This window comes from Notolepis coatsorum (genome assembly GCF_963971535.1).
Source record: "Notolepis coatsorum genome assembly, chromosome: 12".
Lineage (NCBI taxonomy): Eukaryota > Metazoa > Chordata > Actinopteri > Aulopiformes > Paralepididae > Notolepis > Notolepis coatsorum.
Genome location: NC_140176.1, coordinates 55,665,620 through 55,737,708, shown reverse-complemented (window position 1 = coordinate 55,737,708; position 72,089 = coordinate 55,665,620). Strand labels below are relative to the sequence as shown.

The 72,089-nt window shown below is 45.5% G+C and overlaps 2 protein-coding genes across 2 annotated transcripts in view; one reads left to right on the top strand and one right to left on the bottom strand.

Moving 5' to 3' along the window:
* gli3 (GLI family zinc finger 3) overlaps positions 1 to 18,171 on the top strand; it is a gene marked incomplete at its 5' end in the record, with an annotated part of 24,568 nt that extends 6,397 nt beyond the window's left edge. Inside the window, 9 exon segments of the mRNA XM_084325836.1 lie at positions 179 to 289; positions 5,036 to 5,063; positions 5,066 to 5,094; positions 5,096 to 5,185; positions 5,783 to 5,846; positions 5,849 to 5,946; positions 9,818 to 10,108; positions 12,482 to 12,866; positions 14,066 to 18,171. Coding sequence (XP_084181962.1) covers positions 179 to 289; positions 5,036 to 5,063; positions 5,066 to 5,094; positions 5,096 to 5,185; positions 5,783 to 5,846; positions 5,849 to 5,946; positions 9,818 to 10,108; positions 12,482 to 12,866; positions 14,066 to 16,413 — 3,444 coding nt within the window. The 3' untranslated portion in view covers positions 16,414 to 18,171.
* Positions 18,172 to 39,743: 21,572 nt separating this feature from the next.
* Positions 39,744 to 69,740, bottom strand: prpf4bb (pre-mRNA processing factor 4Bb; the record flags this gene model as incomplete). Its single annotated transcript, XM_084326203.1, has 16 exons — positions 39,744 to 41,674; positions 42,108 to 42,194; positions 42,343 to 42,494; positions 42,611 to 42,725; positions 42,857 to 43,010; positions 43,554 to 43,691; positions 43,875 to 44,022; positions 47,059 to 47,149; positions 50,649 to 50,722; positions 51,265 to 51,460; positions 51,652 to 51,733; positions 54,708 to 54,866; positions 56,522 to 56,680; positions 61,124 to 62,286; positions 68,485 to 68,584; positions 69,682 to 69,740. 16 exons carry the CDS (start codon positions 69,738 to 69,740, stop codon positions 41,471 to 41,473), a joined length of 3,081 nt encoding a protein of 1,026 aa, XP_084182329.1. The 3' UTR covers positions 39,744 to 41,470.
* Positions 69,741 to 72,089: the final 2,349 nt, after the last annotated feature.

The following is a 72,089-nucleotide window of genomic DNA, read 5'->3' as shown; positions in this document are numbered from 1 at the left end:
TGCATGCATGCGTGTGTGTGTGTGTGTGTGTTTGTGTGTGTGTGTGTGTGTGTGTGTGCGTGTGTGTGTGTGTGTGTGTGGTGTGAAAATCATCTCTTTCATACCTCTCCAACAGTCCTACCGTGCTATTCCGGGTCATCTGTGTAGGTGGCGCTGTGATGGCCCTCCCTGTTCTTAGATGGAGATAAAGGCGGTGGCCCTCCGCTGCGTTTTAAGCGTCGTGAAGCGGCAGGCGCCACTGCGTGCCTCCCCGGTGTTGAAGGAGATAAACGCGGGGCGCAGTCTGAAGGCACCCCCCCTCCCTCCCTCTGGCTGCTGGCGCAGGCCTTTAATTGGTAAAATGCAGATTTTTTTTGATCAGGAGAAGGATTAGGGCTCCTTATCTGTCTAGAGTATCTTACTCTAAGATGAAAAGACTCTGTGCTGATTACACATGCCAATTCGAGGCCCCCTGCCCCCTCCCTCCTCTTAACTCTCTGACTCTCACCCTCTCTCTCTTTCTCAATCTTTCCCTTTTTGCTTTTTTCCCTCCCATCTTCCCCCTTCATCTCCCCCCCCCCCCCCCCCCCCCCACCCCCCCTAGTTTTTCTTTACACAAAGCGCTTCAGGCAACTGACATCACCAAAGAGCATATGATTTATTAGGCCGTGTTTGATAAGCTAAACGGTGTTGCGGGGTCCCACAGCTTAGTGGAATTGCCTTGTAAACAGGCCCTCTTTTCATGCACGCCTGCATCCTAATGCACGGGGCCTGTGTCCCTGAGAGAGAGGGGGCTCGATAAGGAGACGCAGAGATGGATTGTGAAGTGGGGGGAAATTGTGGGAAAAATAGCAAAGTAATGATTGGATTCTGTGTATTACAGTAATGTGTGATGCATGGGTGTAAATCCATGGTTTGAGACTTGGCATAGATTGAATGAAAAAAAGAAAAAAATATATACTGTATATATGTATTATCATTTTAAATTTATTTTAAACCAAGATCCTTTTTTTCTTTTTATAAATATGCCGATCCATGTAAAATAGTTTGTGTGCTTTACGTTTTAGTCTTGATGCTCAGGCATCCATTTAGGCCAAGTGTCTGGGAGCACAGTATGTCCACCTGTGTGTGTGTGTGTGTGTGTGTGTGTGTGTGTGTGTGTGTGTGTGTGTGTGTGTGTGTGTGTGTGTGTGTGTGTGTGTGTGTGTGTGTGTTGTGTGTGTGTGTGTGTGTGTGTGTGTGTGTGTGTGTGTGTGTGTGTGTGTGTGTGTGTGTGTGTGTGCGTGTGTGCGTGCGTGTCGTGTGTGTGTGTACATATGTGCACCTCTCCTGCGTCGCAGCCAGGTGTCCCCTAGCGTCCTGTGTCCCGGCGCGCTCTCTCTCTTTCTCCACGGCGCGACTCTCTCCCTTAAATCCATCTCGGTGGCGTTTTTTACAGTCGCCGGGCGATAAGCTGGCAGGGTGAAGATGAATAACCTGCCGCGCCGCCGCTATCAGTGCCTGTTTGTCGATTTGGCCGCGGCCAACAGGGCCTGTCCGCTCAGCATGGAGATTATTGATTCAATAAGAATTGCCATTAGATCATGCCCATTAGGGGTCCTCGGCTACCCCCCAACCCCTCCCTATGCTGTCTGTCGCCCTCTCTGTCAGCTCAATGCATCACATCCATCAACCACCTCCTTCGTTTGTACCGGCGTGTGTGTTTGTGTGTGTGTGTGTGTGTGTGTGTTGTGTGTGTGTGTTGTGCATGTGTGTGTGTGTGTTGTGTGTGTATGTTGTGCATGTGTGTGTATATGCATGTGTGTATGTGTGTGTGTGTGTGTGTATGTTTCTGTGTGTGTGTGTGTGTGTGTGTGTGTGTGTGTGTGTGTGTGTGTGTGTGTGTGTGTGTGTGTGTGTGTGTTTGTGTGTGTGTGTGTGTGTGTGTGTGTGTGTGTGTGTGTGTGTGTGTGTGTGTGTGTGTGTGTGTGATACGGGCTACCAGTGTAGTGTGATCCGCGTGGCTCCCATCGCTCTCAGCCGTGGGATATTGAACAGTGCTCACCTCAGAGCGATCGCTTGCCACAGGGGCTCCCTCACAGGGAGGCAGGAGGAAAAGGGGAGACGACACCGGGAGTTTTCCCCCCCTGTGTTTCCTCCTCTGACCGAGGGCGGGGGAGGAGATCAATCATAGGGGCCAACTTCAACAGCCAAACGTCTCGCGGTTCTGTCCCGTCGCCCGATCGTTTTCCTGTTTGGAATTAGTCTCTTTTTGTTTGTCACTTTTAAAATTACAAAGTTGCCAAGTGAAAAGAATGGAGGGGCTTTTATTGAAAGTCACTCGAGATGTCTTCTTCACTCGTCACGTCACACCGTCACTGCGTTGACTAACTGTAATGGTTTTTCCTCATGTCCGCTAATCTGCCCCTCAATTAATATCGCCGGGGGGGGGGGCATAATCACGCGGGACAATGCATTTGGGAAATTGTTCCCCACGGGCATATCGACCCCCTGTGAATATTTCCACGCGCAGCACAATACGGGCGCTCGCGTGGGAGCTTGCGCAAAACGGCACGTTTCTTCCACGTCGCGCCCGACCTTTTCCCGACCTTTTCACTGATGGAAGTGCATGGGAAGTCGTGCTCCACGCAAGATGTACCCGTGGGAGAAGTCTCGCGGAGATCGGAGTACGGTGCGCGCCTGGAGCTTAAGCAAAATCACGTGACATTTTCCACGTCACACAACATTATTTTCTCTACGCAAAATGTCAACGCGACGTGGAGGCAGCGACATTGCAGCGCAGATACAGTATGGTCTATAACGTGCTGATTCCTACTAGCGTGGTGCTGCTAAAGTGCCGTGTGTGTTTCAAGTATGAGGAGCCTGGGGGGGGGCTTGTCTTAAAGGAAGGTCAGACTTCATAGCGTTAGTATCTGTTGTAGGGTGATCCCCCCCCTGCTTTGATGGGGAACAAAGGGCTATATGGGTGCCCTGGTCAGGACCCCAGTGCCCTGCGTACCGCGTCACTACTAGCTGCCGTGAGGGAGGGGGCTCCGTGTGGAGGAGACAAAGATGCCTTTGTCTGGTAACGGTCACGCCTGGAGGTGCACTGCCTGCCGTCACTTTGCCGGTATAATACACTCACACGCGCACACACAATCATCACCATCATAGTCACATGCATGGATGTGTTGGCTCATGTAGACATGTACGAAAACACAGACACACACACAGACACACACACACACACACACACACACGCACGTGCGCATGCACACTCGCACACAAAGATACCCCACAAATGCATGCACACACACATGCACACATGTAAATACACACATGTGCACACACACACATGTACACTCTCACACACAGACACCACACACACACACACACACACACACAGGTTGAGTTGAGGGTGTTTAAGTATAGGGGCACTACTCTACCCTTATCTCTGAGCAATAGTTAAAGAGAGCCCCCAGAGCCTCCGAGGCAGTCTGAGTGACCTGAGTGTAATGAGGGATGAAGGCTCTCCTCTGTTTCACTGCTCTCGCCCAGTTCTCTTTATTTCATTCTCCTCTTCTTCTTCTTCTTCTCTGCATGTTTTACACTTTCACATGTCTGGCGAGTCGGCATTCAAGCAAGCTTGTTCTCCCCAGACGCCGAAGACGTTTCAAAGTCAAGTCTCCATTTTAACCCCCCCACCCCCCCTCCTCATTCTTTCTCACTACATTTCCTCCCTTAGGCTAAAGATTATTTTTCCCCCTCCTCTGCTTTCTGGAATGTAATAATATTGGTTGCTCTCGCTCAGGATATTGTGTCTGCCTCACTGGGGTTGGCTTCAGAGGCCACCGCACACTGCTGTCTTCTGTGCGAGGGCCAGATGTTGTCTTCATCCCTTGGAGGATTCTTTTGTCTGTGTGTCTCTACCTCCTCTATCCCTCCTTAACCCATCCTCCCTTTCTTTACTGGCCAATAAGACAGCGAGTGAAGGTAAAGAGACAAAAGGAATAAGAGAGGGAGAGAGAGAGAGAGAGAGAGAGAGAGAGAGAGAGAGAGAAGAGAGCGGCGTACACAGATATAATGCTTGGCTGGAGTCGCAAAGCCCTCCGCGTTTTCACAACACCTTCGCTGAACTTTTGATTTCTCACACACTAGCCCCCCCCCCCCCCCCCTCCCGCCCCCCCAATCCTCACTCCGCCCCTGCCGCCTCCCTCTCCCTCCTTCCTAAGCCAAGATTGGAAGTTGCCACGGCAGCACAACTGTCCAGCACTTGTCACGGAGGGGCAAGGGCCCAATGTGATGGGAAGTGACAGGGTTTTATTGAAAATCCTGTTCAGATCGGACACTGAGGCTCGCGAGTCCGCCTTTATTCCTCTGTGTGCCGATTCCAATAGAGGGAGAGAGAGAGAGAGAAGGGAAAAGAGCATTCAAATGAAACAAATGAAATGGAAAAAGTACTACTGTAAAATCAGCGGGGTGCCATCTGCTTCGTGTCCTCGGCAACCCTAAACAAATAACATAAACTTCACTCTGGTAACGTTCCAATGTCCTCTCGCCTGGTCATATGTACCCTGCAGTTAACACGGCCTCCTCAGAGGGGTGACCCAATAAACCTGGCAGCCGTTTAGCTGGTTTAACGTCTCTCTCTCTCTCTCTCTCTCTCCCCTCTCTCTCTCTCTCTCTCTCTCTCTCTCTCTCTCTCTCTCTCTCTCTCTCTCTCTCTCTCTCTCTCTCTCTCTCTCTCTCTCTCTCTCTCTCTCTCTCTCTCTCTCTCTCTCTCTCTCTCTCTCTCTCTCTCTCTCTCTCTCTCTCTCTCTCTCTCTCTCCTCTCTCTCTCTCTCTCTCTCCCCCCTCCCCCCCCTCCCTCCTCCCTCCCTCCCTCTCTCTCTCTCTCTCTCTCTCTCTCTCTCTCTCTCTCTCTCTCTTCTCTCTCTCTCTCTCTCTCTCTCTCTCTTCTCTCTCTCTCTCTCTCTCTCTCTCTCTCTCTCTCTCTCTCTCTCTCTCTCTCTATCTCTCTCTCTCTCTCTCTCTCTCTCTCTCTCTCTCTCCCCCTCTTCCCTCTTCCTCCTCCCAGCACATCAACAACGATCACATCCACGGGGAGAGAAGGAGTTTGTGTGCCGCTGGGACGAAGTGCTCGCGGGAACAGAAGCCCTTCAAGGCCCAGTACATGCTGGTGGTCCACATGCGCCGACATACCGGGGAGAAACCACACAAGTGCACCGTAAGGACAGCTAACGTCGGCTACGCCATGTGCACGCCGCATGCCTGTGTGTGTGTGGGGGGGGGGGGGGGAATTGGCTGACTAGTGACTACCGAATAGTTCACAGACACTGGAGGTACTTGTACTGTGGCTCAAGCAACTCATGAGCTACTTAGGGACCTTAGTCTTAGCCATTGATTTAGTTGTCAATTAGTGTATTTTAGGTCGTTTTTTAGTTTGTTGTTCTTTTGTTATGCTTAACCCTTTCACTACATCATGTGGTGTGGCAGTGAAAGGGTTTACCATTTGTCGTGTGGCAGTTAAAGGGTTAACCTTCTGTATTGTCACACTGAAAGGGTTAACCCTTTGGTAGTGTGGCAGTGAACGGGTTAATGAATCATAAGCCATTTAGATATGACTACAAAAAGCACATCTCTGTCATCACAAAGATATTCCAAATTTTGCTTTGGCGCTGGATAAGCCCTAGTTTTTCTTAATGAGGTTCTTCTGCGTGATGATATTCACGAGGGATACATTCATTTTACAGATTCTGTTGATTAGATTAACTGCTTTGATTGGTCAACCTGAACGTGGTCTCCTTCCTCCCCCGCTCTGCAGTTCGAGGGTTGTGCCAAGGCCTACTCCCGGCTGGAGAACCTCAAGACACACCTACGCTCCCACACTGAGAGAAGCCCTATGTGTGCGAACATGAGGGCTGCAACAAGGCCTTCTCCAATGCCTCGGACCGGGCCAAGCACCAGAACCGCACGCACTCAAACGAGGTACTGACAAACATAATATCTAGGGGGAAACGGTTGAATTCCGTCATACAGGCGGTCACGGTGACATTTAGCAGCTGCTTATCGCCATCGTTACCGTGGAACATCCAGTTCGTGAACCTTTAAACCCCAAAACAGCTGATGTACATCAGCTAAACATGAGTCCTGAATAGCAGCATATTGGCAACAGTTACCGTTCCCTCCTAACGGGATACGATTTACTATACCAAATCAAAATGTGCTGGAACAAACTAAAGAACTGGCATGCTCCACTCACACCATTATTTAAACAACTGCAACTACTCACAATTTATGAGGTCAACAAGTATCAAACAGGGGTTATTATGTACAAAGTAATTGGTTTTCTGTCGTATATTCTTATACAATTCCTAAGGTTATTTGCAGCACAAGGAGGTCGCTAACTGGAAGGAGGAAAAGGAGAGCGATGGAAACATGGTCTTCTCAGTTGACTTAGTCAGATGAGAAATAAACGTGCAGTCCAGACAAAAGGAACTATATTTCAACTCAACTGATTTATTTGCCAAAGGGCCAAGGGTGGATAAGGCATCAGTTGCACACAGGAATTAATTCAGCATAATACATGATTGTACAGAAGGTTTGATGAGGTTAATCAAAATAGCCCATTCACAGTGGCTTCCTTACATCAAGACATTGTTGCACATAAATAGCAGTCATGTTTATGCATGAAGCGAGAATGTACTAAGCCATACACATGGGCACAACCTGGTCTAAGGTAGGAATTACATGTTACTCTAGCCAACAATAATCAGTCCATGATTCTACTCACATGTATAACAGCACATTTCTCTGGTGGTGTGGTTGGAGGCTCAGCCGGACCCCCCTGGGGACGGGTAGGTGGGCTGGCCTGCCAACTACCTGTACTGCTCTACTACTTATAGGTTTAAATGACCTCACTTATTTTTAAACTGGTTCAACCAATCACAAGTACCGGTCTTCTTTCAGTAAACAGAAGGGGGGGGCCGCCGGTGGCCCCCGTCGGTGTCTTCCTTCAGTGAACAGGGGGGGTCTGCTGGTGGCCCCCGTCGGTGTGGCCTCTTGATGAGTACAGAGGAGGGCGCTTTTGATGACCCCCCTCCTTTGGGCTGTGGCCTTCTCAGTTGGACAGAGGCCTGTGTCTCCTCTGAATGCATCAAACACTTCAACATTCCTTCGTGTACTATTTTGATTTTCCAATCTATATGGTTTGTGTAATGACCTACAGATCTCTCATATCATCCCAGTACAGTCATTGCTTCTAGGCTGATACCAGACATCATATAGGAGACCACACCAACCTTTATTTACCAGATAATATAACTGTGATAAATATACCAGGATTTTATAACAAGAGTGAAATAACACTATTACTTTCATACTCGGGTGACATTCTAAATGGTCTTCTTCTTTGTAAGTTACCTTCTACATTGATATGGTTAATGTAATAAGTAATACCAGATTTCCTATATAAAGTATACTGACTTAATAGTTCCTTGGATGTGTCTGCTAGTTATCTGCTAGACCGGCTGTCCCTCTGCTAGTTAGGCCATGGTTAGACTAGTGTATTTGTGGCGTTTTTTTATACGTTTTTGAATACGTTTCATGTCCCTATTACACAGAAATGCGTTTTTTGGCGTTTTTTTGTGGATACGGCTGAAACGCAAAATTGTGTTTGCGTTTTGGAGAAACGCTAAAAAAACACGCAGACAACAGCGTGTAGTCTGCATGAGCCGTTGTTGCGAAAACGCCCATGCGCAGTAGATACCATCTGCGTGCCCTTCCGGTGACAGAGAGCTGTCCCAAACCAAATAGCTGCAGCTACTATGTGTTGTCAAGTTATTGTTATAAGGACCCCAGTCCAAGCTACAACAGTCTGCATTCCCTTAACAATTGTTTGTATTGAGCCGTATTGTATTGTACCCATATGCAATATGTTAAAGAAAGTTTACATCCATTCATTCTGCTAGCATTACCGATTGGCACTGCCACTGGATAACATGAGCTAGTTTTAGCTATCAAACCCTGTTAGCTCAAAGCTCCTCTTTCAACTTAACAAGCATTAAACAAAATGGCCCAGTCATCTATTCACCTTTGTTTAATACACACAGCGTTGTCTCTAATGTTATCTAACCACTGATAGCTCCCGATATCATCAGTTTGGTGCTGGCTAAGTAGCGTGAGCTAACGTTAGCTTCTAGCCACAATGCTATATTGTTATAATGGCATACTCCATTGACCTTAGCATGCAGCTAACAATGCTACCGATCTTTATTTAGACTAAACTATCCGCTCTTGGTGGTCACTTGTGTTGATGTTAGTTTTGTTTCATCAACAAATGACAGGCAGAACACACAGTGAATGTATCCGTTTTGTTTATTGCACTTTTATTAGGCTTTGCTGAAAAAGAATTGCTGCATTGGGTAACTAGGCAAAAGATGGTGGCCGCCTTGTTGACATTTGCTTTGCAGGCACATTCAAGTTCTGATGAAATTGCCTTCATGTTTGCCACCTACTGCCACCTACTGCTTTGGCAGTGTACTACATCAGTGTGCTCGGGTGACAAAAACGAAAAAAAAACGAAAGTGTGACTCGAGGCGCACGACGTCGCGGCGAAACGCATATGACAACAATACGAAGATGAAACGAAAGGTGTAACCGCACCCTTAGAGTGAGACACCGTTTCCTGTGGGGTGTGACTTCCCCTGCGGCCTTTTATGACCTGCAACTGTTGTTCTCTAATCCAGTCTTACCCTGAGCGGGGGTTTGTTTGGAATGTCTTATCTAACACCAATAATCACTTTTGGCTAAGCCCTGCTTTTACATTATGGATTCTCTAATTATTCACACATATTAGTTATGAAATTCAATGTCAAATATCACCACACTTCCTTTATCTTTGCCTAATTTTTTTCAAACTTATTTTGAGTTTAATTCTCATTATCATGCACATCTCACAAGAAGAAATAAAGACTTACACATTCCTTTCTGTAGGACCTCTGTTGCCAAATTCTCATTTGTTTATCAAGGTGCAGTGATTAGACAAAATCTAATAGAAACATGTTCCACTTTAAATATATTTAAAAGTAAGCTTAAAAAAGAACTACAGATCCTGTAGTCTATGTGTATTTGTGTAAAGTCTTTTACATTTTTCCCCCCAACATTATAATAGTTGTATAATGCTGTATTGTATGTATCTGTGTGTATGAGAGAGGGATATGCGCATGTGTTTGTGCATAATGTTGTAGTTATCCTATATAGGTTTAAGAGGGGAGGTCGCTTATAAGCCCTTGGGTTTTTTGACCTTTCCTGCACATTTGAACTGTTCTTCTTTTTACTTATTTTATCCCAGAATGTATGTTTGTAAGTGCGAATAACAATAAATAAAAATAAATAAAATGTCTTCAGATTATATATACATGTAATACGTGTTGTTATTGCACAGCAGCGATAGTCACGTACACGTTTCAGCCCTTAGGGTCAGTGTTCAAACACTGAGGAAAGCCTAGGGCTGAAACGCATCTGTGACTATTGTTGCTGTGCATTAATAAAAGTATTGTATTCTTATTTGCTGACGACTCAGTTTGCTATTTCCCCAAAGAAACAATCCGGCACAATGCATGGATTACTGCAGTCAAACGATATAACTGTCTGTACCATCAGCCTATCGTACTGGATTTCCCCGTAGGGCCAGCTTTAGTAGCACATGTGTATGTCATGTAAACGTTTTGAAACATTGAAGCCGTGTATATAACCTCACAGTGTATTACTTGCAGTGGTCCACTCTCTCTGCTTTTGAATATGTCGGGTTCACCATCGTCTCCCTGAACCGCTCTCTCCGTGTCTCCTCTCCCTCCAGAAACCGTACGTGTGTAAGATCCCCGGCTGCACCAAGCGCTACACGGACCCCAGCTCCCTGCGCAAGCACGTGAAGACGGTGCACGGGCCCGAGGCGCACGTCACCAAGAAGCAGCGCGGCGACTACCCGCGGCCCCCTCCCCCGCGGGAGCCCGGGGGGGGCAACGGCCAGGGCAGGTCGCCGGGACAACTGCCCCTGGGCGCGTACACTGACCAAAGGGAGTACAACCACGCTACCTCAAAACAGGACGAATGTCTGCAGGTCAAGTCCATCAAGACGGAGAAGCCCATGGTAAGAGGTTCCTGTGGCTTTGTGGAATGCTTTGTTTTGGGTTAGAAATACCACTCCCCGTCACTTTAACCGCAGAGAACATTATTTAACATTGAGGTGTGTATGTGGTTAACACTGAGGCGTGAGCGTGTGTGTGTGTGTGTGTGTGTGTGTGTGTGATACTGACCCGTTCTAATGAGTATGTTTCTCTTCTATCACGTGTGTGTGTGTGTGTGTGTGTGTGTGTGTGTGTGTGTGTGTGTGTGTGTGTGTGTATGTGTGTGTGTGTGTGTGTGTGTGTGTGATACTGACCCTTTCTAATGAGTACGTGTTTCTCTTCTATCACATGTGTGTGTGTGTGTGTGTGATACTGACCCTTTCTAATGAGTACGTGTTTCTCTTCTATCACATGTGTGTGTGTGTGTGTGTGTGATACTGACCCTTTCTAATGAGTACGTGTTTCTCTTCTATCACATGTGTGTGTGTGTGTGTGTGTGATACTGACCCTTTCTAATGAGTACGTGTTTCTCTTCTATCACATGTGTGTGTGTGTGTGTGTGATACTGACCCTTTCTAATGAGTACGTGTTTCTCTTCTATCACATGTGTGTGTGTGTGTGTGTGTGTGATACTGACCCTTTCTAATGAGTACGTGTTTCTCTTCTATCACATGTGTGTGTGTGTGTGTGTGTGTGATACTGACCCTTTCTAATGAGTACGTGTTTCTCTTCTATCACATGTGTGTGTGTGTGTGTGTGATACTGACCCTTTCTAATGAGTACGTATTTCTCTTCTATCACATGCCTCGGCATGTCTCTCCCTCCCTTTCTAAGGACAGTGGGTAATCAGGTGAGACGGATGTCCCTTCACATTGTCCTCATACAAAAACCCTCCTCCCAAAGTCTCTCCGTTTGCCTGTTCGTCCATTCAGATCACCAGTCGTTCCTGTGATTATCCCTAGCAGTCATCTTTTCTCTCATCCCACAAATTGGCACAATTAATTGTCATTTTCACCCAAAACAGGCCAGTTTCTCATCCTTCACATTCATAATGTGTTTATTCGACTTGTTTCCTAATTGTCCTTTATGAGTGCCAGCAGTAAGCGTGATATTGCTGCTATGAGCAATTCCTGTGCCTTTGGGCACAAGTAAATGCATTCCCAAACAGCAACGAGAGCAATGAGTATTGAAAGTGTGCCCAATACTGCCCTAGGGCTCCCGCCGCGCCGCCAGATTCATCCTTCGTAAACAAATGCGGCGAGTAGCCACTCTAAACACTACTGGCGCTCGCTGCCAAAAACCTGATTCCATTCGTCCTCGGCTAATTCTACAGTAAACAACCCAATGGACCTATCTCAAAACCCCACCCTCTTTTTTTGATCCTCCAATCGCAAATGTCTGATGGGAAGCAACAGTTGTCATTGGAGGATCGAGGAAAGAGGGCGGGTTTGAAATGGGTCAATTAGCCACCAGTTTACTTTGAAAAGAAGCCTTTATTCTTCCTGTCAGCCCTCTGGAAATAACACAAACATAGTGTTCGTGTATATATCTGGACACATTTAAGTTACATGTAGAATAGAATAGACTTTATTGTAATTATACTTGCGTACAATGAGATTAGGGACTCAAACTTAAAGGAAAACTCCAACATTTTGGGAAATTAGCTTATTTGCCATCTACCCTGGAGTTAGACAAGACGATACATACCTTTTTTCTTCACTGTGCATGCAGTAAGAGTAGGAAGACACGCACCATTAGCCTAGCTTAGCGTCAGTCACTGGAAGTAGGTTCCTCCATTAGCCTAGTACCCAACGTCTTCCTACTCCTACTGCATGCACAGAGAAGAAAAAGGTATGCATCTTCTTGTCTAACTGCAGGGTAGATGGCAAATAAGCTAATTTCCCAAAATGTTGGAGTTTTCCTTTAAGGTGCTAGTAATAGAAAATAATCACACAAGTAATAAAAAAATAAACATAACATCACAATACTATACAATATGATACTATACACACAAGTAATAAAAAAGAAACAATATCACAATACTATATACACAATATACAGAATATACAACAATCACAGTGTCATGTCAGACAGTAATGGGTAGATAATTGCACTTGTGATTATTGCACTTGAAGTGTAGAATATTACACTTGAAGTTGGGAGAAAATATAGCCATTGGTGTCGTGGTTAACCCAGTTTAGAGTAATACTCTGAGATCGTGGGTGGTACGAATAATCATCGCTGTAGTTCTCATGTCATTTGAAAAGCATGTTCCAAACGCATTACATCCTACGAATGTTAGTAACATACAGTGTTGTCCTTTTTGTGTTAAGCACAATGTTAACTCTCTCTCTCTCTCTCTCTCTCTCTCTCTCTCTCTCTCTCTCTCGGTCCAGACGTCTCAGCCAAGCCCTGGCGGTCAGTCTACATGCAGCAGTGACCAGTCCTCCATCGTCTATGCCAGCCGTGGAGTCCAGCTTGTTGTGAGCGCCGGACGCTCGCCGGGGGAGGGGCTAGAGGAGGACGATGACGACGAGAACGAGGAGGAAGACGACGAGTGCGAGGGTGAGCCCGCCCCCATCATGGACTCCACGGTCTCCACAGCGACGGCTGCCACGCTCACCCTGCAGGCGAGGCGAAGTGTGGGCCGTCCGCTGCGCTGGATGGAGCACATCAAGATGGAGAGGCTGAGGCAGGTGAACGGTGTTCCGCCCAGGCTGGGTCCCCTGTCCCCCACACCGCCCCCCAAAGGTTCCACGCTACCCAACATCCTGGGGAAGGGTAAGGCCGACGCACAATATTACCACACGACTGCAGTCTGTAAAACACATGGCCTTTGACTACGCAGGCTTAACCTCTGCAAGCTCAAATCTGAATCTCTCCCAACATAACAAGTTTACAATGGCTTATTGAAGCAGTCTTAACATGACACACATACTGTAGAGCAGCGGTTCTCAAACTACGGGTCGCGACCCAAAGTGGGGTCGTGGGTAGGTTACTTGCGCATTGGCAAGTAAAAGATTTAAAATTTACTTTTTTATTTTATTTATATGTTCTGGCAACATATTCTGCCTAAATATGCCTTGTGTTATAAATGTGTATTGATAACATAGTGCTGTAATTACATTTTCTAATAAATATGCATGATCAAGTTCAACAACGTGTGCTTTTATTTTGATATTCCTTAATTCCACGTTGAAATTACGCGATACATTAAATGTGGGGTGGCCAAAAAGATTCCTAAATAAAATGGGGTTGTGGTATAAAAAAGTTTGAGAACCCCTGCTGTAGAGCACTTGCTTGGTTACCAAATTACTCCTGTAAGATGCTTCTGTTAATACAGCCTTTAACCCATTTAGACCTAAAACGCCTGCTAATAATGCATTATATACAGCATAACACAAATGTGTTTCCCGGTTTCAATGGGTAGAGACAATGCTGCTGTAAACTGAAAATAGCCCTGAACATCTCAACAGATTCCAGTGTTTCAAAGCTTAATTACCTTGAATTCCATCTTGCCGATTGGACTAATGCGTTCAGGCAAAACCAAAATGCTTAACATTTTCTGTTACGCTGGAAATTGGTATCAAACCCATATCATGCCATATATCGTATCAGTCCGTCTAGCATGTAACCACGTTTCATGGCCGGGTTTTGCCGGTTGTCTGGGAAAGATGCATCTTCCTCCTCACTTGCATTGTACTCATCTCTTGCTCTCTTTTTTATTCCCTTCCTTTCACCCTATCTCTCCCTCCTCCTCCTCTATCGATTCCTCCCTTCCTTCCTCTTTTTTATTCCCTTCCTTTCACCCTATCTCTCCCTCCTCCTCCTCCTCTATCGATTCCTCCCTTCCTTCCTCTTTTTTATTCCCTTCCTTTCACCCTATCTCTCCCTCCTCCTCCTCTATTGACTCCTCCCGCGTCACTACCTGTCTCTCCTCTCTTTTCCCTATCCTGTCCCTCTGTCTCGCTCCCCTATAGGTTCCTGTCTGGGCAAGTTGGGGCCGGTGTCCATTCCTCAGCCTCCTCCTCGTCCGGAGTTGGGCAGCACCGAGCTGACCGTGCTGAGTTTACTCCGAGACCGGCGCGACAGCAGCGGCAGCACCACCAGCTCTGCCTACCTGAGCAGCAGCCGGCGCTCGTCTGGCATTTCGCACTGCTTCTCCAGCCGGCGCTCCAGCCAGGCCTCCCAGTGTGAAGGCACGGCAGCCGTAGGCCACCACCGCCGCCACCACAACCTCAGCTCCACCGACTCCTACGACCCGATCTCCACCGACGCCTCCCGACGCTCCAGCGAGGCCAGCCACTGTGGGGGAGGGGGCATAGGGCTGCTCCCGTGTGGCAGCTGGGGGAGTGTAGCGGCAGGAGGCGTGGGAGGAGGGTCTCGGGGGATGCTCAACCTCACCCCGGCACAGCACTACCACCTGAAAGCCAAATATGCAGCGGCGACCGGCGGCCCGCCCCCCACGCCTCTGCCCAACATGGAGCGCATGAGCCTGAAGACCCGCATGGCCATGATGGACGAGGGCCAGGACGGAGGTAACCTCTCGCTGCCCCCTCTGGTCAGGCCGCGCCGCTGCAGTGACGGCACCAACGGGTTCACCAACGGGTACACCAACGGGTATATGGGCCATTCAGGGTACCGGCGGAGGGTGCTGTACCCCGGTGAGGGTCTGGGGAGCATCGATCGCAGGGCCAGTGACCCGGTGCGGACGCAGGCTCCTGATACTTTTGGCCTGCCCCAAGTGCAGCGCTTCAACAGTCTGAACAACATCCACCCTCTTCCTCCTCTGTCTGGGTTCCAGCAGCCCACGGTCGAGGGCCGCAGCTTCAGCCTGCAGAACTACACCCGCTCAGAGGGCAACCTGCAGAGAGGCCTTCAGCATTCCCCCTGTCCCCCCAGCATCATGGAGCACTCAGCCTTAGAGGCCCTGGCCATGGAGGAGGAAGGGGAGGCCGCCCTGCTGCTAGGGGATGAGGACATGCTGCCGGATGACCTGGTGCAGTACCTCCGCTCCCAGGCCCAGACTCAGGCGGCCTCCTACAACCACCTGGAGGACCACATGGCTCCTGTCCAAGGGGACCTCTCCCATCCCTCTTTGGGGGAGATGGAACAGATCCATGGGTCAGGGTTGAACCTGGCTTTCCCCGGGCCCCACAACCCCCAGCAACACCAGCAGGTAGTGGAGAGAGGGAGTCCTAGTAAGCTGCCCATCCAGTGGAATGAGGTGAGCTCTGGGAGTGCCGAGAGGTCCCCTCAGAGGGAGCAGACCCAGCAGAGGCTGTGTGGCAGGTGGCAGAGCTCAGAGCAGCTACCTGCCTCCGCTCCCTTTGGCCGGTTTGGGAACATGGTGGTACAGCAGCAAGTGCAGTTCCCCAGAGACTTCCAGAGCAGTTGTGCCCAAGCGAGCCAGCCTCAGGCCCCGTGCAGAGTCAACCCGGAGGTGAAGCTGGAGACGTCCTCTAACGCCTGCATGGAGATGAGAGGGAACGGTCACAACCCTGCGCACACCTTTGGTCGGCCTGACTTCTCCCACATCACTGTTGGGCCTCTTCCCCAGGGTTACGGGCAAAGCCAGAGCCACTTCCAGCAGAACCAGAACAGTAGCACCTCCCGTCAGATTGGAGACAACTTGGTCCTCGGCAGGGCCTCCATGGACACCCTCTCCAGCCTCTCCCAGGCACATGTCCCTCGCCCACCTGCCAACAGCAGCTACAGGAACATGGCCAGGACCCAGCAGTACCTCAACCCAGAGAACAGCAGTGACGCCCAGGCTAGCCTCAGCCAGCAGCAGCAGCAGAGGAGTGGGACCCACTGCTCCCTCGTCCACCAGGTGTCTGGGCTAAAGCTGGAGGCTCCAGACCAGGGCTACCTGGAGCAGGGCTTCAGCGACCCACTCTGCTTTGAGACAGTAGACACCAAGGCTTCCTCCTTCCCCGGCCTGGAGGACCAGTGCCTGCTGGACTCCATGGCGGAGTCCGTGGGGCTGGGAGGGGGCGGGGACACAGCCGCCCTCCTGTCTCCTGGCGCAGACCAGGTGACCAGCACAGTGGACAATGGTGTGGCGGGTGTATTGGACGAGGTGGTGAGTTTGGACTTTGGTGCCATGCTGGAGGACGGCTTCGACCAGGGGAGCCTGGTGTCCGGGGTGATAAGTCCCTCCATATTCCAGGGTCTGTCAAGGACCTCGTCTCGGCTGACTACCCCTCGAGTGTCCAACAACTTCCACAGCATGCCCCCCACCCACAGCAACATGGCCATCGGAGACATGAGCTCCCTCCTCACTACACTTGCTGAGGAGAGTAAGTTTCTGGCTATCATGCAGTAGCTGCTCTCTCTCCCTCTCTTTCTCTCCCTCTCTCTCTCTGCTTTCCCCTCCCATAGGATAAATGAAAAAGGAAGAGAAAAACCTCTGGTGTATGTGAAGAACTGGTAAAAAAAATAAGTATAAAATGGTAACACTTAAGGAAAAAGTGGCAAATTATGAGATGAGTCTATTATGTACTTAACAACAAAGTGTTCTGGAAGAGATAGTTGCCAAACAGATTTATTTTGTAAAATTGTCATCCCACTCTGAAAGGGGGATGTGTTCAAAAATATGTATAGATAAATAGATATATTCCTTTTCTGGAATGAAGGCTATTTTTTTTTTTTTAAGCCCTTCTCTTTGTATTACTATGTGATGGTGAGCGAGCGCTCACTCCTTTTGAAACAGTATTCTGTGTATTGTCACTGTTTTATTTTGCTGTACACTGTTGGTATAAATGCATGTATTCAAGATTTAACATAAACACTGTCTTTATAAGTACATAGACTAGCTCATGTGCCAATATCTTACCCTTTGACCCCATTGGTACAAAGCCTCTCAATTCCATTATCTTTCCAGCAGGTCAGAAAGGGGTCAATTAGCAACTTTAAAAGACCCTGATATCTTTATACTGTATATCATAGTTTTTTTTTATAAGCGATATTTACATATTTGCTATTGTTATTTTGTTTGTATGTAACTTTTTTGCAAATCTGTAAATCTTAATGTTATAGTGCTTCTACCAAGTCTTACCAAGTGGTGTGTTTGTCTAGAGTATTCCAGTACGGTATTAAGTCCAACGTTAAAACGACCACACTTCAGAGTCTTACAGTTCACAAGCACCATAAGTAGTCTTCTAGTTGATATCTACATGGCTTGATTTACATAGTCTGGTAAGGTACTCGCGGGTGTATATAACAATGTGTTCCTTTTTATATTTTTGTCAGTGAAGATCAAGACTTTCGATGTTGGATTGCACGGTTGTTTGGCAGTAACGTGAACATGACAATGGGTCCCATTCTGGTGCTTTATGTGCGCTTATACAAATAGATATTTCAATGCTTCAAGTTGGGTTTTCTTTGTTATCTGTCTTACTGACCTAGGGTGGCCCATAGCACATGGATTCATGATGGTATACGCTATAAACATTTTCATTTTATAGGAAATCATCCATATAATTTTCTCCAAAGCTCTTTAATTCAGAATGTGTACTGCCACCAAGTATTGCAGTGACTTTGTCAACAGTGTTAGTGTTGCCTTGCGGTCTTAAGTGGCTGCGCACAGAATATCGAATAGTTTACCTAGTATTCAGCGTCAAAGCAATGAGGTACAATTTATTTTTTCTTTTATTGTTTTTGGTACTTATGTCTTTTTTTTTGCTGTGCATAGATGGTGTTTTGTTTTGAAAGAAGTAGAACTCATTTCCTCTGAGAAAGGAGGGAATTACAATGAGGTATGTGCCTTATATCTGCTTGTCAGACAAAGAGAATGATCACTGCCAATCTTCCATGAATTATAAAACAATAATAATAAAAAAAAACTATCAAACGTGTTAAGTGTCTTGTGAGACCTGAGAAAACTAAAAACAAAACAAAAAATCCCAGAACATTTATATAATGTCTGAATATCAGAAAAGTCAAGATTTGTGGAGAAAAAAAAGCATTCTACTTTTCTTTGGTTGGTTTCTTTTCTTTTTTTCACATTTATTGTCCTCTTTTATATATATAAATATATATAAATGTGTAAATACATTACTCTTTCTGTAGATTTAGCTTGAGATATGAGGAGGAACCTGGGGCCAATAACAGAAGTGACTCTTGAGAAGCAGGGATTCCCAGGCCCTGGGTGGAGGCCAGGCAGATCTGGCTCACAGCAGAGCATGGAGTGCCCAGCACTTCCCCCTCTGCCAGAAGAGCCACTTAGCTCTTTTATAACTGACCACAAATGTTTGTATGGTTTTAATAAAAAAAAAAAAAAAGGAAATGATTCTCTGAGTCTCCCTTCTTACTTGTGTCCTGGATTTTATCACACAGTAAATTAAACTGGTGTTAGCTATTTTTAATAAGGAGATTGTTCTCACTCGTGTCGCCAAAACAAAATGGGGTAGTGGGAAATAATGAGTGGCAGACTGTTAATAACATCATAATAGCATTTGCGCTGAATTGTTGCGCAAGGTTACTTTACGTCCGGTAATTGGGATTGATTAACAACTCTAAACAAATTCTGCTCAATCTATGCATTGGAGCCAGGTCACAATGCTTATTGTGCGTTTAAATAAAATCTTTGTCATAATATAAAATCGATGTGTTGATATAGGATTAATTCAATTTAAGATTTAAAACACAGCATATCAGAGAAGTGGTTAAATTCCAAATTGTCATCCACAAATAGGGTTCAGTGCCAATGTTGTGCTAAAATAGATTTTTAGAGTGATTTTGAGACCTTTAGGAACAGCATTTCTTAGGGTTAAAAACTTTAGAGCCCCCTTACATTTTTCGAGGTAAGGGGGGCAATCTGGTATTCCAGTAGTGGTTCTTTTTTGGATGTGAGGAGATGTGTAAATATCAAGTCATTTTTGCCTCTCAGAATATAGTGCCTTGTGGGAACAGGAAATGGGGTTCTGTGCAAATTCCTAGTGTTTTGGGAACTTTAGGACAACATTTAAATGTCTGCTTTTTTCACAAGGGTCTTTATTGGGGCTCGAAAAATTTTAACCCTCAAATTTTCTGTTTGCTGAAATTAAACAGTATATATTGGTATACAAGAAACTCTATAATAACTATATTATGAGGGGCAAATTTTACTTTACATTTACAAGTGACCTTGACCTCAAATCCAAGAACTGATGTCACCACTGGAATCCCTGCCCCTTATAAAGTGGTAATGCAAGATGGCTTATGTCAATTTATTAGCACTTAAACAAAAAAAAAAATACCCTTAGGGAGGGTAAAACAAATGTAATCAACCGATTTTACGTTCGCTGACCTCCTAAAATGTCCCAAAACCACTCAATAAAATCAATTCTAGCAAGACATTTGCATGGAATGACACAAGCAACGGTACTATGAGGTGCTCTAGTCCCGGAGAATATATTGTGCTTTTGTTGCCCTCTTCTGACCATTACAAGAAATTACACTTTTTTTGTTTGTTTTTTAAACCTTTAAACAAAACATAAAATGTAGGCCTATACACCGCATGAGCTTTTCCACACACATATTCCAGTCACATTACGAACACTGTGGACTTCATTTGGCCACAGGAGCGTGAGAGTAGTCGTGGTGTGATCCTCCCAAGAAGTTCTCTAAAGCCACAAGATCAAAGCCAAGCGGTGGCCTTGCCCATTACCAGCCTGATTGACCTCTTTGCCGGCTTTTCCTCCAGACCTCCACTATGCTCCATGTATACCCCTTTAACCTGACAACCCATCAGCTCACATCAGAGGTCTTTTGGGTGTTGATGCAAGCGGAGGGCTGATTCGTGCATCATTTCATCATCCTCCCAGAGCGGTAAAAATGGGAGCATTTTCTAAGCCACTCTCCCATTATGCCCTTTTTTAGAAGCTCAACACAACACGGCAGCCGCGCTGGAGGAAATGAAGGGTGCAGTGGGAAGGATTTCACAGTGGGGGGAAAAGCGCAGGGAGCGATGAATTGTTCTGACTTGACATGAGATGAGGCCCCTTCTTACCTTTGATGCTTCCCGGCTGCCGATGTCTCGGGTCAAAAACACTGTTCCTTCAAAGGAGTTTGCCTCTCTCTCTGGCAAACACTCCACCTTTCTCACTCACACTTCCTCCCTCCCTCTTTCTCTGGCTCCACACACATCACAGCCTTGGCAATGTACAAGGAAATCATCCGGGGGTCCGTATGTCTACAGAGTCCTCTTTGGACTGTTGACGTTCACTTGTACATGGATGGAATGAATCCTGTCGATAACAGAATTCCGTACTGTACCATCTGTATAGGAGCAACACATTCTCTTTTGAGAATTTGGAATACTGGTAGCTGTCTTTCTTTGGCAAAATTAGATTTTTTTTAACCCATCATGGGACCCAGGCTTATTGAAAACAGAACACTAAAATATTACTGTCGTCAAGTGGGGTCCCACCAGAAGAACCGTGGCCCAAACAAGGATGAAAAGGATTCTTTAAAGGGGAACTATCTTACTATTTCTTTCACTATTTGGGCAATTTTACACAATTCTTTTTCAAAAAATGCATTGTTTTGTATTTCTAATCAAGTACTGTAGAGCAGCAGTTTCTGCCCTTCAAGATTCCAAGCTGCTTTTGGCTGGGCTCCGCCCATACTCGCAATGCGCTTTGAGTGACAGTCACCCACTGCACTGCAATGCACTGGCAGATACCTTTTGGGGGAGAGAGAGAGATAGAGAGGGACTAATTAATTTCGCCGCAGGGGCATAATCCCACGGGACAATGCATTGGTAACTTGTTTCAAATGACAATAATATACCCCTGAGATAGAGAGAGAGATAGATAGGGAGAGAGCGTGCGTGTGTGAGCGACTCACACGTGTGTGTAAATGCAGGGGGAGAGACAGAGGAGCGATCGCTCCGAGACGGGTCGCACCGTATGAGCCTGTCTGTCTCTCCCTCTCTCTTTTGAGGAAGTGTCAGTGACAGGGAAACCACTTCCGCATTAGTCCCACTTGCTCCGTTGTTGAGCGAATTGTTGATTGTGGGCGGTGGCTACAACCACAGAAGGAGCTGAGGTATGCAGATCAGAATTCTTACATGTCACAGATACGTTAAATTCTGAATGGCTTGGTTCAGTGGGGGAGGTTCTTCTCTGAGCTGAAGAAACGGGACTAGCTAGAGATTTCACATCTAGTCAGTGTTGGTACAACCCCACATTGCTAGAAAACAATGCAAACCACTGGAAAAAGCCATTTATAAGATAGTTCCCCTGCCGGATGGTGCCATGTGTTATATAGACGTATGCGGTTTTCATGAAATATGCTTAATACCCTCGAAAATGTGTTAAATTAGACCAGATGTGTTGTTCTTAAAACACATACATAACATGTTTACAATGTGTTAAGAAATTACATTACACAAAACAAAACAAAGTCCATCAGTTGTATATGGCAAGTGCTACAGGAAGGGTGGGTTGAAACATCGCGTGGGAATACCTGACGGCCAGAACGCCTTGAGGTCTGCAAAGCTGCACACAGAGGAATATTTCAGGTTTAAAGAATAGAAACAGTAGTTTGTAACATTAATCAATGTCTTGGCTGATCAATTGGATCAATTTAATGCTAATGAGAGTTCAGCTTCCTGACAGCCTGGTGTATGAAGCTGTCTTCTGCTGCTCCTGGCTCGGAGGCTCCTCATTCTCCTCCCGGAGGGAAGGAGAGTGAAAAAGCGTTGTGAGGGGTGGGTGATGTCGCCCGCAATGCGTAGTCCTGGAGGGAGGGGGGCACCAACGATCCTCTCAGCTGTTCTGAGTTCTGACCGTGTGCTGCAGGGTCTTGCGGCAGGCCGCCGTACCACTCGGTTATGCAGCTGGTCAGGAGGCTCTCGATGGTGGCCCGGTACAAGGAGCACAGGATGGGCACTGAGGCTCCAGCTCTTCTCAGTTTGCGGAGGAAGTAGAGGTGCTGTTAAGCTTTCTTCGCCAGTGATGCAGTGTTGGTGTTCCAGGAGCCCAGTGGTTCTTAATACTTTAAGGATCTGGCAGCAATTTAGACACCATTTTAAGTTCTGTTCTACCATGGCTCCAATATTGTCACATACATACCAGGGCATACAGTGAAATGCGGGTGGTCATGCCCGCATCGATTGTGCAATAATACAATAATAAAATAGACAATGCTAAATTCCTGAGAAGGCACTGGTTCCTATGTACACTACTATACAATATACAATTTTAACTCTGTCATTATGCTATACTTCCTATATCTAAACTATACTATACAAGAACCAGATCTGTTCTTTCCTTTATATTCCTCATTCCTTTAAAGTGACTTTTCCATTTAGTTTAAAGCGATTGCAGTGTGTGTGTTGTGTGTGTGCGTGTGCTCATGTGTACTTGTGGGTTGAGAGTTCAGTGTTCTGATGGCCTGGGGGAAGAAGCTGAGCCGAAGTCTCTCTGTTCTCGTTGCGTGTGTACGTAGGCGCTTGCCTGACCGCAGCAGCTTCAACAGGCTGTTGTTGGGACCCCTATTGAGACACTCGCTCTTAACTCTAAACAAAAAACAATTATCGCATTTACATCTCATTAGCGAGACGCATTATATTGTTAGACTGGAAATCCGCCAAGAGTCCTTCCACAACACAATGGCTTAACAATGTCATGTTTTTTCTCAAACTTGAGAAAATAAAATACACTATTAGGGGTTCAAGTACAAAATGTTAGAACATATGGCAGCCCTTTATAAGTCATTTTAACGAGTTACAGCGTCTGCCTCCCAGTTAATCCCGGTATTCACCTGCCCTCTCAAAGACAGTCTTGTTTATTCTCCTTCTCATGTAAGCTGCACTGATGTATCTACCGGTCTCTTCTTTTTGGGTGAGCTGACCTGGTGTCTAGGGGTCTCTCCTTATGTAAATTTACCTGCTGGATCTCACCTCTACCTGTCGAGCGGACACTAATTATTTGCTAGATCCCACCCCAGCCACTCGTAGAAGTTAAGGATTTAGACGAAGCATGTGTGTACGTGTGCTTGTGTGCAGAGGGGAGGGGGGGGGGGGGGGGGTATTGGGAGGGCTCCGTTTATTGTACTTTCATTTATCATTTATTTAATTATTGTATCTGTATGTACCTAAGATAATAATAATAATAATAATAATAATAAACTTTATTTGTATAGCACCTTTCATACAGAAACTGCAGCTCAAAGTGCTTCACAACAGAAAAGAGACAGGCATAAAATGAACACATAAAGCAGACATATAAAATCACAGTTTTTCACATTAGGATCTAACATCCCAACAGACCACCTTGTTTATGGTTTGATTCAGTTTTAAATAGACAGTAATAAAAAGAATAAGATAAAATAGACAGAGTAAAATAGTGCAGTGCAATAAAATAGTAGAATAGATAAAAAAAAATTACATTGTTATAAAATAGTTCTAGATTACTGTTCAACAGTTCAGTCGTCTTTACCTTCTCTGTTTGGTATCCACAGTTTAAAACTTGACAGTCTTCCCTCCTGTTTTATACCCACTTTGACCCTTCGAACCTCCCACTCAGGGCAAACCTCCCTCTCAGGGCGCAGTTCCCTCTCTCAGGGTGCAGTTCTAGGCCTGGGTCCTACACAGTTTTAAAGCCTGACAGTCTCTTGTTTGATACCCACACAGTTTAATACCTGACAGTTTTGAACCTGTAATAAAAAGTAATACAGAGTAAAATAATACAGTGCAATAAAATAGTAGAATAGATAGTAAAATTATGCAACAGTACAGTGCAATACAATAGAATGGACAGAGTAAAATAGTGCTACAGTACAATCAACAGCGGAGTGTATTAGAAGGCTATGGTGAAGAGGTACGTTTTTAGCTTATCTTTTTAAATATTAAGAGATCTAGCTTCCCTAATGTCCATAGGTAGTGTGTTCCATAACTTTGGCGCATAGTTTGCAAAGGCTGCATCCCCGATTTTCCTTAGACTGTGGCTTGGAACCTTCAATAGACCAGTAGTAGATAATTGCAATGTTCTAGGAGGCACATAGTTGACTAGAGAATTTGCAATGTAGCTTGGTCCTGTTCCATTTAGTGCTTTGTATATAAGGAGGAGGACCTTGAAATCAATTCTAAATGTTACCGGAAGCCAGTGTAGGTTAGCTAATACTGGACTGATGTGGTCTCTCCTCTTGGTTCTAGTTATGAATGAATGAATGACCTTTATTTATATAGCACCCTTCACAGCACGAATGCACAGGGTGCTTTTCACTACAGCTAGCATGTAAAAACAAAAACTAAAATCAGAAATAAATGACAACAACAACAACAGACAGCAGTGAAACCAAATAAAATAGAATAAAAGAATTTAAATAAAATCATCAGTCACTAATTAAAAACTATAGGAACAGTGAGGACAAAAAGGGTACCTATATATGACTAAAGGCCCGTCTAAAATGTGTTTTTAGCTGTTTTTTTTTTTAAAAGAGTTTTCTGAGGGGGCAGTTCGCAGGTCCAGGGGGAGAGCATTCCAGAGCCTTGGTGCCGTCACCTTGAAGGTTCTATCACCCCTTGTTTTGAGCCTGGACCTGGGGACCACCAGGAGGTGCTGATCGGCAGATCTGAGTGAGCGGGTGTTGGTGTAGGGATCAGGGCTGGACTGGGACCAAAAATTTGCCCTGGCATTTTTGGGCCAAACCGGCCCACCATAATCGGTCGGACACCACCCACCAGTACACCATCCTTGCGGTCCCCTTAAATATGCGTACCTACTGTACTATTCCCCCAAACCACTACAAAGCTGGGTAGTAAGTGCCATGGACAAGTGTACCAGTGCAAGTGGACCAGTGTACTCACTCACTCTTGGCTGAATATTGTTTTGGGTAGTGATGTAAAAACATCTACATCATAGCAGGCTCAGGATGGGCGAAGTAGTCTATAGCCTGTTCATCCCTGTCGCTCTCCTCCACAACCTGGCTTGACTAGACATAAGGAGAGAGAGATGATTACAATTAACTGGTACATTCATGTCCAGAATTGTTGGAATTCCCTGATAAAGATGTGCAAAAAGCTGTACAATTTAAACAATACCATACTGGTAATGAGCAAATAGTTGTTTATTCAATGAATGCATGGAGCTGTTCCATCTTATTTCATTTGATACTAACTACTCAGTTCATACAGATTTCAAGTATTGAATATTGCATAAGGTTTACACAGTTAATAGATCACCTTCTTGTTTTATATTCATGTTCAGAGAGGAGTAATAGTTAGATCTTTGTATGTGATTTATGGCAATTATGCCATAAATGCTAGCGGTTGTGAGGGGGATATGGGAACTCAACTGTGGTCACTTGGAGCCGGAACAGTGAGAGGAGCTGTGGCAGGTGCTAAATGAGTTCAAGGACATCTTTGCACTGACAGATGCTGAAATTGGCTGCACGCACTTGGTGCATCACCAAATAGACACGGGGGACGCCTGCCTGGCCTATCAGATCACCACCCCGCCGCCTTCCCATGGCGTAAAGCAGGGGTCTCAAACTCAATTTACCTGGGGGCCGCTGGAGGTAGAGTCTGGGTGAGGCTGGGCCGCATCAAATATTCCACAAAAAAAGGGTTTCAAGTATTCAAAAAAAAGTAACTGATCCAATCTTCTCAATCTTTAGCAATAACATTTCAGAACATGAACGGTTCTTCAGAACATATAGGCTTCTCAGTGGTCTCAGTGGACTAATCCACAGCTATGGAAATGCACTGTGCATTTTTTTTTCTATCACAAAGCTGTTTAATCAAATCACCAGCCAGTATTTCAGTTATTCTGGTTGCTGTGCTATCTGAGGGGGATTTGCTTTTGTTTACCTTCAAACATGGTCTCCATCACTTCAGTCATACATTATTTTGTTATGTATGCATCAGAGAATGGCTTCTTGTGTTTAGCCAAAACCCATGCCACTGAGTGAGGACTTGGTTGCTTTTTCTCGTTGTGACATAGATTTAACAATAATTCTGCTTGCAGCTTGATAGGATGATTTCGTTCCATTTATTTTTGTGGTTCTTAGCACTGAATTTTGAGGAAAGGTTGCATCAAAATAACTGTTTTGTTTCGTAGTGGCATTTCAAGTGGCCACTCTTCACAAGAGCTACCATTTCTTGGCATATTAGGCACATTGGTTTGGCGCTGGGAGGATGCACGCATATTTTTCAGTCCATTCACCTTTGAATTGCAGCGATTTTCACTGTCGACGTTTCTTTTACTGGCCATCTTTGAACATGCCATATTTTTCTACTAGCTGCCTGCTGGCGAAACTAGGCTACTAGCTACATTTATCTCACAGGGATAAAACTGGGAACAAGGTTACTAGCTACAGTACCTGCAGATTAGACTACCTGTAGATGCGCTGTCAACTCTCGCTCTGACCAGTTGAAAGAGACGACACGCATTCCGTGAAGAGTAGACCCGTCCTACTCTGCTCTGATTCGCAGACTGTGGGTAGGGAAAAAAAACGCTGACAGGACGCTGAATGTGATTGGATATATTTTCCACGTTTCAACCAAGTCACTAACGTAACATTGCTGTCATGAGCCTGCACTATGGTAGCCTACAAGTTATAAAATAAATAAAACGTCCAACTCGCGCAACGACTTGGCAAAAAGTTGCATGCGGGCCGCACTAACACTAAACTTTGATGTCAAGTAGGGGGCCGCAAAAAATATCATCCAGCGGGCCGCAATTGGCCCGCGAGTTTGAGACCCCTGGCGTAAAGAGAAGCTGCAGAGTGCGCCATTGATCAGATGCAGCTGCCAGCCCCAGCCAGCCCCTGGGCTTCGGGAGTGGTGATGGTAAAGAAGAACACCTCCAAAATGAGATTCTGCGTCGACTACAGACTACTGAACAAGGTGACAAAGAAAGACTCTTACCCGATGACCCATGTCGATGAGGCGCTGGACACAGTGTCTGGTTCGTCCTGGTTCTCCTCACTAGACTTACGTGCTGGCTATTGGCAGGTGCTCCTCGACCCAGAGTCTAAACCTAAGACTGCCTTCTGCACACCGAGGGGGCTGTGGCAATTCCATGTCCTCAGCTTCGGGCTGTGCAACGGCGTTTGAAAGACTAATGGAGAGCGTGTTGGCTGGCATTCCCCAGGAGGAGTGCGTTGTGTACCTGGACGACATACTGGCCCATGGCAGCTCCTTCCAGGCAGGCCTTCAGACGCTGAGACGGGTCCTGGGGAGGATAGCCGAGGCAGGGCTGAAACTTCACCCCGACAAGTGCCACTTTATGAGAAGTGGAGTTCTTGGGACACAAACTGACGGGAGAGGGCATCATCACGCAGGAGGGGAAGATAAGGGCGGTCAAAGAGTGGCCCACCCCCGCAGACAAAGAGCAGCTTGAGAGCTTCGTGGGGCCCGCCTCATACTACAGGAGGTTTGTGAGGGGGTTCTCCTGCATCGCTGAGCCCCTATTCCTCATCTTTTTCTGCCGAAGACTTTGCGATCTTCTTTGAGGAAAAAGTGGAGAACATCCGCAGCTCCTTCTCCCAACCCCCACCCATTCCAAACGCTGAATCGAGAACCTCATCCTTCACTCTGTCATCTTTCTCTCCCATTACAGAAGCCGAGACCCTGACACTGGTAACGTCGAACCGTCCGACTACATGCCAGCTGGACCAGCTACCCTCCCCACTCCTCCAGACCATAGCACCGGACATCCTCCCATTCCTAACTGCAACCATCAACTCCTCACTCAACTCGGGGGTGGTCCCCACCTCCCTAAAACAAGCCAGAGTCACGCCCCTCATAAAAAAACCAACCCTGAACCCCACCGTCATAGCCAACTATCGCCCTGTCTCTCTTCTCTCCTTCCTTTCTAAAACACTTGAACGTGCTGTATCCAACCAACTTACTGCTTATCTCTTACAGAATGACCTCCTAGACCCCAATCAGTCTGGCTTCCGGACTGGCCACTCCACAGAAACGGCCCTCATTGCGGTCACAGAGGCACTTCACTTAGCAAAAGCGAAAGGCCTCTCCTCTGTCCTGATTCTCCTAGATCTATCTGCAGCCTTCGACACAGTCAACCATCAGATCCTCCTCGCGGCCCTCGCAGGAATGGGAGTGGCTGGATCTGCGCTGACATGGCTGACATCATACCTCAATGACCGCTCCTACCAAGTGTCATGGAGAGGGACTCTGTCGGCCACCCGCCCCCTCCGGACGGGTGTCCCCCAGGGCTCGGTCCTAGGACCCCTTCTCTTCTCCCTCTACACTAAATCACTGGGTAACATTATCACATCTCATGGCTTCTCATATCATTGTTATGCCGATGATACTCAACTCTTCCTCTCCTTCCCTCCCTCAGATATCCACGTCTCTGAGCGGATCTCGGCCTGTCTGTCCGACATCTCCGCCTGGATGACGACCAACCACCTCAAACTGAACCTAAGCAAAACAGAATTGCTCCACCTGCCGGCCAAATCCTCCCCCCTGACCGACCTCTCCATCACAGTCGAGAATGCAGCTGTGACCGCGTCGCCGACCGCCAAGAACCTTGGTGTTGTCCTCGACGACCAGTTGAACTTCTCTGCTCACATCGCAGCGACAACCAGAACCTGCAGATTCCTCCTGAGCAACGTCAGAAGGATACGCCCCTTCCTGACAAAAGAAGCCACCCAACTCCTCGTCCAATCAACAGTCATCTCCCGCCTCGACTACTGCAACGCACTGCTAGCTGGCCTCCCGGCCACTGCCACCAAGCCTCTTCAACTCATTCAAAATGCAGCGGCCCGCCTGATCTCAAACCTACCGAAGTCAGCCCATGTCACCCCACTTCTTAGGGACCTGCACTGGCTCCCCATTGCTGCACGTATCCGCTTCAAGGCCCTCGACCTAGCATACCGTGCGGCAAAGGGAACCGCTCCCGCCTACCTCCGGTCAATGGTCTCTAACTACACACCCTCAAGACCCCTACGCTCTGCGTCTTCTGGCCGCCTCAGATCTACTCCTATCCAAGCTCCCGGAGGGTCATCAAAGAGAAGCCGCCTATTCTCAGTCCTTGCCCCACAATGGTGGAATGAACTACCCATCCCAGTTAGGACAGCCGAATCCCGTCCAATCTTTCGCCGTCGACTAAAGACTCACTTCTTCAACCATTATCTGAAATGATAAAAAAAAGAAAAATAAAAAAATAAAAATCTAACCCAGACTAACCTTAATGTCATGCACTTGTCCTAATAAACTAACCTACACTGTAACACGCAACACTTTGATGAACATTGTTACTCAGCTGATAGAGTTATACCCTTCTTGCTGTCTTGTCGCACAGAACTTGTAAGTCGCTTTGGATAAAAGCGTCAGCTAAATGACTAAATGTAAATGTAAATGTATTCCAACTGAAGGAGAAAGGCGCTGACGCCTAGCTACCGGGTTCGACGCTGTGCTCACTCGCTCTGTTGGTTACCGGCTGCTCCGCTCTCTGCCAGGCCCCAAGAGACGAGAGCCACCAAGCCTCCGTTGGTTCCAGGTTGCTCCGCTCTCCTGTTCCCAGACCGACATAGAGATGCCATTCCCAACAGAGATGTCTTGCTTCCCACCCCACACGATGCTATGCCAGCAGCTAGCTAAGCAACGCTGCCTGTGGCTACACCTAGCCACCGGGTACGACGCTACGCTACTGCTAGTAGGGATGGGCATTAAAAAAAAGAAATATCCAGATCGATTGATGGCATGATGTACTCAAGTAGTGATCGATTATTCATGGAGGAACACAAGTTACTTAACGTTACACAGGTCGAGCTATGCACGCTTAGCTTGCTAATGTTAGATAGATAAGGAGTCGTCTGCCAACAAATATGTATTCACAAAATGGATTACCATCCAAATGTTATTGAAGACTCCTGTGACCAGTAAGTAGGTACTACATACGTCTTAACTTTTATTAACTATTTTTGACCGCAGAATATGCGCAAATGTTCTACGTTATATGCGTAAATGTCCGCTCGACAGTGTGTGTGTGTTAGGCTTGGGGGGGGGGCTAAGTTAACAATATACTCGTTATCACCATTCCGGGAGTAAATACTTGATATCTTAGTCATAACCATAGTTGCAAGACGTTATAATGAAAAGGTCTCGTTATCTTGCATTGTTTCTACATAAGCAAGCACACGTTAATTTACATCCACAACATAACTGTGGTATCTTAACACATTTGAGTGCCAGCAGGGGGGCGCACGATTAATCGCTTGAATGCCAGCCTTTTGGGACTGATTTTCCGATATTTCCTGATTTTCGCGGAGCTATTTCTATATTCTGGCTATGTGTCTAATACGCCGTTGCTTACCAATGACTTGCTTGCAGTCAACATGTACAAAACGGATTGTATTTTCATCGGTACATTTCCGTTTTATACCGTTTTGAAAAACTTTTTTGGAAATTTCTAGAAAAAAAAAAGATATATAGCCATTTACTGGAATACACAAAACACGTCGTCATTTTCCGGCTGATTTATGAATAGTTTTCAAATAAATGCTAGATTATCGATAGTATATGTGTACTTATGCACGCTAGAGAAGCGGGCTGAAAAATCGATTATCTATGACCAACGTCATATACACACATACACAGACACGTTGTGAAATATGTGAAAAAAACATCTGATTACCGCAAGACTGGTAAAATAGATTCCTTACCTCACATCAGATGTTCTGCAAAAGGATTATTCCAATTCCTGATCGCCATTCCAAATATCGATCGCGTTTATTGATCCAACGATCCAACCTCGAAACACATATTCCACGCTGCTCTGAGGGTCCCCAATGAATGCAATCGTCTCGGGTTACATGCCTGAGAAGTAAAATGTGGAATCCGGGTTTTTTCCCCCCATGCATTTCCATCGAGTCCAATCCAGTGGGTGCATTACCATCCGGGAGACGATAGGGGGCGGTATTTGCCCTTTGAGGTCAGAGCCAGTCCCAATGATAACATGAGGCTGGATTGATGAAAAATGAATGGATATCGCTAATAAAAGCAATAACGATTAAATAACGAGATTTCTCGTCGTTGGCACTCAACGCATGGCGGCGAACGAGATTTCTCGTTGTTGGCACTCAAAGTGTTAAGAATGATACAAGACTCTTATATTGAAACGCTTTGACATTAGTGCCGTGCACTTTCTTCAACCTCAAACCTAAATTCCTTAGCGACCCGTGTTACCAACGTAAACCAACTGCACACGCGCACATGCGAGACACATATGAAACGACATACGGAACAAATAACGTATAACGGAGGCTGAAATGAGACCAACGTGACTCACAAACTCACAACAGTACACATACAGACGCACAACATTTAATCTGCATTGATTAACTGATAATCAAAACCCAGCTGAAGCCGTTAAACCCCTGTAGCGAATCACCGAAGCCAATACGCACAGACAATCAGTCGAACTGGAACGGTTTACCAAACATACACTCCTGGCATTCATAACTCAGACAATTATCCATACGAACGTCCCGTATTCTAAGAAAAGATATCCGGACCCTCTTACGTTCATCTTCCATACGCTTAACCATAACATAACTTACTTAACCCAAACAACGTGTTCCAGAGTCCACATTCACGCACAAATCCATACTATCAAAACATTAGAAAAACGCCCCGATACCCGAATCCACAATCATCCGATGTCTGGAAGTGGACCCATGGTCCATTTGACCTTAATAAACGGACGGCCACCGGTCCATAACCGCATTCTATAGAAGAATAAGTCAGACGGAATTTCTAAATACCCTGGTATACCATAATACCGCCCAAGCCTAGTGTGTGTGTGTCCTGACCCCACTTCTCCATGTCCACACAGAGACAAGTTTGGGTGTATCCGCCAAAGTATTTTATCGTATGCATGTTTTGTCCACACGGAACCTCAACATTTGTATCCTAGACATTTTCAACAAGTCAAAGGAAGACAAATATTAGATAGCTTAACTAGTGTTAGCTCAAAGCACAGAACCAGACGACACAAGTTGTCAACAATAATACTTCCGGTCGGGGGGTTTCAAAATAAAAGAGCGCCGTGAGTAATCGATTACTCATGCTCACCCCTAACTGCTAGCCCCACCCCAATACCCGCTAAACACAGTACTTAACTCAACCCAAACTGTACACAGACCCACCCAGTACACAGGTCACAGTACACAGTTCAGAGTTCCATTTACTCCTGGCTCTCTACATTTGGCGTTCCATTCGACCACGGCTCTGTACACGACATAGTTAGTTGTGTGCTCCACACACTTGGCACATGTCCTCACGCCCGCCGGGCCAGGCCCCCAATGTCCTCGGCCAACCCCTGCAGTGGCTCCCCGGGTCTTCCCCGCTGTCGAGCCCGCCATCATGCCATGGGCGCCGCCATCTTTGTTTACCTCTCGGGTCAACCTTGACCCCCGACAGGCGGGAAAACGGAACCCTCTCGCCTCATCATGGTTCTCAATGTCCTCGTCCATGTCTGAGTCCTGACCACCCGCATGTTCCTTCTTCCTCTCCTTTCGACCCGCTGCAGACATCCATGCCGCTGCGCCAAGCTAGCCGCTAAGTGCAGCTAAGCTAGGCTACGCTAAGCGAATGCACACCTGGTCGAACTTTTTCTTCTGGTCACTCTTCTTCTTTCTCTCTCCTCTTTCGACCCGCCGTAGACATCCACGCCGCTGCGCCAAGCTAGCAGCTAACTGAAGCTAAGCTAGCACACCTCCGGCGAACCCCTTCTGACGCCGAGCAAAGCGTCTTCTCCTTTCTCTTTTTTTTCCTGACACCAATGTAACGTTTCGAGGTTTCAACATTATTGACGACTCTCGAGGCAGTTGTTATAGTTCACTCAGGTCTTTATTGCAACTACAAGTCTGGGTGCATCACCTCTGCCTGCCATTTTAAGACTCATCTCCCAACTTCCCATGCCTCAAGAGATCGCACCCTAGGTGCCACACCCTCTTATACCTTTTCCAGGTCAGCCCCTGCCCCCTCTGCCAACCCCCGCGACCAATAGCGAGCTCCAGGTTGACGGTCGGCTGACCAACCGACCCAAATCCCAGGGTCGCTACAATATCTTTCACCCAGAGTGAAAATTGCATAGTCCCCCGAGGTGGGTACGAAAATAGTTTTCTAGCCACTTCTCAGGCTTCATCTTATGGCCTATGTTAACACAACTTTCTAACATTAACATTTCTTTTGTTTGAGACTCACCAATGATTTCTCTGATGCGCAACAAGGTAACTAACTAGCAACCGTGCCGACAGATATATGATGAATCCGTTTGGGCACTTTTCACAACATCCACAAAGGTTCTTTTGCAATCAAACTCAGGGTATCATGCCAGTATTCTCTCATATACTGCTCTTCTATCAGTAATCTGATGCTAATTATCATATATCAAGTATTCTCTTGCACGTTACAAGTTACATCCGACTCTGGAGATTTCTTCTACAACCACACTCCGTGTTTGGCTGGACAAGTTATGCCTCCTAAAGTGTCTACTCTAAACGGAAGTACAGGAAACAGGCGTTTCCGACAAAACAATTATAGAAACGTGTGAAGTGGGGCGGCTAAGTGGCGCAGTGGGCAAGGCGCTCGCCACTAACGCAGGAGATGCTGGGTTCGAGCCCAGCTCTCGGCGTTGCTACCAGCTTGGCTGGTCGTTCATACTAACACAATTGGCAGTGTTAGGGGTGGGAAAGCTGGTGGGTGGGGATTGGATGTTGTGGACAGCGACTCCTACAGGTTGGTTGGTGCGCCTGTACAGCAGAATCAAAGTATCGGGGGCAGCGTGAGCCTCCCACGCGTTACTCCTCGCCACTGAGAGATCGCGCTGTTCAGGTGAAAAGATGCGACAGCTGCCTCCTCGTGTAGCGGAGGGGACACGTGATGCAAGGCTTGGTCCTCACTGCAGGCGACCAGTGGGAGGCATAGTCTAGCAACATTCGAGACAGGGGAGGGGAGAATTGAAGGGAGAATTGGCGAGGCGAAATTGGGATGGGAGAAAAACAGAAAAATAAGGAGGAAAAAGTGGATAAAAAAATAAACGTGTGAAGTGCACAATATTTCCTTGTTTAAGCCACTGCAACGGCTTTGCCTGAATACTTTACTACATGACCGGGACGTTCTATATCATACTAGCTTCCGCTCAGCGTCATCTGCACTAACCTCACTTTGTGCATTTGCACTGAATAAAAATTCACAATGTACCTTTACATACCAACATTCGTCTGGCCACACCCCCATCCGCTCACACACTCGCCTCCTTCTTCACTTTCACCACAAGGAAGTGCCTGTTATATACATCACTTGACGAGGTTGTTTAAGCTGAAGAAAGTTGAGTTACGTGTTTAAATTTGTTCTTGCTTTTTTCTTTCTCTCATAACTTTAAAAAGAAAAAAGCTAAGTCATAATGTTTACCTCGGAGGGTCGCGCTAGCAACGTTACCCTTCACCAGCGGTTCTCCATTGCCTCCTCTGTCGTGCGTCTTGGAGCGGGGTTGAGGCCACTTTCGTGGTCGGCAGCCGCGCCCGGTAGGCGTCCGATAGGTAGTTTGCCTCTCCAAAGAGCTGGTGCACCGGCGCCGTCTCCTGTGCGATGGCCTGGTTCCGGCTCTGGTTCCTTTGCCGCCGGAGAGTCGTCCGCTGTTGGGCGGCCGGCTCCTCTGGTGGCGGAGGATTTGAGACGCAAACTTTTTGCGTCGGCTCGCTCCCGTCGTAAGATGGTGGCTTGTAGACGCGAACGGCCTGGTTTTGGTGAGTTGCTGGAGCCGGATGAGGATGCCTCTGATTCTCCATGGCCGATGGAAACAGAGGACTACATGGTAGAAGCAGACGGGTTCTTATTTGATGCCCCGGTGGAGACATGTCCGCCGCCCGTCCAGGTAACACTGGAGGGGGGTGATAGGTCTCCTTGGGGTCCCTCGTACGCGGATGTTGGGTTAGAACCTCCGACTCGGCGGCGGGATGCCCTGCTATCAGCCACATCAGAATGTGGCTCTGTAACCAGTAGTCTGCTGCATGTGAGGGACGCGAGCTCGGTGGGGGAAAGTATGCAGGGGGAACTGCGTGCTTTGTTTCCCAAGCTCATGGCGGCGGCGGCAGTCGCAAACGGCGTGCCGCTGCCGCAGCCACTGCCTGTTCCTGTCCCTGATGATCTCATAGGTCATCTATGGCAACGCCGTCCTGTGAGAGAGATGGGTGTTGTCTGTCCATTTTTCCCCTCGATGGAGGCCTACGTCCGTCAGGGACAGGTGGTCTCCCACATCATGGGCCTCACCCCCGCCTACGTGCGAGTCACGAGGGTGGTGGGTTTGGTAGACGGTATGAAGGAGGGGGTGCCTCAGCTTGATAGGCCGATGGCAGCTCTCCTTTGTCCTGAGGTGGTGTGGGAGCCGTTACGGAAGCCGGTTCCCCAAGGGAAATCGGCGAGGCGGTTGGCTTACTGGAGTGACCAGTCATTTATCTCCGCGACTCAATCTCTGGCTGCCACTTCTAACATCGCGCAGCTGGCGAGATTCATGTCCGGGATACTGACGGGCGGTACGGAGCTGACCGATTTGCAACATGATCAGCTCGCCCAGTCGGCAGGAGCCATCCTGCATCTGATCCAGCTGCAGGCCGTCGCCGCTGGGAAAGTACGCGCCCTGGCCACTTTTGGCTGGAGCAGGCGTGTGTGCCGGAAAGGAAGAGGACTCCACTTCTGACGGCACCCCTCTCCGATGCTGGGCTCTTCGGGTCGGCGTTGCAGCTGATAACCTCAACCTGCAGGGAAATGCAGGAGCGTTCCGTGCTCCAGCCTCATTTCGCCCCGCCCGATGTCGCCAGTGGAGTCAGACGGAAGGCTCGTCGTCGGGGTTCCGCCGCCGTAGTCGCCGCTGCTACCACCGCCACTGCTGGACCTTCAGCATAGAAGGCCAGGAGGAGAGAGGGCGCCTCCGCCACTGCAGCCGGCCCATCCACGCTCGGAGGTGACGGTAGGGATCGTCGTGACCAGCCTCCTATCCTTTACCGTCCCTCCGGGGCTCCCCGGGGTGACAAGTCCTGAGCGGCTCGTGGCAGGCGTCGCTAAAGTGACTTTTTTCCCTCTGTGGTCCCCCCTGTTCCCTTTCCGGCCCATCGTATGATTTTGTTAAAGAAACTAAATATTTTTTGTTACAAACTGTGTGTTTATTCACTACATATGATGGGGATACGATGTGTGAACCTTTTGCTAGTGTGGATTGATATTAGGGCTAGACTTTAAGTCTTGTTGGTCGCTACATTTCATGTTAGAGCTTAAGCAAGGCCTGCAGCTTACACTCGGTTGAAAAATGTTTTTTTCTGCCTCGACCTGAAGGTTAGGTTCTTCACATAAAGGTAGAGGTTAGTTGTGTGCTCTGTTGCTTAAACAGTGATATTGAGCCGCGACACTGTTGTGTTGGTCTGCAGTAATGCTCGTGTGTGTAAAGGTACCACGGTTCAGGCCGCTTTCTCTCTCTATCAGATTTTCGGTGTCTTGCAACATAAACACGGGTGTCGAGTTCACACATGTATAACTTTGGCCTCGTTATAAACCCCGTTCACAGACTTGTCTGTGGCTAGCGCGCATTGAATTAGCTTTGCGCTGTTCATTAGCATACTGGCTACTTAAGGTATCATATTATGGCTATTGTTGTTGTCGTATTCAAGGGTTGGGCTTGCGAGGGGGTACCGGATAAACCCCTCCTTCCCTCTTCTGATTTGTCTGTTTTTTTTTTACTCTCTTTTCATTCGGTCCGGCCAAGCTGTTAGGGAGTTTTTTCAGACCCGTATGTAGGGTCTGTCATTGTCAAGTTGTTGGGGCAGAGCGTAGGAACTTAGTGTTCTGCTACGCTCGATATACGTGTAACTTGAGTCTGTTGGTCACATGGCTCAATGTTACCGTGACTTTTCAATTCATGGCTCACGTGGGAAGTCTCTCTGAGGATTCCCGTCTCCTCTCTGTGGTGAGGGTGGCGGGATGTAAAAATGAAAAAAAAATGTACCCTCAGCCGCGTCACGTTGGATTCATGTCAGTCTGTGTTTCTTTCTTTTTTAATAAAAAAAGGAAAGAATATGAAGCACGACAACTCCTTGTCGTTCTCCCAGGCGACTTGAAGGACCAATGTCTGGTGTGGTTAGACTATCCATTGATGTGTTTGGGTCTCGACGCGTACATAGTGCTGGCTCGGGGTGTTTCTGATAAGAATCACGCATAGGGCTGGTACGCCTTGGTTGCTCATTATTAAAACGGCATTTTTATAGGGCAACTGGGATGGAGGTTTTCTCTTCCGAGCGCCCGTTACTAGGTCTTGACGAATTCTCGTTCATATCTGGGGGATGTTAACGGAATAGATCAAAACATAGGCAGAGGGGTCTCACGCCCTTGGGGTGGGCCACTGAGTGCGGTACGAATGGGACCGTCTGGGTGGCGCCCTCTTTTCATGTTTTAGATCGACACGCGTACCTACCCCCTCTCTTGGAGTGGGGATGTCGGCGTGATTAGGGCACGGGACTGGTTCTGGTCACGCTGGTCCAGGTCAGTTAACCCGTTGTCCGCCGAGGACGCAGATCTGCTGTTCTGGTACCCTGAGGGACTTGTGCTTTTTTCGGGGGGGAAAAACGCTCACAGGGTTGGGCGTTATGGAGACCCTTTGTTGGGTACAGGTTGTACCCTGCGTTATCATAAAGGGGCTGGTTTTCCATTATTTTCGCTCCTCTCTTACGCATGGCGAAGAGGGGGCTGTTGGGGTGGTCTTATGGACCTCCTCTGGCATCCCTGTGTGCTTCCCGAGCCGCCGGGCCCGGTCCGAAGTTGTGTTTCGTCGACGCGTAGGCCTGGAATAACCCCTTTTTGAAAACTAAAACACTTGTACTGCGTTATAGCCAGTGTGTACCCGCAGGTGTGTTTGAGTTTTTTCTTGAGGGGTTATAAGAACAACCACTGCATGTGGTACCAAGAGGGTGGTTGATTCCCTGGTGTGTTGGAGCAGAGTCAACTCCCGGGTTACCCGGTTGAGTGTGCCCCTGCACGTTCATGACGTCTGCCAATCGTGTCAGCCTTCTCTGTCTCGGCCCCTCTGGGTCGGGGTTTTTTGGTGGAGACTTTGTCATGGTGCGCAACAATGCCAGCATATGCCCCTTCCGCCGGGGGTGCTGTTTCAGTTGACCCCTTTTGGCGCCTGTCTCGTCCGCAGTGCTCCAGGCTCGGGTCAAACGCCTGCTGCCTGGTTTGAGGGATCGACCCCCTCTGGGGTCGTCTCCCCGGTGCGCTGCCTGCTTCCGCTGTAGTGTAGCCTTTTGAGTGCTTCGAGTTACGGCCATGCTGACTGCCTGAGTTTGCCATGGTCAGTGTGCCAGGCGGCGTGCTAGTGGGGGGAAGGGCCCGCTCTTGGAGGGGCCCTGTCCGAATACGCTGGCGATGTGGGGGGCGGTGTCACTAAGTGACCGCCTGGTGAGGTCTTGATGCTGTGGCGTCGTTGACCTCTCCGGGCCCCCTTTTTCCGGGGGATCCAGTCCCTTCAGTTGTTCTGGGTCTTCCTTCGCGCTCCGCTGCTACGGCCTTGCCACGGGGTTGAGTTGCTCTCGACCCCGTGTTTTTGGGGGCGGTAACGAGGTTTGTTCCTTCCGTTCGTTCCCTGGTGGCATGCGGGTTGTGCGTGTGGGTAGTCGTGGGGTCAAGCCACGGTCTGCTCACCCTGTGCGTTGAGTTGCTCAAGTTTCTCTTCGCACGGTCGGATCCGTCTCCCTCCCGTCCTCTAATAGGGGGGGTATCCTCCATTAGGGAGGGTCGGGGGGGCTCGGTCCTCCCCGGTTCTGATGGTTGTGGGGGGCCTCAGTGGGGTACATTTGTCGAGCTTCAAGCTCCCGCTCAGCTCCCGTAGTGCAGATGACGCTGAGCGGAAGCTAGTATGATATAGAACGTTAGGTTATGAATATAACCAAGTTCTATGAATACTAGTGACGCTCAGCGTCTGGACGCCACTGCGGCCTTTGATCTCGCCTTGTGGTGAAAGATTGGGAAGGAGGCGAGTGTGTGGCCACACACCTGCTTATGAAGGTAGCGGATGGGGGTGTGGCCAGACGAATGTTGGTATGTAAAGGTACATTGTGAATTTTTATTCAGTGCAAATGCACAAAGTGAGGTTAGTGCAGATGACGCTGAGCATCACTAGTATTCATAGAACTTGGTTATATTCATAACCTTACGTTCTAGCTCGTTTGCCTACAGGATTTGGCAAATTGGTTGGTCCGTTCGGAGGCAGCTTCCAGGGGAAGTACATACACCTGAAATTCTACCCCATAGACACTTTCGGCAGTAGTTCTTTACCAGGCTTTATCTCACGGAGATAAAACTGGGAATGAGGTTAACTCCATGTCATCAGTGACTCGGCAAAGAAAAAGAAAAAAAACTGTATTGTCTGAAGTTCCCGGCCAAAACCTAGGAGGCGGGCCTAACGCTCTGATAGTCATTAACTATCAGTTGCATAATTTACAAAGTATTCACTCACTATTCTCATACAATACTTTCGATAGAATTAGTCAAACAAATGCTATGTAGTTGCTCTTGTCTTATGTCAGAGGGCTCTAGTAACCAGGGGCTGAACTTTAAGCTTAAGTCCATGACTAATTAGTTCATTACCATTAATTGTAGTCATGCCATAATGAAATGGCTGGTAAAAAATAAATGAGATTCAGTGTAGAATATGAAATATTTTATTACTAAAAGTTGTGTTACACTGAAGGTGCTCTTTCATCAGCTTCGTTTCACAACTACTCTTTATTGAAATCACAAGTTTTTTTTGTTTTTTTGACCACTTAATGAAAAAAAGAATTCAAACATGGAACGATGGTAACAATGTAATATATACAGCACATGGGAAAGAGAAGTGGGTTACAGGTGTGGCTTTCAGAGGCCGACTTTGTTTGGTGTTTAACAAACTAGGCTCATATGGGAGGCACTTAAATCTGAGAGCCTAAAGAGCCAGGGCCTATAGCTAGAGGAGCGAAAGGAGGATTAGTCAGTTTCCATCAGTTGGGTTGAGGCGAATAATCTTTCTACCTGAAACGGAACATAGCAATGCCAGAGAAAAAAGAAAAAGAAAAACATCCAATGAAAATACAAAGCTTGGCTGTCTAGAATTGACTACTATTGGGCAGGTTCTCATGTCAGCTCATCTAAAGACCATATTTCTTGCTTTCCGAAGCAAGATGAAGTGCCAATATTCCGATGCATGAGGTGACGGGTGTTTCATAGGAGTGACTGCAAGCAATTGTAACAGGGGTGATGTGCCATGAGATATAGGATAGACATGATATGTTACATCCCTTTGGTTAACAAGGCTGCTCCCAACAGACTAAATAACATTATAATGAACATAACGTTACATTTGCTCCATTACATGTTACTCCCAGTCGCAACCAGCAGCAGTTGCATTTGAGTGCAGCACCGCATTTGCCAGTTCTGGGGAAGTTCTGGTGATGAAAGACTTTTATCCTCCATGTCATTATTTATTTGATAAATGGGTTTCCAACACCTATTTACCGCATAAACTGTTAGTCAAAATCCCCCAAAACCACGTCAAGCGAGCGCAAAAACATATATGCGCGATTGAGGAAGTTATATCGAATTTCACCGTTTCCATCAATAGTTTCCAACGCAAAACTTCAAAATGTGCATAAAAATACGTTGACACGACTACAAGCGCCAACTGTTTGGCAACAGAAAAACGACGACTGCCTGGCTTTGAAATTGGAGTACAGTAACACACCAGTCGATTCCTTCAGCTCAGGCCCGGAGGCCTGGGAAATGGGGTCGGGGGATGGGGTAGTGCCGTCACATGTGGGGACATTGCTGCACACAGATAGCATTTACACAGGCCAGCACCACAGAAACCTAGAGCACAAAGGGTGCACATTCAAACTCATGCATCGCCCCACAATGAGCTGTGATCTTAGAAAAAAGGATGTGCCATCATTAGATATCTGCAACTAGAACAAAAACTCTAAAAACTGGCTGACACTCAAGATTCTTAATAATGTAATAGACATATTTACAGAAATTATAGTCTTTTATCTTTATTATCACACTTCAATGCCAGTTAAATAGAAAAAAAGTCCATAGCTGTATCACTGGGGGGGGGGGGGGGGGGGGGGTATGGGAGAAAGGTTTACGATAATCACAAAGAAAATCAACGTTTCCAAGACTGGCTACTATTTGAATGACCTATTTACAATAAAACAAGATGGTGGGTATCCATACTCCAAACTGGATCAGGGAGGGGGAAGAGAGAGGGAGGGGGGGATCCATGACATTCTCAATGGGAGTCTGTGTGTTGGCCGCCTTGCTAGAGTTCCAGCTGGTCTGGTACCTGGTTGTTTTGAGTGTCTGCTCTGTGTATCTCTCCAATGTGTCTCTATCAAAATCAGATCTTCTCTTGGATGAAGGGGTGCTGCAGGGACTGGTTGATGGTGATGCGCTTGGCCGGATCCAGCATAAGGGTCCCGTCTATCAGGTCTTTGAGCTGCATCACCTTCTTCCTCTGCTCCTCTGGCAAGCGCTGGCATCCTATCATGTCGGTCAGCAGGTCCTTGGTGGGGTTGATGGTGCTCATCAGTGTCACCTTCTCCTAAGGTCAGGAAGAGAACAGCGAGATATAAAAGAAAATGTTTAGAGACAATCCGGAATATAAATGAGCTTGTCATACATTGAAATAGAGATCTGTTTTACTCATCTATTAGTCTTTTACAAAGATTACAAGGTACATGTAAAGAAACCTTGCTGCAGCACTAATGTTTAGCTGCCAGACTTTGTATGAAAGACGGAAATCCTTTTTTAAACAAAGCCAGGAGGACAATAAACCACCACTATTCCATTAGAAATGTCTTAGTTGACTAACAACTTGAATTATCAACTTATGGGGGACAGCATCTTATGCTGCATTTTTAGACCATTTAAACAGCAGGAAAATAGATTCTCTGTGTACTTTGTTACTTGTATAACTCAACACGCTCCCAACTCGGATTGTTAAAGTACAATGAGAATGAGAAAGAGCAACACACCCTTTCTGTTACTTTGTCCACTTCAATGTAGAGGAAGTTCAGGTTCTGGTCGAAGTGCTGGTCTTTGAACAGGCCTTTACGGATCATCTGAGAGAACAAGAAAAGGAACATTGCATCACTCGTTGCAACACATCGGAACACCTCGCGGTGAGACAACACCGTTGCCTTGAATCAAGGATGAGAGGAAACGGGTCAGAAGTTTTTGCCGGAGGATATTCTCTCAACGCAATACTACCTTGTTGGGCATCTTGCCCTTGAGGTCCATGGCCAGTTTGACCATGTGGTTGTTGGAAGACCCAGGGAACAGGATCTTGCCGGTGTAAAGCTCATACAAGGTGCAGCCGACCGACCACATGTCGATACCATAGTCGTACGGTTTTCCTATGACTGAGAAGGAACGAAGCCTGTTAATGACCAGTACAATCCTGTGCGACGAACCAGGTCTCATGTCGGAAGATGTGTGTACCACGCATGCTTGTACACGCGATGCTGACTGAACTTACTGATTTCTGGAGCTCTGTAGAACCTGCTGACCAGGTACGGCGTGATGTCGTTGTCGGCGACGTGCGACGCAGAGCCAAAATCGCACAGCTTTAGGATAGTCTTGGACTCGTTCACCTTAAGATAAGATGGAGATAAGATAAGATATTCCTTCCCGTTGGGAACTCCTTGTGAAGACGAGAGGTAGCAGACAAGTCAGACCAGACATAAGAATCTATCTTACTTGACAGCTAGCCTTCGTGACTTACCAGGATATTGTCCGGCTTGATGTCGGCATGGAGGATGTTGCATCGCTTAAGCAGCTTGAGGGCCAGGAAGAGCTGCTGGCTGTAGGAGCGGACCGCCTTGATATGGAGGCCCACATCTTTACCATACTTTTTCAGCACCTCCCGCAGATTCATACTGTGGATGAAAAATGTATGAAGATTGTTTAGAATGTCTTTTTGCACAGCCCATATATTTGCAGTTCGAAATCACATGAGACTATGAATGTACTGACTTCCAACTATGAGGGTACACAACATAACAAATGTCCATGTTTAGTTTGATGCCACACGTAATAGCATAGTAGTATCTATGGACATTCTATATGTCAGCACGTAACAATTGATTGAAATTATATATTTTTGATTTAGTAAGCAAATATTCTATGCATGATAAAAACATTACATTACATAGTATTACCACAGTTGGGTTAGAATAGATTAAGATACATTTCAATACTTTTTATTTTATTTTATAAAATTCTTATTTTTTAAGTGTTACAAGTGTACAAATGTTATAGGGACAGTTTCAGTCAGCAATCCAGGAATGTTGTGCGACTGATGGAAGTTATTAGTTCATAGTTATAAATTTGACCCAAATAAATACACATTAATGTCTACATTTGACAGATTAGGTTGTATTTGACATTGATATGGGTGCATGGACAGCCCTCCACGGTACCTAAGGGGCTCGAACACCAGACACAGATGCTGCTTGTGGTAGAAGTGCCTGAACAGACGCAGGCAGTGGAACTTGTCGTCCGGGTCGGCGTCGTTCAGCTTCTTGAGAAACTCCAGCTCCTTCAGTCCAGTTTTCTGCCTGTAAATAAATAATAAAAAAAAAATTCACAGTGCCAATGTGAAAATGTATATGCTCAAGCAAACCTCGACTTAAAGAGAAAATCCTCAAGTATTGTATATTCAGGTGTGAAATTCTGACATGTGTTTGGAGCAGACGCAGTCTAATATGAGACATTAGACAACCGTTGGTCAGAGGACTCACATGAGCTCGTTGTTTCGGATAATCTTGACTGCCACCTCCTGGCCGGCCCTGGCGGTGTCCCTGGCTCTGATCACGTTGCTGAACACCCCCTGGCCCGTGTAGCCGTACACGTCATAGCGCTTGTCAAGAGTCTCTCCAATGTTAACCCCTGTACACACAATTGTAGTCACAGGGGTGTGTTACTAGACTATTAAAAAAATTAAAAAATTAAATAAAAATACATGTATGGGTTTGGGTTGGGAATGTATTTAGAGATGGTTGCCAATAGGAATGTCACAATACCAGGACTTTCATAGGTCGATCCCAACACCACTGAAATTAAATAATTGTTTATATCTATTTCAATAGCAAGACAAAAAGAAACATCTACCTGATGCTAAGAGACAAAGACATGCGATTTTAGAGTCTAGTAACTAATCATCTTAACTGTATAGCTCTTTGGCTGTAGGAAAACACAAAGTGACCCCCTCCACACACACACTAACCTAATAGCTTAGGGTGGTACTATGTTTTGGCTGGGTTCATATCATAATACAATACCAATCCAAGCAATAGCTAATTATCAGACTTCCCCTCCTTTTCAAAGCTCATCTCTAGCCTAAATAGAGATTAGAGAAATAGAGCTAGAACCTTAATGCATCTGCCAATAATGTCCTTCATATTCCGTTAACCCACAATCAAGTGGTAGCCAGTTGTCATTTGGCAAGCTACACATACTGTCAGGAGCTAGCTTAGCTAGGGTTACACTGACCATCTGTACAAATAGTATGCGGGCGCAGCATGGTGCAGCGGCACGCACAGCAAATTTCATTGTAGCGGCAGGGAACGGTTGCGTCACTCCACGAGCAGCCGTGTCGCTGCAGACGCGGGTCAGTGGGGCGGCCCCGTTAGCTGGAGAAATATATCGTTAATTGCAATCATTTGCGACAATAATAGTCTAAAAAGTTTTTAAAATATATATATATAAAAAAAAGTCTCCTCTAATCACTGTCTTATTGTATGCATTATTTGGTACACCTTTTGTCTGCGAGTGCATGTCTAGTAAAAAAAATATATACCGGTATATATATTCTACTACAAAGTTTGATTTTCACTACCCAACTAGATCAAGTTGACGACACCACAACAGTGTCCCAGCTTGCAAGCGCATATCTCCCTCTCTTCACTCAGGTGCATTAGATAACCAACACTAATGACAAATCAGCATCAACATTTTACAGTTTTGCAAAACGCTCAACAGTAATACTAAATACTAATGCTCAACCAATACAGAAAGTATGGGTGACTGTTTGCTGGTTCCCGGCTGTATATGTACTACTACGCTTTGCTAGCTAGCTTCATATCACAGCCGGCCAAATTAACATGGACTGAAACTGAAAACTTACTCAGAACCATTTTATATTAACCTAAACATAGAATCCAGGCCACTTATTTGTCAAACACTGAAGTTGTTGAAATGGTCCAACTTCTCAAAATTTCAACGGACAGTCTGTTTACTGGGCGGCGCCATGATGAATCTAATGTGACTTGGGAGTAAAAATTACGAATTCAGAGTTCCCACAGACATTGCAAAATGAAATTCAATGACTTTCAAGTACTTTCCCAAGCACTATTTTTCATTTTAACACTTTGATTGCCCAAGGTTAAATTCATGATATACCATCCCTTGCCAGCTCTATTTAACATGGAGAAGTTCCCCTTCTTTGCAGGGCTATAACTTTTTAAATTCTATTGCTAGATTGCCATTATTAGGGCCCATTCAATGTCCTATATGTATTGTTCATGGTGTAGCAACGTTAAACTTTTTCATTCACATATTGATACTAAAATATGGTCTAAAGTATAAGTATGTTTTCATCTCTTTCTGCAGCTTTCTCCAGAACGTGATTTATAGCCCCAAATGCATTATATTGATGATCAAATACAGTTTGGTAGGAATCTGTGCGAGATCAAAAATTTCAACTGGACGTACTTCTAGAATTTACTACACGTCATCTGATGTTGACCGGATGGGCGAGGGGGCGTTTATAATTCCGTGGGCAACGTTATACCATTCATCTAATGTGGGTCATATGTTCATCATAGCAGTTTATATCGAACACGGTAATACTACACGCTAAAACTCACCCCAGTCTCCTCGGGCCGTTGGGCGATCAGCGTGGAGTAGACAGTTTTCGATTATGGGATGTTGAAATGCCCAATCTATTTCCAGGTTGTATAATAGTATATACGTCCAAATCATGTTGTTTTTTCGAGTTATTTCCACCGATCGATGTTCACTGTGTGAAGACAGAGTCTCTAACATTAGCGAGTGCCCGGACCCCATATGGAGTGAGTCCTTCCGGTTCAAAGGTTGATATCCGGTTTCGATCTGCCGATCGGCCAGCAGATGGCGCTCTTGAACCGCTAGAGGGTTGAGAGGAGATCAGCACTGTGTGTCAAGGCTCCAGAACGGAAATATGATTTCGATCACAGATTTTTGAAATATTGATATCAAAGACAAGTTACGGCGTCCTCGGCAACTTGAGCATGGCGGGGAATGACGAGTTCCGGCGTTTTCGGCAGTTAAAGTGTTAAAAGGGCATTTAAAAAGGATACAATTCACTTGTAAATGCTGTTTTTTATTGAAAAGAAAAAATCGGATCCAATATTTATGCCTTAAAACCAATTTCCGACAATTAGTTACACTTTAGATAAAGAAATTCAATTTCTTGATTCAGAATTTTTCTATCATGGATTAACAAAACGTTCAATGCGAAAGGACTTTTTAAGCACCTTGTTAAAAAAATAGTCTGTTAATGGAATTCCAGGCCTTGACACTTGTCAAAAATCAAGCACTTCAAGGACCTTGTGCGAACCCTGCGGATTTCACGCTCTAATTAAGATGTCAGCCCCCTGTAAACAGACAGACTAGTCATTGAAATTTTGAGAAGTTGGTGTTTAACAAATAAGTTGCAATATCAATTTTTCGGGCTGCGATATGAAGCTAGCAAAGTGTAGCGTACAAATACGGCCGGGAACCGGTGAGGTTCAATGTATACCTTAGCGCACATTTCTACCAGAGTACCATTTCTACACACCGCATTTGTGGTAAATTTTGCTGATATCTTTTCTGACGAGCAATGAAAAGCTGTGTCCCCCTGACAGAGGCATAATGAATGTGAAGGTCAGACGGGGAACTCACGGTAATAACCCTCGGCATCCGTCCAGTTGTCCCTCAGGTTGGGATTCTCTTTGAAGTCCTTCCCAACACCTGCTGCTCTCATCCTGGCACTCTGCGCACATTAACACATGTCCCAATCACTTAGTGCCTAGAGACGCTTTCAACTGGACAACAGAAAACATTCTTAAAAAAAACATTTATTTCCTGTTGCAATGTTCGCAAATGCAATAGTTGACAGGAAGAGGTCTGTATTTAATATTTAAAAAGGAACACACCAGCATTATGGGAAATGCACTTAGCACTCCTAGTCTTCTCAGTCAGATGGATACTAATTTCCTCTGTGTGTTCAGTAGAAAGCTATCCCACTGCCAGCTTGCCTAGCTTAGCACAAATGAATGGAAGCGGATACGGATCAGATAGCCTAGCTTAAAACTCTGGAAAATATGTTTTTGGCTAGGCTAGCTGGTCCGTATGATTCCACTTACATTCAATTGTGCTTAGCTAGGCTAGATGTTTACAGGGATTAAAGCAAAAAAAATCTGACTTTTTTCAGGCCAAGTCATATTCTTATTTTAACCTCCACTGTATATTTTGTTTAATAGCGTTAGCGTTTTAAGGGAGCCTACTTGTAGAGCCTACTGTCCTGACTGACTATAGACCCTACTTTTGTGGTTGTTGTGCCAGGCAGGGAGGCTGTGTGCAGGAGAGCGTGAATGCAAGTCTTGTGGCTAGCTTCTGATTGATGGCGAGCTAGCACACTTTTCCCATTACTTTGAACCATGAACTAAACGGCTTGTTATCATACAAACAAGGGACGTCACTAAACACGTTTCGCAATTATGCCACAACAACAATGGACAGTCTCCTCCCCACCATATGTATATATTTTTTACCACCCACCCACCCCCGCCTAATGTACAGTCTCCTCCTCATCATATGTATATATTTACTGTTAGGATCTCTGGGTAACAGTACTGTATTATTTGCATATCGTATATGTGACAAATGTAACAGTACTATATACCTGCAAGTCATGTATGTCCCTATGTCATGATGTCATGCATGTTGTGTATGTCATAAATGTCACTATGAATTGAAAATGGGGGACCCTGATGTAAACAAGACAAACGTCTTTCTCTGGTCTGCATCCCCTTAACAATTGTGTGTATTGCTACTGGATTTACCAGATCCAGAGTGAATGAATGAATGAAAACTTTATTTAATACACGAGACCCTCTTCTTGGGACCAAGTAAGGTTTCGTCGATAATCCAATGTACAGTTACAAACAATACTGTATTTGTAAATCTGGTATGTCATAAATGTATAGATGTAGCAGTATTGTCTATCTGTATGTCATGTGTGTCATATATGTTATGATGAATTGAAAATGAGGGACCCTGATGTAAACAAGACGAAAGTCTCTCTGGTCTGCATCCCCTTAACAATTGTGTATGGAGCTGTACTGTATTGTACCCATTCTGCAATCTGTTAATAAAATGTTCAATCAATCAATATTTAACAGATTGCAAAATGGGTACAATACAGTACGGCTCAATACACACAATTGTTAAGGGGATGCAGACCAGAGAAAGACGTTAGTCTTGTTTACATCAGGGTCCCCCATTTCCATTTTCAATTCATAGTGACATTTATGAGATACACAACATACATGACATTTATGGCATAGGGACATACAGGTATATAGTACGGTTACATTTGTGACATATACGATATGCAAATATACAGTACTGTTACCCATAGATCCTAACAGAGATTACATATGATGGGGAGGAGACTGTACATTAGGAGGGGGTGGGTGGGTGCGAGAAAAAATATACATGCGGTGGGGAGAAATTATATACATACGGTGGGGAGGAGACTGTCTACAGATACACCTGTGTGATGTTGCTACAGAGTTAAGCTAATAAAGGATACTCGTCACAACCACAACAGGAGACTCACGTATTTGTACTGTGAAGTAACACGACAATGATAATGTGTTGTTTCCGTTTTTCTTTTTGACATAGTTGCGGAACACGGAACAAGTTAACTCACCACTACAGCCCCGAGTAGCCTAGCCAGTATCTTGAAACACCGCTATCTTCAAACTTCCATTCCTCTCGAAACTTTCTTTTGTTGGGTGGTGCTGCTCATCCTTTTCGTCTGAGAAAACCGCAGTGGTTTTTCTTTTTAGTGGCCGGCTTACTCCTTCGATTTAACAGACGCTATTAAGCTAACGTTAGCTAATCGGTATAGTGCAAGCCGGTGGTGGATGTGACGTCGGTAAACAAGGAGAGTTGACGCGCGAGGCTGCAAAAAAGGCGACTGTCGTAAAACCGAAACACACGCCGTTTAAATTATTCTACATGACTATTTTGTTACCCGCCATGTGGCTGACAGACCTCTCAGACCTCGCAAATGTCACTCGCCCAATAGCCTCCAGCTGCAACCGCGGAGCGAGCAGCGTAATCCTGACTCTCGAGTCGCTGAGTCCTGCCATTATTGCTCCACAGCTCGCCAATGACTGCTTGGCGCGGCCGCGATGGGGAAAAAAAGCCCTTTTTCATGATATTTGACGCCTCTGATTGGCTAAATTTAGTTTCAATCTGTATGCATCTACAAATCATATTATACCAGGTAGCCAATTCCGTCAGACTCCAAATCAAATTGACGGAACTCCCAATCAAATTGACGGAAATCCATCTGGAGACGGAACGCTTTAATGCCTGTGTTTACTTAACAGACGGAAAGGAAATTGGTACTCTGGAGAAGACAGCAAGCACATTTCCTATACACTCTTTTTTTTTTTTAAATAAATAATTGTATAGTTCCCCTGAATTCACTTTCAACACACTGCAGGCCAGTAATTTGGTTTAATTCACAGATACATTTCCCATTTAAAAAGTTGAAAAGAAAGCATAATAATACAATTATTATCATTAATAATGATATAATTTACTTTCTGATTTGCAAAGTGATGATGGGATTGGTTTCACTCTACCCTGCACCTTGAGCTAGCAGAGGCGGCTGTGTGGTTTTATTTAAAAATAGATGAACTATAATAGTAAATGCTGAAAGGTTGACAGCACACTCCTACAGAGAATTGGACACAGTTCCACTGTCCAAAGAGGAAGTGAACTAACCGGTGCTACTTGTACTTTGTTTTACATTACATTTGCTTTTTACATATACTTTTTTTTAATAAATAATACTATATATTATATTAATTGTTACCACCTTTTTAGTCTACTTTATAAATAAGAACCAAAAATTAGTTGGAAAAAAGTTACGATAATTTTACTTTACAGCATCTGTGCAGCCATGTTAATTTACTGTGTCCATGGAAACGACGATAGTTTCACTACACAGTCCAAAGTCATTAGCGCATTTAACTTGTTTTGATGGCAGAAGTCAGGTTCTGTTAAGTTATAAGAAACTTTGGGCAGAGGGGTTTTCGCAGGCTGTGTGAGACACAGGCGTAGAGGCAGCAAAACGGTTGACGGTGCAAAATATACACCAACTAGTCATCTTCCATCAGTCATTTAAAAAGCTACGTGGATAACCCACAAATGTGAATCCGGTAACAAAGAGTGATTAAACCATGACGTACATCGAAATCTGCTGCAAACATATCGTCCGACTCTGTAAACATATCGGGGGCCGTGGGCTTCTTGGGGTTTGCACCTGATGGAGAGAAGAGAAAGGGGCGTCAGTGGCATTGCTGGCGATTAGTCATGTTGTAAAACAGAAGGTATGGAACATGTGTTTGATTCACATACTCTGCAGAGATCATAACATGCTTCATGGTGGCAGAGTAACACCAGGCTTTGGATTACAAGCCAGCAACTGAATGAACACACGACAACAGAAAGAAACAAAATTAAAAACCCTAACAATTTCACATCACACAACTCTGCATTTTGTCATACGAGTCAAGTTGCCGCGATGTCCTGCTTTCTCCCGAGCCCCATTAGAGACAACAGCAGCACACATGAGAAGATAAGAAACCATTGTGTTGCGTGTTGAGTCAATACCAGCACGCCCCACCAGAGAGGGCCTTCTGGGGTAAGGCCTGCAGAGCGCTTTAGCCAGTCTATACATGCAATACAAACAATGTATGACACTATCATTGGCCAAGTCATCTTTGAAATCAGGTTAAGAACATCAATACGGTTCATTCAGTTGGCCTTGTATGCCAGACATGGTATCCCCGGCCAGTACCGTACCGTCTTTCTCCTGAGCGATGAGGTTGTGCTTGGCTTTGATATTGGCCTCGAAGGTGTTGAGGTTTTCCCGCTCGTACTCCTTGACGTCGGCGGCCACCCGCTCCAGGATGTCGTCGGGCGAGGGCGAGCGGCTCCGCGTGCTGCTCTGGGGACTGCTGGGCTCGGACATGTTCTCGTCGGTGCCCACCTTGTATTTCTGAATGAGGGGCGGGAATAACGTGAGAATACGTCTCAAAACAACATACTGTAATGTATCGGTGTCTGAAAGTGTAGACCACTGTATGGAGAACATTAGAAAATTCCAATGAACCTTCAACGTTGACACTGAACGGATATAGTAACTACAGATCCAACGGCAGATTTGTTTCAGGGTAGGTGTAAACGGACCTGGACAATGGCCAAGCGCTGCTGACGTCGCTGCTCGATGAGGGTCTCTTCATCCACCTCCTCGCCATCATAGTCATCCAACCTGCGCGCATACAGCACACGAAGCCCTTAGCAAATATGCTCCAATCAATAAGTGTGAAAGCAAGGCAGAAAACAGAGCAATGTCTTATCTTATTAGCATTACCAATTGGAAAAAAGATGTCACCCGTCAGTCACTGTATATTGCTATTGCATTTTACCGTTACATTTGCACTCTGGTTGGATGCCAAACTTCTTTTCGTTGTACTGTACGTGTGCTGTATGACATTGACAATACATTTGAATCTAATCTAATCAGGCTCTACCAAATGTCTTGTGGTGCAGCCTTTCTTGGCGGTTTAATACAGTAGGCATGGGCGGTATGACGGTATTAAGGTATACCGGGGTATTTAGAGATACCGACAGTATTGAAAATCAATACCGTCAAAATCACATATCCATTTCAGTTTATATCACAGTGAAACAGAGTTTTAACAGTGGTTGGTTGTAGTGCACTGCACACACGCGCCAGCAGAGGGCGAGACCAGTCCTCGAGTCACTAGTGGAGCGAGGCAGCGAGCCGCAGAGCTGGTTGTCTATACACAGGAGGAGGAGGGAAAACCCTGCTTCACTGGAAATTAAATGAGAGTCGAGACACGCTTACCGTTGCTGCCTGGTGCTGCGGGCTAACTGGCTGTTCTGAGAGCTAACTGTTGTGTATGTGTATCACAACGGTGGGCACGCTTTACGGTAATGTTGCGACAGTGCTGTGAAAATACCGTAAAACGTTGTGGTAACGAGAGTGTGTGTTGTTGTGGACTGGTGGAACAAGCAAATAAACGGTAAAACGTTACGTCGCAGTCCGATGTGTTTTTGAATACACAATACTAACGCAGGGCTGTACGCTAAGCTTTTTCACTAGGGGCACACTTGCCCCTAAATGAGAAATTTAGGGGCAAAAAATATTTTTTAGGGGCACATTTTTTAATAACAATTTTACCATTATTTATATCGATTGTTTTTGATTTAAAAAAAAAAAGAAAAAAAAATATTTTATATAATTTTTTTTTAATAAAATATATATATTATATAATCATACTTGTAGTTGTATTATCTGCGAGACATCGCCACCACGCAACAAGTCTAAATGCTCGCTATATGCAACCAGCTCCACTGTCTGTGTGTACTGAGTAGCCTCCAGCTACGGCCAGGATTCTCCGGAGCTGCAGCTGGGCCCTATACTGTAGGGATGTGCATCTCCTCACTGAGGCCGATGCGATGTGCATCTCGATACGGTGCCAACGATACGATACATTAACGATACATTTGAAGCACCGGGCGATGCGATATGATTCACCCCCTGTTGAGATACGATACGATTCGATACGATTTGATTCAACACGATGCAAAATAATAATAAATAATACAATTTTATGGTATGACAGAGGATTTGGTTGTATTCCTTATATGCAGCTTATATTATTATTAAAAATAAAAGAATCTACTGTAAGACAATTTATATAAAAACTCTTGGGTGCCTAAGAAGACTTTTGCATAAACTGTCTTTTCTATCCACTTTAGCTAAAAACACACGAGAGAGAGAGAGATATATGCCGTAATATTTTATGTTCTATTTTATGATGAACATTTTTGTATATACTATATTTTACAATGATATTTTGTATGTACTTATATCTGTTTGTAATCCATGTTTATGTTTAATATTGCTTTGGCAACATGTAGAAGTAAGTCATGCCAATAAAGCCATTTGAACTGAGAGAGAGAGAGAGAGAGAGAGAGAGAGAGAGAGAGAGAGAGAGAATCCCCGTCTGAGCTGTCGTCGACAGTTGATGATGTCACACACTAGACTAGGTCACTAGGATGCGTCGTCTATACTTTCCGACCGTAGCTCCATTATGTCAACAACACGGAGGCAGCCAGCCTGGATGGATTGCATGAAGCGATATAATTAAGAAATGAATAACCAATAAATGTGAAGTTATCTTTGAACCCCTGCTGTCAAGAGTCTTCAATATACCCCCCCCCTCCTCACTAATGGTACTGGTGTTGCAGAGTCACTTTAGTTAGACACTAGTTTAGCGTTAGCTGAACGGCTAACTGGCGTTAGCCAGAGGCTACTAGCGTTAGCATGTTGAGCAATTCTATTCATGTCTCCTCGACTTCCACTGTTTGTTGATAACTGTGACGCGGCTCTCGCCTTATATGTAGTAGCGAAGCAATAGTATCTGCTGTGTGTGTGTGCAGTCACAGTGCACTGCTGACAAGTGGATGAGAGGAAATTATATCAATGCATCGGTTTTTGATGATGCAAAGACGCTACAACAAGATGCATCGCGAGTTCAGCCTGACATTTTGCCGACCCGGGGACTTATTCCACCGGTGCACTTGCCCTATCAGAGTGAGTGCTCAGTCGATTGTTCCCGCTGATCATACCTGCTAGTGCTCACTGCTCAGCTCGCGTGAGTGACGTCATCACACGCCTTGGATAATTTAGGAGTGAAATGCGAATCCAAGGCTTGAAAGCACTACTCGCAAGCCCGCCCCCAGATAATATTTACCAATCGCAACGGCCAATTAAAGGGGCAATTCGCGACGATATCATCGCAGTGTACAGCCCTGTAACGTTACTAGTACTAGGGTGCTGCGGGGCTCCTGGCTACCATTCTGAGAGTTAACGTTAGTATTACTAGGATGCTGCAGGCTTCTGGCTAGTGGCTCCATTCTGAGAGCTAATGATAGTAGTAGCACTCGGATGCTGCGGGCTAACTGGCCATCTCCGCGATCTGTTTACTTAGTAACACGGGTTGCCACCCCCCCCCCCCCCCCGACTGATGAAAATGAAAGTCATACCGTTCAATACCGTACACCGGGGTATTATATAATCATGGTATAACGGTATGAAAAAAAGTGATACCGCCCAAGCCTATAATACAGATCAGATCACTGCAGATCGACCCATGTATTCCCATCAGACGCATGTGCGAGAGCATGGAGGGTAGGCCGTGTTTTCTACTCACCCCTCTTCCCCCGAAGAGTCCTTGTCAGCCTTCATGCCCTCCGACAGGCTTCCCTTAAACTTGTCCTCGTCTCTGTTGTGCCTCCTCCTCCTGTCTCTGTCCCTGGAGTTGGAGCGGCCATACTGTCTGGGTCTGCCATACCTGTCCCTCTCATCCGACCTGCGGGGCACATGCATCCAGACATGAGTCAAGGGTAAAATATGATCACGTCACAGCAGAATACGGTGGATGGTCAAGATGATTATGTTACAATGTACAGATTAGGGATGGGTGTGAGTAATTGTACTCACCATTTCAACTGAACACAAGTGCTTTTTGAAAGTGCTCGTTTGTGCCACCGAAACAAATAATCTCTGAAATCCTGCGAGGCATGAGTTGATGCAGGAAGACAACACTGGTGGAGCATGAGAACGTAGCGCAAAAACGCTGTTGCATTGAAAGCTAGCTTAGTGTTATCTAAAAGATAAAAACAGTAGTTGGTGGTAATGTAATTATTACAAATGGTAACTGACTGTTTTGACCGACGATACGCATTAACACATTGGGCGCCAGCCATTGGCCTGGTCCTTGTGGCTAACGTGCCAGGTTTCCATAGCATATTTTCACTGTGTGTCACTATGTTTGGAGAGCTATATCTATATTCTATATTATAGCTATGGAGACAATACTATGGTCATTTGACAGTGACTTTCTTCCGTCGAACATGCAAAAAAGAGATAATTTTTTCCATGCATACATCGCGCGTTATCCCGTGGTGAATATAAGTATAGTTTAGGAGTGATCCGGGATAATTCCTGAAAAGCTGAGTTATAGGGCGCTACGTGTATTCTACTATAAGCGTTGGCGTTTCTTGCCTGGACACGCTACTATTTCCAAATCAAATGTATATAATATGCATTATGTTTCATCATGAATGCATGAAAGGGGGGGGGGGCATTTTTTTGATGCTTTGATGGCCAGTAACGGCATTCGTGTTGAACACTACACACGCTGATCAGCTGGATCGATATGAAAACATTGTTGGATCAAGCTGAAATTGATGTCAGATAGTCCTTACCTTTGATTGGGGTTATTCCAAAAATAATATTCCAATTGTCTGATCGCGATTTCCAGTATTGGTGTCCATCTGGTGCCGGACATAATTTGGCACAACTTATGGATCGAGTGTGCAAGATGCGTTTTGAAGTGGTCGGATGAAGCGATTTACTCGGCTCAGTCTGAATTTTGCGCCCGGAGGGATTTAAGTGTAACACAGGGTGAGCGGTGTCAAAGGGTGGGCGACACTGCCATCTAGCAGGATGCGGCCGGTATTGCACTTTGGCGAACTCAGAATCCTTTCCTATGGCAACACCGAGGTCAGTGGATGAATGAATAAAAATATTGAATAAAAGAAAAAATTACCAAAACCCAAGATATCTCGGGTCTGGCGCCCAACGCATGGAGAGTTAACCCGGGATATCTCGGGTCTGGCGCTGAATGTGTTAAGCATCGGGTATATAGTGTGCATTGTTATGTAAAATAAAAAACCGGTAGTATGTGTGTGACTATGCGCAATATATCGTTATTGCTGAGCACTTCTGGAGTAATTCATGCGAGTACTCGATCTGGGAAAACATTACTCACGCCCCAACCCTAGTACAGATGGAATTAGCTAAAAGAAATTAGTACAGATCACAATTGACATTGGGTGGCAGACAAAGTAGAGGTGAAAGTTGGTGGAAAAACCACAATTGATGTAGGGTGGTAGGTGTAGCCTAGATGCACAGGAGTCACTCATAGCGACCTCTCGTGACGTCAGTGGAAGGGGCCTTCACCTGTGTCTAAGGGGAGACCTGCTCCGCCTGCGTAGGGAGGAGCGTGGGGACCTTCGTCTGAAAGGTGAGGGACTCATCCTGCGGCGAGGGGGTCCTCTGGGGCTGGTCTCCCGTGACCGGTCTCTGCCCGCCGGCCCTGCATCTACCCGAAGCCGCTTCCTGGAGGGTGAAGAGAGATAAGAGGAGAAATTAGAGATTAATAGAATAGAATAGAAATACTTTATTCATCCCGAGGGAAATTTGGCACTACAAATCACTCACAGTAAACATTTAGGGAGACAAAAACAAGTCACGAATGAAGAATAAAATAAGCTTCAGAATAAAAATACCCAGCTCCGGGATATACATTTCCAATGTTATGTTTATTAGGGATGCACCGAAATTTCGGCACCGAAAGTTTTCGGCCGAAAATGGCAAAAAATGGCCTTTCGGCTTTCGACCGAAAGAGTTTTCACCGAAAATATATCACCGAAACAGAAACAACCTAACAACCTCGCGTGTTGTTGTGATGATGTCGCGCTGTCGGGAGTTGCGCTGTTTCTATGTAAACTCTGCGCGCAACGCGTCCAATAAATGCGTCTTTAACATGCCTTCATATCCTTATTTACTATTATGCCCGTCGCGGTTAATCACCGAGTGATCTAATATGCATATTATTCAGAGCGAGAGGGGGGGGGGGATTGTGTTTCTCACATTGACGCTGTCTGTCTGTCGCGCGTCTACTGTGCCGAGTCAAGCGAGCACATTCAGCTGGGGACTAGAAAGGTGTGCTCAGTAGAGCACAGATGTCCGCTGCGCAGCCAGAGAAAATATGGAATTAATGTACTGTATGCATTCAGAAGTGCTGAATACATGTTTTATGGACCCATAAGTGATTATTTATTATTTAAGTTAAGTTTAGCCATAATCATATATTTTTCCATAATCATAATGTTCCACAACATTGGTAAAAAAAATTCTATTCTATGAATCATTTTCGGCCAACTGTTTTCTATTTTCGGTATCTGTTTCGGCCAAGAATTTCCCATTCGGTGCATCCCTAATGTTTATACATTCTAATCTAAAATATACAGAAGTCTACAGTAAGTATTAAGGGTATATCCTGATTTCATTGGATATGCACCGTCAACTAATGCTTGTATATCTTATCGTGTGTTGTCATGTTTGTTTATGCGTTTGTTTAAAAAAATAATAAAAAAATAAAATACAAAAAAAGAAGTCTACAGTAAGTGTAATATTGAATATTGTAAAATATACAGTAAAATATACAGAGGTCTACAGTAAGTGAGGTGTAATATTGAACTGTGTTGTTTTAAAAGTAAAAATCCAGGAAGATGGTAACCGTCACCCTGTGCTCAGTGATGCAGTGAGGCACAGTGATGCATTGTATAGTCTGATGGCTGTTGAAATGAAGGACTTCCTGTGCTGTTCAGTGCTACATCTCGGGAGTGTTAGGGCTTGTGTCCATTTTTTTTTTCAAGGCGGACCGCTTTGAAAAAAAAGGGGGAAAAAGCTCAGAGCGTTTTCCTGGGTCTCGCGACTGCCGCGGCTCCGCCCCTTCCTCGATGCTGATTACCTTGATGACCGCGCTCCTTTCCAAAAGTTTAACTAGTTTCAACTTTTCTTTTTTTTTTTAAACTTTGACCAGTCACCTGGTTCTTTTTGCGTTTATCGCTTTTTCTTCGCATTCATACTTGGTCAAGTTCGACCGACAGAAGCAGGCTGAAAGGGTTCAGATGGGGGGGGAAGACACTCTGGGAAAGGCACGGTTGCCGTCCGGGATTCGAACGCACTCAGCCCCAGATCCGCGCGAGCGCGGTTGTCCACGGCGCTGAAATAGCACTCGCGGTACGTGGTGAGCTACTGGAGCTCCCCCAAACTAGTTTCAACTTTATGCGCTGGGAGCGCTCCGCCCAAAAACGCTGCCGCCGAGAGCTCATAAACACGAGGCGCGGCGCTGGGAAGAGGAGCGTGCCTGTCGCGCCTGTAGCATAGAAATGAATGACAGGAAGGAGCTGACAACTCATAAAACATCCACTATGGACACAAGCCCTTAGTCTAGCACTGAACGTGTTCCTTCTATCAGCCAAGTCTGTGTATAGTGGGTGGGAGGGGTTGTCCCTGATGGCATGGAGCTTAGCAAGGCTGAACCAGACATTCTACATTGTACAACTACCATGTTGACATGGCACTTAAGCACCACTATTCACATTACATCTCATTCTAATCTAGGCTGCACACATGAGGTCATCACAACGTTGAATTCGGTCACACATGGTATACAAAAAGAGGTCTGTGAACACAGGCCCTGGAAACAATGAAAAAATTACCTATAGGAAATATAGGGAGTGAATGAATAACCACAAATCAATGTGGTTCAAGAGAGAAATGGAAATATCTATTTAAGGGGAAGATTTTAAAATGACTACAAATAAATTCTTGTAAGCTCTAGGGACAATTCAATCAACATTTATCAACTAAAGCAAATATCTCCCAAAGACGAAAACCAGAGGAGTAAGCCTCAAGCTAGTGATTTCATCAAGGTGGAAAATGTGGAGCTGCTTCATAGACCATGAATGGGACATGGATTTTGTCGATCCACAGTGTTGGGGGGGGGGGTTAACACTTTCAGAGCCGGCCGTGTTTTCCTTTTTACCCCCTTGAATGCCCATCATCCACTTCAATGTTAGCGTTAATATCGCCTAATCTATGTTTTAAATTATGGCTATGTGTCTAATCTGCCCGTCGCTTATCAATGACTCATTTTCCAGTCAACATTGTCGAAGCGGATCGTTTTTTCATCGGTTCATTTCCGTTTTATAGCATCTTGAAAAACCCTCGTTTTCAAGGAAAATAAAAATATTCCATAATAAACGGAATATTCTAGAATACACAAAAAACGTTCTCATTGTTCGGCCTATTTATGAATCGTTTTCAAATAAATGCTAGATTATCGATAGTATATGTGTACGTATGCACGCTATACAGGCGATCTGATATCTGATCCGATATATTTCCTGATCGCTCGCACAGCCAAACAGCCATATCACACATAGGGGAAAAGCTTATATCTCCGTGAAAACAGGTCTGATTATCCTAAGACTGGTAAAATAGATTCCTTACCCGAGATCAGATGGTATCCAAAAAGATTATTCCAATTCCTGATCGCCATTCCAAAAATCGATCCTTTTATTGATCCAATGCTACATACTGTAAACACATATTACACGCTGTTCTGATGGTCCACAATGACTGGGATCATCTCCGGTTACATGCGTGAGAAGTAAAATGTGGATTCCGGATTCCGGGCTGATAACGCGTGTTATGTCGTCCGTGGCATCCAAAGTGTTAATAATCAATGAGCTTTATTCTATCGATTTCTAACCGGAAAATGTACCTTTATATCCAGGAAGCCTCCCTAGATGCACTCGCATTCCCGTTCACCATCTTTTCCTCATTCATTCTCTATGGAGCATCTCCAGATTAACATGTTGATGACATCAGGCTCAGTCAACTCTGACTTCTCTGGTTTCAGGCTTTAGGTTAATTAATGCTCACAATTAAGTGCTCAGTTATTGATTGATAGCTGGGACAGGGCACAAACCTTTACAATTAAAGCTGCAATTTTACAATGGTAGGCAGGGACTACAGATGAAAACTAGCTCATTACGTCACATTTACATTGATGTGGAAACTGAAGATGTTGATTAATGTGCACTGTCCCTGGGTAAAGAAAAATAATAACTTAACTCAATAGGCCTAATTATTTTCAGACAGCATTTTCAAATTTGTATGACCACATGCCATCAGTCATGTATTTATTTATGTATTTATTCATTATGTCGTCAAAAACTGAACCATGCTTTAGCTACACCTATTTTCCAATGCATTATAAAAGCATTATAAACCTATACATTTAAAAACGTTTCCAGATAATCTTAATTACATCAATATTGTGTCGTCACAACAGTATCACGTTTGTAAGTGAAAGTTGTATGTAATTGTAGTTGAAATCTAGTAATCCATTCATGAAAATGATAGCAAATCTCTTTAGTTGCAACAAGATTGTGGAAGCAAGGCAGTGTTGTTTATACGTGATGCATTTACAATGGTGGCAAAACAAGACAAGTCTTTTACTTTCTTTTTGCACTAATGTGAATAGTGAATACACACCGTGTCTTTGTACATTCTGTGTAGCCAACTGTTATACAACTCTGTATAACTGTTACCATAAGAGTTAATATACCATAATGTAGCCTACATACTGTTAGATTTAATACCCGTTGACAATATCTGTTGAGCTGCGTATACTTGATCATCCAAGGGGTTTATGTTTATATCTACATGTATATTTATTACTTCCTCTTTTTATGCTTGTATCTCTTTTGTTATCCTATATTTCTTATCTTTACCTTTTGTTCTCAACAGTCATTGCTGTGCTGCACTGTTAGAATGTAATTTCCCCTTGGGGATAATAAAGTTCACCTCATCTTGCTCTTTTTGATTGCAAATTCTAAAAGCAATTACAGCGTCACCATTAATCATCAGAAACAGACAACTGAATGACGTCGCATCAAGTCAATTGAATCGTCATCGACCAACCTCATAGGTGAATCCGGTCTGTCAAGCTCCCTCCTCCTGGGGTCTGGCGAGCGGCTGCGGCCTCTCCTGGGCGGAGACCTGATCCTGGGGGGAGAGTGGCTCTGCTTCGATGCCCTGTCCAAAGCAGCGGCTGCGGGCGGGTGGGGTTCTTTGTGACGGGGAGAGGCACTGCGTCTCCTAGGGGGGCTGTGGAGCCCCCGTCTGTGAGGAGAGCGGTTCTCTTTGCCGGACGAAGCATCCTTGGACGGGGACTTGGCCGGCCGCTTGTCCCGTTCGGCCTCGGAGCGGCCCGGCCGCGGTTCCCTGCCGGGCGATCTGGATCTGCGTCCCGCTCTTTCCTGGTTTGGTCTCTCGTCGGGTTGCGGGGAGGAACGTTTGTCGGAGCGGCCTGCTCTCTGCTCCGCTCTCCTGCCAGGGGGAGAAGGAGATTTCCTCGCTCTGTCTTTGGACCTGTCAGCACTGCCTGAGCGCTTTCTGTCTTTAGGCCTGCTGCCGCCACGTTCCCGGTCCTTGACAGCCGGGTCTTTGCCGCTTTTGGTCATCTTCTCCAGCTTGGGCTCCTTGCCTGGCCGCTCTTTAGACCTACTCCGACTGTGCCGCTTGGAGATAGATTTGCCGGCCTCCGCTGAATCCCGCCTAGACTTACCACTCCTTCCGGCTCTGGGAGATATGGGTTTACCCGTGCCGCCCCTTGGGCGCTGCTCGCCGTTCCGGACTCTCCCGTCACCGTCCTCTTCCGAGCCAGAGTTGTACCCCTGCAGGATCAGGCCCATGCCCGACTGCACCTTCCCCTCCATCAGCTGGCTGTCCAGCTCGGCTTTGATCATGGCCCTCTGCTTCTCCAGGTCCTCCAGCAGGGACCTGTCGTCCAGACTGGGGTTTCCGGAGGAGGGGGAAGATTCAGTCTTTCTGTGGGCGGAGGCGAACACCCCGGCACCGGGGGGCGACGCCGCCGCGGCCTCCTTGCGCTTGTGTTTCCTGCGCTTGTGTCGATGCTTGCGCTTGCGCTCCTTGTCCTCGTCGGAGGCATGCTTGTGTTTTTTGTGCTTAGAGCGGTGCTTGTGTTTCTTCCTCTTGTGTTTGCCGCTGCTGCTGTGATGCTTGGCCGCCGCTGCCACCGCCTCCGGCTTCTCCGGCTTCTCCCCATTTGTTTCTGCCTCCTCCTGGATGGAAGGAGAGACAGCAGATGAAGATGATAATTGTAGCTAGTAACAAAGCAAAGTGGCACAAATTCTGATGTATTGCCATTACTTTGGTATAACACTTTTGCATTTTTCCAAAACGCACGTTCCAAAAATGCTTCCACATACTCATAATACACAACTACTGTATTAGACAAATATCTACTAGCCAATACAATTGTCCGACCACAGGGGGGGAAAAAATCCTCCTCAAATATTATGTAAATAATGTTCAACAGCTGTGAAAATCACACACGTTTCTCCTTCTCAGACATGGAAATGACATGGTCATTTCTGTTCTTGCTAATTGCTGTAAGGCAGCATATTTCAAAATGGCAAAGTTGAACTAAATAAATGCTGCATGCCTTTTCCGCAACAGAACATGGAAAAAGACTGCAGTGCAACTTGTCATCGTTAGACAGGTTCAGTTATTGGGCTTCAGCTGGTAGCTGCATAGAGCAAGGGGTGTAAGGAATTACCTGATACCAATACAATAGTCTACGAGATTGCTATGTTGATACAAAACTCTGAATCCAACTCAAATTTGGAGGGGATTCAGTACAACAAGTGAAAATTCGCAATAGCGAATAGCGAACAAGCCATTCCCCCGACATACACTTAACAATGATGCCAAATTTCAGCCTCCTAAGGTGAAAGCAAGGCTGGAAAAAAATTTGTGGACCAACCGACAGCTAAAAATCGCTACATCCTAGGGCTGGGCGATATGGAAACAAATCATATCGCGATAACGATATGATAATGTTATCATATTTCTCGATATCGATAATTATCTAATTGTTATAAGTATTCAAAAAAAATAAAAAATTTAAACAACATATGTATGTTTATTTTGCAGCAATTCTTTGTCATTGCCGCCATCTTTAGTGTTACATCCCCTCACACTCCAGTTCTCAGGCTGCAGCTGGTTTAAAAGCGAAAGTAAACCGGCTTCTCTGCTGGCTGTGGCTCCAGGGGAGTTGAACAGTTCTGGCTCTGCTAGTTTATTTTCGATCTTTTGGCGCTTTTTTGGTGGACAAACCACCGCACATGTGCACCGTGACTCGTGACTGGAGTCTAGTTCTGCTAGCACACATAGCCTACTGTGTACAGACGGTTTCAAACTGTATTTTAAATTAGAAAGCAAACAAAATAAATGGACAAGAGAAAAATAAATCTCAATTTGGTCAGTATTGTCATTTGGACAAGCAAAGCCATTACTTTAAGTTGCAGGCAAGAAAGACAAGTCTGTCCACTGTCGCTAGTTTTAAAACTGCCCTGTTGCAGGTCACAAAAAAAAAAAAAAAAAAAGGTTTTTCGATTTAAAAAAAAAAATTTGATATTAGATATCGATTATTAAAATATATCACAATATTTATCGTTATCGTTATATCGCCCAGCCCTACTACATCCATCACAAAACAATGGTCATAAATGGCTCCGTAGTGTGTATGTGTATGAGAGAGGAGACAGAGAGAGGCTGTCAGACCTTGCAGACAAGAGGGACTGGGGTTTGCTTGCAGGCTGTCAGTGTACCAACTCCTGCTAACCCAGGAGATGCCTAACAAGCTGTGACGAGTCACAGAAACAAACAAAGGGATTCAAATGTGTCAGACGAGCGTTGTTATGCAGGAGACTAAGCTACGTTCAGCAGCAACACAGAACAGTTGTTGCCGCCTACTTTAAAGGGGACATGCATTGCTATTCCTTGCACTATTTGGGCAACTTTACACAATTCCTGAGAGTCTATGGAACACATCTGTAAGTTTTTTTTTTCAAAATAAAAATGCATTGTTTTATATTTCTAATCAAGTACTCAAAAGCATAATTTTTCAGCCTCAGGATTTCAGGCTGTTATTGGATGGGATAAGCGCTTTGAGTGACAGTCACCCACACAGTCTGCGACTGGCAGACAGAGAGAGATAGAGAGATTGAGGGGGATACTAATTAATTTCGCTGCGGGGGGGCATAATCCCACGGGACAATGCATTGGTAACTTGTTTCAAATTACAACATATACCCCTGTGATTATTATTGCACGGATCGGAATACGGGCATGCACGTGGGAGCATGCACAAAGATATTTTGACAGTGATATGCGAGTGTTCCCGACTGCGAGAGACAGATGGAGACACACGGAGCATTTTACACACAACCTCCCGACCGCGCGCGGGCGGGGCAGGAGCTTCTCTCACACACACACACACACACGCATGAGAGAGAAGCTCCTGCCCTGCGGTCGGGAGGTTGTGTGTAAATGCTCAGTGTGTGAGAGAAGACCCATCCCTGCGGCACACACACATTTTTACACACTCCTGGGCGGTCCCCCTCTCCCTCGCTCGTTCTCTGCTGTCTGTCAGACTCTGCACTCTGTTTGAGGAAGTAATCCACTCGCTCTGTTGAGCAAATTGTGGGCGGTGACTACAACCACAGAGCCAATCAGATCACAATCAGCTCAATCAGTGCCATATTCACGTCAGCAAAACAGTCAAATCAGAACGGCTTAGTTGAGTGAGGGAAGATCTCGTGAACTCGAGACTAAACTGATGAGTCAATATGATAATTAGAGACACAGACCACATTGATATAATCCCCCATTGCTAGGAAACAATGCTAAACACTGGAAAAGGCCATTTATAATGCATGGGACCTTTAAGGCCCAGTAGTTGGCCAAACATTAGCGAGCGCTAGTGTTAGTGTCGGCTAACTTTAGCCACTTCTTTTTTTTTTTCCACTTTTTTTCATCCCAATTTCGTATCATCCAATTCAACCCTCCCCTGTCACGAACACCGTTTCTTGCCTCCCACAAGCCGGCTGCAATATGGACTAAGTCATACATAGCACAAGTCCCCTCCGGTACTTGAGGTAACAGCAGTCGCATCTTTTCACCTGCGCAGCTCGATCTCTCAGTGGCGAGGAGTAACGCGTGGGAGGCTCACGCTGCCCCCGACACTTCCTGATTCTACTGCGCAGGCGCACCAACCGACCTGTAGGAGTCGCTGTCCACAACGCCCGATCCCCACCCATCAGTTTCCCACCCCCTAATACGGCCAATGTGTATTAGTACGGACGACCAGCTAAACTGAAAGCAAATGTGGAGCGCTGGGCTCGAACAGGCAAGCCCAGCGTCTCCAGATTTCGTGGCGAGCGCCTAGCCCACTACGCCACGTAGCCGCCCGCACTTTAGCCACTTCTTGATGGCTACTCTGGGCTACTGTCTTCAACAAAGACTTTTACTAGACCACATTCAGGGAATAACACTATGCAGCATGGAACTCCAGATACCTCAAATATGTCACTGGCAACATAGCTGTGCTGGCTATACGTTTAGCTTGATGGCCAACTTGCTAAAAAAGGGGAATGCCGCATATTTTAAGAATTTCACAGTTCTTCCTGTACACCAGGACAGTTTTTTTTTTAAATCTTTTTCCCCCTCCTTTTTCCTCCGTTTTTCTCCCATCCCAATGTTAGTCGTTATGCCAATTCCCAATGCCCTTCCTGGTCGCTGTGCACCTACCCCCTACGTTCGGTCTGGGAGAGTGGAGGCTATCACATGCTTCCTCCGACACATGTGTAGCCAACCACTTCTTTTCACCTGGCAGCGCGGACTCTCACTGAGAGGGTGTAACGTGGAAGGATCACACTAGCCCCCTTAGATCCTTTCCTCGCTGAGCAGGCGCCCCGACCGAACTGTAGGAGTCGCTGTTTACAACGACCAGGACCCACCCACCAGCTTTCCCACCCCTAACACTGCCAATTGTGTTAGTATGAACGACCAGCCAAGCTGGTAGCAATGCCGAGAGCTGGGCTCTAACCCAGCATCTCCTGCACTAGTGGCGAGCGCCTTGCCCACTGCGCCACTTAGCCGCCTACACCAGGACAGTTCTAACAATATTAGAGAACACCCACCATGCTTTCCTAAAAGCTAGAGGTCAGAGATTTATACGGAGAGGACCCTCCAATCGGTGGTCTAACTGGGATGTAAAATCTGGGGCTGCGTCATAGATAATGAGTGAGGCTCTGATTTTACGAGGCCATACAAGGTTTGTGTGTGCTTTTAATTCTGGTTCAGGTCTTCTAGCAATGCTAGAATATAAAACATCTTTTGGGTGTAGGAGGAGCTCACAAACATTTTATGGCCTCCAAAGTCATCTTCACCATCTTCGGAGGAGGCTCAGATTTGACATCCCAGTGACATCACTGGGTTCTCTCTCCGATTTCTAGCTTCAGGAGAGTTGGTGTTTTCACAAATAAACGGTTTGTGTAAAAAACAGTCTATACTCTTTGACCATTGATCATCAGTGGGTGCAGTGAAATAACACTTTTATCAGTGAATTAAGTATTTCCAATAGATTTAGAACACTGTCCCAAGCAGGCTAGCAGCTGTAGGATAACATTTAACTAACTCACAGCATTCCATCACATAACCATTACAGACATATTGGTAGGCTAAGGCCGATTTTTATTCAATTGACGCATCTCAAACCGTGCCCTCTTTTCTTGATCCTCCAATCACAACTGTCACTCTCCTCAAGCAACAGTTGTGATTGGAGGATCAGGAAAAGAGGGCAGGCTGTGAGGTAGGTCACTACTATGATTTGAGTTCAACCGAGTCCCACCGAATCAAAAGCTAAATTGAACATACAGTGCTATATAAAATGTGACATGTTAACTGTATTGTATCATATTGCAGACCATGGTATATCGCCTAAGAGCAAAAAAAAATGGTAAAGATGCACACCCCTAATTACGGCGAGTTCTGGCTGGTTTCTGAGATAATCGGAGCGAATTTCTGAAACCAAACAGTTTTAATTCACACCACAATACGCAGGCAAAAGGATTACCTATTTCTAACACTAAATAATTATCCTCCAGCACTATCATTATAATTTTTAAACTTGAAAAAAAAATGAATTACTACATGCTGGAGCCGTTTCATAGTTAACGCTGCCTTTCAGCAGTTTCACAATTCTGGAGGACGATGATTTTGTGTTGGAAATAGGTAACCCTTTTGCCTACAAGTTGTGGTTTGGATTAAAAGAACCGGGCCAGAACTCCCGACCGCTGGACTCTGTAACTAAGCTAAAGCTAATAAGCTTTGCTTCAACTACACTACAAGTATTTCATACAACTTAATTAATGTCCAAAAATCCAAACTATCCCTTTAATACTGTGACTATGCACACATATCTTGTGTTTTATTATTATTATATGGGTACATTTCCTCGACAATCTTTGCCCTCATTTAAATGTGTGGTACAAATAAAATACTTCACTGTGGTCAAGCAATTTAAGTAGTCTGCATGGCCCGTTAGAAAACTCCAATGCAAAGTCCTTAGCTGCTCCAATGTCCAACACCGACATCATCGCATTGATATCTCGTGGTCAGCCTTCGACAAGCTATCTGGATATGATATGAGCTGCAACTGCCTTATGGAGGACATATTCATTTCATGATGACATGCACATTATTTAATGCGTTTTTACCTGCCGTTATAGTGAATACATAACAATATACCCATGTACATGTCTAAATACTTCCCAAAGGTCAGTGAATTCCACGCCCACAACACCAGAGGGAGTTCCACAAATCATGTTCAACCCATATTCAGCTCAAACACTAAACACGTTTCGCAATTATGCAACAATAATGTGGAACGCCCTACCGAAAACCGTGAAGGAATGTGAATCCCTACTACAGTACCCTCCTTCAAAAACAGCTCTCAAAGAGCACCTACGGGTGGCTGCAATTAGAAACTGTCCCCTGTAAATGGCCAAATCCCACCCTCAATCACTGTACTGTACAGTTTCTTCCCCCTCGGATGTATATATTTGTTATTATCTCTTTTTACTACACAGTTATGTATATCTGGTTGTCGTGTATGTCATGAATGTCATGATGAATTGAAAATGGGGGACCCCGATGTAAACAAGACGAAAGTATTTTTCTGGTCTGCATGCTCTTAGCAGTTTGTTTTGTATCGAGACACTGTATTGTACCCATTCTGCAATCTGTTAATAGAGTTTTCAATCAATCAATACGTGAACAGGTGTAATTAAGAGTCAAGACGTTGTGTTATATCAGGTTTGTAGACTAGGCAGTTACAGTGTAATGATATGCCATATCATTATCATCCCCAAATGGAAAATAACATGATTTGAAGTTTAGGTCATATCTCCTACCTCCTCAGCCCCCTCTTCTCCCTCTTCCCCCTCTTCCTCCTCGGACATATCGCCACTGTCCTCGTCTCCACTCCGCTCATGGCTCTCCAAATCCTGCTTCCTGGGTGGGGAGAGGTAGGTAGGTATTTATTTAGACAACAAAACACATACAGATCATTACACATCACATATTTGCTTTTGTCAAGGATAGGAACGAAAAAGCCAATGACTTATTTACATCGTTGTCCCTGGAAGTCAAGGATGCTTGCTTGATACATACACATAAAACTCATTACAGAAATATTTCACAATCATTACATTTGATAGCAATAATGGCACAATCATTAACTAATACAAACATGCGCATTTGTTGAGACATGTTAAACTAGCCTCGAGTCTGTCTGTGTAGGACAATACACTCAATAACACTGTAGGTCAGAGCAGCCATTACTTTGCACATAATTTGAGATTAACCAACAACAGGTGCATGATGTTTATCACAAGAGAAGGAAAGACTCTTTGAAAGAAACGTCATCACAGTAACTGCAAGAAAACATGGTTTAACATTAGCTAACGTTGTTTAGCTAGCGGGTGAAACAGGCTAAAGGTATACCAAGGTACTTCAAACAAAGAGTCAAATATGTAACCAATATGAGGTAAATTACAAAAAGCATCTGGTCTCGAAGGGAACATCTGGCGGCCTCGGTTAGCTGGGTGGGTAGCTAGCTGCTGCGATTCGCTAACTTTACTCTCTGTAGCTTTTTCACTTGCCTCCAAATGTGACTGACTGCCAAGACGAGTGCGCTGCCAACACTATAGCTCAGCTTAGCTTAAGCCAGCTAATACGTTCGCTACTAGCGTTATAACAGAACGTTAACCGGTTAGCATCTGGTTATTGGGGCAACATTTGATGCCAAACAACGCACGGTGACTATAACGATCGACGTGAAAGGAGAAAACACAGAATTGTTGAGTTCCGAATTACGTCTGTACACCCTGTGCTTTAAAGAAATGTGATAAGCTAACGCTAGGCTATAAGCTAACCTGAGCTAAGTAACGGCCCGTAGGTAACGTTAGCTCGCCCCAGCAACACAATATGAAGTCTGCTCGTGTCCTGACCTCCGCGACACTATTACCGTTTCCAGACTCAATTCAAACGGGTAAACGACCGCTATATCATTAACACAATGTCTCCGTTTTTTGTTAAATTTGTCTTACACGTGTTCGTTTCCATTATTCATTCTTCTGGACGCGATATCCATCTCAACGTCGGCCATTTTCCTAAATTGAAGGCTTCTTTCCAGGCAATTTCATTGCGAAAACACAGCAGTCAGCTGCACACTCCTGCCTCTGCAGTCCTGGCGGCGAGCGGCGCTTCTGGCCTGGAGTTTGAGGCTTGACGTTTAACCTTCTTCCACCAGGGGTCGGTATTTGTTCAGGAGATGCACTTTGTGAACCCGTTATTTAATGATAGTTTAATCATGCGGGGAACAGCTACTTGGCCCCTCTTAATGTCCTGTCAGCTACTGTATTAGCAGACATTGTAACAAGAAATAAACATACGCCCATTTAGAATCTATTGCCCAGTTAGGGCATAATGTGTGCAGTAAGCCTATTCAAAAAAAAATATTATTATTAAAGGAACACGCCAACATAATGGGAAATGTGCTTACAGTCTTCTTCAGACTCATACAAGAAGATAGTTACCAATTTCCTCTCTGCGTTCAGTAGAAAGCTGTAGTCTAGCTTAGCACAAATTAATGGAAGTGGATACAGATAAGATGATTGATTGATTGATTGAAACTCCGTGCCAGCTGTTCCTGTCTGGACCACCCTGGAGCTTACCGAGGAGTTCCAGCTCCCTCTCTCAAATACGAAACCGTGTCTCCCGTCTGCAGTGGCACTGGAGTGCGCCTGCCCCCGTTATCCCCCTATTCATACCTGTTGTACATTTCTGGATGTAATTCTTGCCTGCTTGGGAATACCATTAAAACCCCTTGAAACGCTCCATTCTCCTCTCCTGTGTTCAGCGATTGGGCTCTGCTTAAAGGCCAACTTGCAGGTTGTATTTTTGTTCAATAAACAATGTGGACTAGGCCAACGGTGACTTTCATGAAGAAGGAAAAAATTGAAATTGACCCAGTTTTAGCGTTTTTATCAAACATTTTGTCTGCCCAACACAATCACCACGCACATGGATATTTTAATCAATGGTTCATAACGTGCGCGTGTAATCGAAATGATGTCGTCACATCAGGTGCAGGGCACCAGGGGGCTCTGAGAGTCACACACAGCTAGTGGCAGGCAGAGAGCCTTGCTACTACTAGCAGAGGAGTGATGAATGAAAATGTATCTGTTTCACCTAACAACACTATTGCTCCGTGATCATAGCCATCCATCTCTAAAGCTAACCACTATTTGTAAAAGCCACAACCATGTTACCATATTTGTAATAATGTAAATCATTGTGTCGTTGTACATATTGTGTATACACCGTTAGAAGCTAACGTAGCTTAGCTTGGTAGCTATTGTGCTAACAACATACCCCGACGTCTAGCTTGTTAGCCGGCATGAATGCCCGATTTAAAATGGTTCTCTCCTCTTTGTATACCTTTGTCCTCACAAGTATTCTGCCAGGGAACTTATGGACACGACAATAGTAGTAGTTATAAGGTGTTTGATCATTGTGTCGTTGTACATATTGTGTATACACCGCTAGAAGCTAACGTAGCTTAGCTTGGTAGCTATTGTGCTAACAACATACCCCGACGTCTAGCTTGTTAGCCGGCATGAATGCCCGATTTAAAATGGTTCTCTCCTCTTCGTATACCTTTGTCCTCACAATTATTCTGCCAGGGAACTTATGGACACGACAATAGTAGTAGTTATAAGGTGTTTGAGCTTGTAACGTTAGTTAGCTCATAGCTATCGTTTGAGCTTGTAACGTTAGTTAGCTCATAGCTCTCGTGTACCACGATAGCTATGCGCTAACTAACATTACAAGCTCAAACACCTTATAACTAATACTATTGTCGTGTCCATAAGTTCCCTGGCAGAATACTTGTGAGGACAAAGGTATACAAAGAGGAGAGAACCATTTTAAATCGGGCATTCATGCCGGCTAACAAGCTAGACGTCGCAGCATGTTGTTAGCACAATAGTAGCCCACTCAGTGCATCACAGTCACTGACTGTGATGCACCGAGTGGGCTACTATTGATCAACATACAGCGACATGTAGCTTGCATGATGCGTGTGCAGTGCTTTGCCCCACAGGTCTGAGAAGAGGACCTGCACATGATTTTACTCGTTCCCCAAACTCCTCTACATGCCCCGATCTAAAATGGTTCACGACAGTAGTAATGCTAACGTTAGCCAGCGCCATATATCCAGTAGTACTATGACCCGGACGGGCATAAGGCATAAGTTGCCTGAAGTGACGTCACGGCCGTGCTAGCGTTTGATAAGCTTTTATATTTGCTCGTGCATGTTATTCGTGCGTGGACCTTTTTAACCCTTTCTGAGTGGCATTTCCAGCGTCAAATGGAAAAAAAATAATAATTAAATTAGATACCAATGATGTAAACTACCCATAATTGCAGAGTAGTGTTTAACCTGCAAGTTGGC